We start from the raw sequence: 72,089 nt of genomic DNA, 5'->3' as shown, positions 1-72,089 counted from the left end.
TCGTGGAATCCGTTCTGATTACACAATGGTGAGGTAAATAGCACTGAAGTATCGGATTACTATTACATTTCTTCATATGGTTTAAATTAATATATTCATGGATAAATTGTTTGTAGTTCTGTTCGATAATTTTATTTTTACAAAATCTGCGTTCTAATTGCCGAAATTGGGCTACGGCTTTGGTTTTAGACTCACCCAATTTTTTGGTAATCTCTGGTTTTAATGGTAACCGTACAACATAACGTCCGTCTGGTTTGCGCGTAGTATGCTGTTGATAATGATGAAGGCAATGGTTATCTTCATCCGTAATATTTACAGAGTTGTCTGAGATATCTTCAATCTCCCAGAACCGCTGTATATCCTGCAAGTCGACCATGACGACGTTGCAATATGTTTGGTTTGGTTTTATGGTACCACTAAGAATCCAACCGAGCTTGGTATTTTGCGCGATTGGTAGTGATGTGCCATTACGAATTAAACCTGGTAAAATAATTAATTCGTAAACTTCAACGCTTAAAATTAAATCTATTGGTCTACTTTTATAAAACTCTGGATCTGCGAGTGGTAACTTTTGTAAATACGGCCAAGCTGGTTTTTCTAATGTTTCGTGTGGTAAATTCCCGACGACATGCTTCATCACATAGGCTTCCGTTTTAAATGTGAAATTATTATGAAGAGATGACACTGAAAGCTGTGCGACTCCCTTACTATTGTTGGCTTTTGCGCCTACTCCGACCACCACACAGTGGCGCTTAATCCTGGGTAGGCCTAAAAGTTGAGCGGCATTCTCTGTAATGAGAGATGACTCCGCGCACGGGTCTATGAGGGCTCGCATGGTATGGTGACAGCCATCCATAGACATAATATTAACTTTAGCTGTTGCTAATAATTTGGGCATGGTTTCTTGTGGGGCATTGGTAACGCATATATTGGATCTTCTAGGAGAATTTTCGATCTCGGTATTTCTAGAAGTAGATGGTGCAAAAGTGACAAGAGCATTATGCAGAAGAGTATTATGCTGCTGGTTACAAAAACGGCAAGTTTTTTCCGAAGAACATTCCTTGTCATAATGGTTAATTAAACAGTTTTTACATAATTTGTTGGATTCAATGACCTTAAGTCGATTCAGCGGTGCGGATTCTAGAAATTGTTTGCATTTAAACAATTCATGGCAACACGTTTTACAGAGTATGCATTTCCGTTGTGGCGCAATATGTACTGGTTTCGTATTGACGTGGTTTATTACAGCTGGTCTCGGTTTAAAATTTCTGTTCATAAAATTATGTAAATGGTTATTGGTATGCTTTTCAGCCCATGGTTTTTGGTATTGGTTTTGGTGTACCTGGGATGAATTTGATTTGTTGAAGTCCTGCTTACGACGAGAGCTTTCTAACGAAGTAAATTTAATTTCTAAAAATTTCAAAAAATCTAACAAAGTAGGCAATTCTTTTGGATTCTTAAGCGACACAATGTAATCATTATGGGTTTCAGTATCTAACTTTTGGCACAAAATATAGACGATCAATGGGTCCCAGTTGGAAATGTCGATGCCCATTGCTTTTATAGAGTTAAGACACTCGTTGGTGGTGTCATGTAACCTTTTGATGACCGCTGCAGATTGATGTTGAATCGTAGGCATGGTTAGTAACAATTGTATGTGAGAATTAAATATTAACCTAGTATTATGGTAACGTTGGTTTAATATGTCCCAGCATACTTCGTAGTTTTCAGAATTGATGCGTAAATGGTGAACTAATTTTTCAGCCTCGCCACGGAGCTTACTTTTCAAGAATTGCATTTTCTGCGCATTTGGTAAAGATTTATTATGGTGAATTGTTTCGGAGAATAAATCTTTAAAACATATCCAATCTTGGTAGTTTCCGCTGAAGGTGGGAATGTCCATTTGTGGGGTTGAACGTTCCCTGTAAGATGACGACCACATCTGTCTGTTCACTGCCTTCTTCATGGTGTTGTATTTCTTCTCCATCTCAGCGAATGCTGTCTCATACTCTTCGTTGTCGAGCAGCCCTTCGCTGTCGATGTCCCAGTGAAGAGAATCGATGACCGACCATCTTGATTGGATAGTTCGTAAAATATCTTCGAACTCCCAGCGGTCGGAGCAGCTTTCAAGGTCGACAGCCTCTATGGTACGGGATAGCGCCTTGAAGTTGCTCTTCTGCTTTCGCCGCATTTCTTCGACCCTACTGGAGTTGCCCTGGTTCGATAGCTTTGGTGCAGGGAAGCTAAAAGAGGGACCCTCCTGAGCGGGAGAGAAAATATCGCGCCTATCTGAGCCCTGCGATAATGGTGTAGCAGGTCTCAGTAGTGGTTTGCTGGGATCGCTGGTTACGTAATTAGAAATCATATTCCTAACTTCCTGGTAAAAATCTTTCGTCCGCTGGTAATGGTTTTCCGCGAAGTAGCGATGGTTAGGGTCTTCAAACTCAGCACAAAGCCTAGTATGGTTGGTCTGGAATTCACTCCAGTACGAGTCTAAAGCGTTGAGACGTTTTTCAATATAGGCGGGTGTCTTTCGTTCTGGCCCGTCCTTCTTGAAATTAACACACTGCGTGTTAATCGCGGACATAATCTGGTTTTGGGTGGTTAATAGAGCCTCCATGGTTACGGGTCAAAAGAGAGTGGTAAAGAGTGGTGAGTGATAAAAAGGAAAGATCTTACTTGAAGACTGGTACGTGGTGACCTGGTGTGTCCTCAGCAGTCTCCCCGTTGGTAGTCGCTGGTAGTATCGCCGATCTGGTGAACTGGTTACACTCCACACACAAGCACTTTGGTCAACACTAATTTGGTTCACTACACACGCGACGAATTTTTGTTAAAATGGTTAACTAATGGTACTGGTTAATAGAACGATGGATCACAATGTTTTTGTGTCCTCGAAATGGTTAAAAAATACACTGGTTAACAAAAGGCCGAAGGACCACAATGTCCTTGGAATGGTTAAAAAAAATTCTGGTCACTGGTTAACAAAAGGCCGAAGGACCACAATGTCCTTGGAATGGTTAAAAAAAAATTCTGGTCACTGGTTAACAAAAGGCCGAAGGACCACAATGTACGGTGGTTTGGTTCCGTACAGAGTAAAACACAAGTTAGGCTCAAATGGTATATTGAAACCTTAACTTATGCTATATGGTAAAATGGTAAAATGTTGGTATGGTAATGAGCACGCGAATCGATCGGCGGCTTGTCGCGAACTGGTTACAATATTACTTAGGAAATAACGCGAGGCGACGTAAACGCTGATACGCGAAACGTGATGTACAGTCGACATGCTGTTGACCGTACAGGAAGCAAAACAATAAATTGGAATTGCGGAATCCAGCTAGCCAAGTGTATTTTTTGTAATACTTGGTATTGAAATATCTCATAGTTTTACCTTTTTGTTGAGTTAAATTAATATTTGGCATTGGTCTATAAAGAGACACAATTTTCATTTTATCTACGATCGAAAATTGTGCAAAAGGATACATATCTAATTTATGTAAGCAAATCGTATTTTCGCCACAATCGCGACACTGGAATTTCTCCATTGTCATTATATTTTAATTCCTTATTAGTTACCTATTTTAAACACAAGACACACAGCAACTTCTTTTTTTTTCCCCCAATATAAACACTTAATTTAATTAACAATAAACAAATCAACACAAAACAAATAACTAATGTAATTAGCTTAATTATTCACGCCCGTATAAGTACACGAATGACGAAATCACGACAACAAAAAAAATGGCGCTGTCATTGTTGATTACTAAACAATATATTTTTATTTCCGGAAATGACATATTTTATATCTCACAATCATGAATCACGTCATGTGCGATGTCAACACTCTTATGGGAGCGGAATAAAGTTGAAACTCGGACACTAAGCGAACGAGACACGTCATAATAATTACTCATAAATCATAATGTAGGTATAATTTCTTTCGTTGGTTTAATGCGTGACAGCTGCAGTTGTCAATTCGAAGTGTCATAAGCTTGCCTACCCCGGACGTGTTAAAGATGTCTAATTGCGATGGTCGTATTTAAGAACGATATACATAGTAATCGTATATTTTTTTGCTGTGGTCGTATAACCTTGACAAACAAATATAGTTATAGATATTGAACGTATTCTACTAGCCTTGAGTAGATATTATCGGCTGCCTAACTGCCTACTCTAGGTGTTTAGTACATCGCGTAACGAAAAACTTACTGGTTGGGTGTTCAATAGAAGTTCGATTATAGAATAAAAGAACTAAATTTATCTGAATTAACTTGGAATCTAGTGTAGGTATATTATTTAGACTCTAAATATGGTAGGTAGGCTATGCCTATTGGCATATATGGAATGCACGCCCCTGAGTGGGAGACTCCTTTGCACAGGATGCCGGCTAGATTATGGGTACCGAAACGGCGCCTGTTACTGCCGTGAAGCAATAATTTGTAAACATTTTTTGCTGTGTTTCGGTCTGAATGGTGCCGTAGCTAGTGAAATTACTGGGCAAATGAGACTTAACATCTTATGACTCAAGGTGTCGAGCGCATTTATAGTGCCGTTCAGAATTTTTGGGTTTTTCTAGAATCCTGAGCGGCACTGCATTGTAATGGGCAGGGCGTATAAATTACCATACGCTGAACACCCTGCTCCTCTCGTCCCTTATTTTCATAAAAATAAACCTGATAAACACTAAACCTCTTTGATCTTGAATAGCTCCACGCCGGCTAGTAACGCACTATGCCCTATTATCGTAATTACGTCTAACAAAAACAGTCATTAAACAGGTGGGGATAAATCATTCAGTAAAAATTAACAAAGAGGTCACATAACATAGTCTTTGATTTTGAGGGATCATGCCATGAATTTGATTAATTAAGAGATATTATGGTTTAACGGCTAGGGTTAGCTGTGCGATATAGGGTGAAAAATATACAATGCATAAGAGAACTTGCATTTGCGTAGAGGCAAAGGCCGCTTCGGGTAAGGAATGCATCTGGTCGAACAGCACGTCACTTCGAGTATCGCTACTGGCGTGGGGCGGGCGATGTCCTGTCGAGAGCTGGATGGTGGCGTATCGCGAGGCCGTCACGAATCCCACGCTACCCGCACACCTCGCCAGGTGGATCGATCTACTCACCGACGGAGAAGTCGCACATGTATGTTAAACAAGTACACATTTTAAAATTATGCTTTATAATTAATTAGCGGAATCCTATATTCATTAGGGCTTAACATAAAACAAACATAAAATAAAAGCGCTGTTAGCCCATGCTGCTACCTTCCTCAACATAATATTGTACATTCACAGATAACAAATCTTCAACCGGCGACCTGGTACGATATTCGATTGCAGGCTCGATCAGTCGCTGGAGACACAGCTGCAATATACCGAGCTGCTACTAGAAATCTTTATGGAGGTAATCAAAATATTTGATACCATTAATCTGAATTAAATACTGCAATAAATACTCCGGAAAAGTGCACTTACATAAACTCATTATAAGCTAAACAAAAGTTCATCTTATTTAGATTTAAGAAATTGATCAATTTAACAACTCAATTTGCACCTAAAACAGACTCGTTAAAGTTAAGTTGTTTAGTGTTTGTTCAAAATATAAATAAATAAAAATACTATCCCCAAAAACCACTATTATTAAACCCTATTTTCATTCCTTTTCAATATCCTTCAAGACTGATAAAAATTTCCGAGGATTTTTCCGCAAAAGCACCCTTCATAAGACTTTCAACATAGAAAAAATCTTGCAACGACGGCTTTGACAATTAATTATTAAATAATGAATACGGCTGTACGGGCTTGAACCCTTTGCCTATCCTAATAATGGACTAAGAAACCAAAAAATAAATAAAGAATGTCGCAATCGTCAGAGTTACTTGTCTGTTACTTTTGTCTTGCTGTCTTTTGTTTTGTCTAGTGATGCGCGCGCATCTAAAAACATCACTCTCATTTTTTCATAACGCGCCTAAAGAAGTATAATTTCGACAAATGTAGAAAAAATATTACACATATTCATATTTTTTGAATCGCAGAACGAATAGGCGAGCCGACTGAGTTGCCGAACGAGATTCAAAATGGCGACGTGGGCACGGGCGTGGCGCTCGGGACAGCGGGGTGGCGAGCGGTAGCAGGGGGCAGTGGGGCGCTCCTGCTGGCCGCGCTAGCCGCCGTCACACTCGTGGTCTGTTACCACCGGCGACGCAACCGCGCACGTCGCTGTCGCACCGCCGCCTTCCTGCCGCCCTTGACGCACACTAACGGGAAGACTCTCAAGCCTCTTCAAAGTACGGAATTACACAAAGAGATAAATAAAACGTAATATAATGAGCTAACTGTTCGAGTGACGAAGCGTCATAAAATCTTGTATGCTTTGTTTAACTCTTAGATTCTGGCTTCATCTACAGGATCTACTTGACAGTTGACAACCTGCTCAACCCCAGTACTTGCATATTAGGAAATTAACTTAAGATGTTGATCTTGCAAATCTAAAGAAAGAAAGAAATTTTTTTATTTTAAAACGTACAAGTAGTTATGTACAAATACAAAAACAATTTGTCATGTTTTTAAAGTGATAAATAATAAATAAAATTAAGTAAAATAAATTAAGTAAAATAAAGCGTAAATAATTCATTCACAGCATCATGACGTACGGTATATTACTATGGGGTCATGCTGCTGACATTGACATAGTGTTTGCACTGCAAAAGAGAGCTGTTCGTGCTATATATCAGCTTGCTTATAGACAGTCTCTCAAAGAAAAATTTAAAGAAATAAATATTATGAGTGTTTATTGTCAGTACATTTATGAAAATTTAATATATGTTCACAAAAATCGTCACCTTTTTGCTCTTAGTAGTGATTTTCATTATTATAACACTAGAAATAAGGGATTGCTTGTAACTAATTCTAGTAGGCTTCATAAGATACATAATAGCTTTAAGGGTAAATGTATACACTTCTACAATAAAGTCGCAGCCACTGTTCAGGCATTATCTATAAATAAATTTAAATGTTTTATAAAAAAATGGCTCTGTCGTAAATCCTATTACTCCACTGCTGAATATCTAAATGATCGGACAGCCTGGGACTAGATTGTGATTATCTTTTATAGCGACTGTACAATATTGTATATTTTTATTGAAAAGAGCGCATACAAAAAGAATGCTGGGAGAGTTTCTTGCGCCGCTTCTTCTCTCTCAGAGCGCCATTTGTTTCCGAAAAGAATGAAATGACATCAAAAAGAATTCTAAAGGAATCAATTTTGAGAAAATAAATGCCTTTTATGCCTTTCAAGGGTGTTCGATATGGTAGGAAAAGTTGCAATGGGGTCATAGTTACTAACGCGTGGCTTGTCTCCATTCTTATGTATTGGTGTGACAGCAGCAGATAGAAAATGTTTGTAGGGACTCTCCCTTTATTGCTTACAATGTCATAGTTTTTTACGAAAGTAGCAATATACAGGGTGGTTTTTTGAAAAGGGCGGTGATGGACAAGTCGGAAACTACGACTTAGAGAAAAGTTTTGAAAGGGGTCATGCCCTCGATTTATAAAAAACCAATAACTGCATATTTAGTGTTTTAAAATTTCAAGAACTTTTTGCGGAAATCGACCTTAAGTTCGCCTCTTAAGGTTTTAAGGTTATCATATGTCTGTAAGCGTTGAAAGTAATATTTTCAATTATTTGGGAATTTATTTTTATTTATTTTTCTATTTCATAATGACTTTAGGTTTATCATTCTTATAGCATGAGCGTTTTAATTTTTATTTAGACATAGTCTATGTCTCGTGCCAGAGTTTGGCGAGTCAACATCCCCTGAGGATGCCTTATGAGAGGCGAAACACGTTTTGATGTGTTTGAAGACAAATATTGGCAGAATTAACACTTAAGATGACTCAAAACATTTGGATAATTATGAATTTCCAGAAATAACGCCTACTTCAATAAATTTTGTTATAATTTTTGTTTTGCAAATACTGTACTAACACAATATACTACTACATGAAATATTAAAAGCTAGGTTTAAAAAATGAGACAAGAAGGACAATGTTCGAAGTAAATCCATCGAACTGCATTAAAATACAAATATTGCTTAGTAGATAAAATTAATTGTAATAAAACCATGCGTTGCCTTTAGTAAGGCAGTACGCTGGTGACCATTGATCGGGCCGTTCCTAGTTACCATTAACCATTACAGGACCGGCCTGAGTAACCATTTTAACCATTATTATTTATTATCAATGCGTAGTAGAGATACAGTACGCGAGTAACCATTGATCGGTCCGGTCCTAGTTACCATTAACCATTTGTCTATAACCATTACAGGACTGGTCCGAGGACTCAATTTTAACCAATAGAAATCCGCGTACTCTTTACCAAGTGTCATAGATTAATTTAGTATCTTAAGTAAATAAATAATTTTACCATATAACCAATATACATATATCTACCCCTAAGTGCACCCCTTTTCAGACGATATACATTTTGTGGTCTGTTCAAGTTCTTCCTAATATTACAGGTGACGTGCACGAGATAAGCCCTTACGCAACATTTAGCATGTCTTCGGCGGGTGCGAGTGGAGGCGGCACGGGATGTGTCGCGCCGGGTGACGCTCGCTCGTGCGCACTACACTTGCGCTCGTTCGTATCGGAGCATGCCGAGCTAGCGGCGCCGCCTCGGCCTCACCTGCTGGCGCACCCGAACGGTGAAAAGCACAGTTTTGTTTACATATTACTGCTTCACGGCAGAAATAGGCGCCGTTGTGGTACTCATAATCTATCCAGCATCCTGTGCAAAAGGAGCCTCCCACACATATAATAAATGTTCAAAGTGACTTCATCTAGTAGACGCTAATACCGATCAGAGGCTGATCCGCATTTAGGCCGTAATTATGTCAAGGATATCTGTCATTCACCATCACATTCTTCCTGACCCGCAGACTACGGCAGCGCTCGTGACACGGACTCGGAGTCGAGCGGGTCGCCATGTGCGGCGTGCCAGGCTGAACTGTACCGGCTACCGGCCGCGCATCTTTCCGGTGAGCCTGCTGTGTGTTGATACGGTCTTTACGACTATGCTATGCTGCGGAAGCTAATTCCACCCGTCACCATCCATCTACCTAGCATCGCACCATCGTCCAATCACATTTGCTTCATTGTTGCCAGGGTTTTTAATTGATGATATTATGCTTGGAATATTTCCTTGGATTCATTTTTGATGTTTCTCGTTTGGGAAGTTAATGTCTACGAAGGTTCGTTTGTCACTTATCTGAAAGGGCACAACGTGTTTTTCCTCTATTGTTCGCACAGAGCATTGTTATTTTTCTTACATGTTTTTTTGTAATTTGTTTGAAATTTCACACTTTGACAGATACGTTGCCCGCTGGAACCACGACGGCTGCCGAGTCAAGCACGGAGGACGGCTCGTACGGGTCGCGGCGCGGGAGAGACGTTGGTGGACGGGCGCGCGAACGTCGACCGCACGCGCGGGGACCCAAGTGAGTAGTTACACTTATGTCGTTACTAATGTTTCGTGTTTACTGCTTGATCTCAAGAGTAAGGTTGAGCTCTATAGAGAGTATAAAGACTTTGCTCAGACTTGCCTTGCGAGTTGAGTCGAGGTCCGTATTTATAAACATCGCTTTGAGTGCGCGATAAGCTTAAGCTGCAGTATGTACTTAAGTCCACCATAACGACGACTTAGGATAAACACAGACTATAAGCAAAACAAAAAGGAGATCAGCAATTCTTTGCGTCATCAGCACAGGTGTTGTTCTAAATTTTTGAAATTCCTGTATAATAAATACACTGTCATAGCTGTCATAAAAATCTAAAAATTCCGTTTCTCATATCTGCATAATCTCAGCTGCCAAATGACTATTTATACCAAATCAAAGATTGCACTAAGCCTGAATTCAGCCAAGTCATCTCCGATCGGCTTGATTCTCTAGCATTGCGTAGAGATGTGGGTTCTCTCTGCATCTTCTACCGCATTTATCACGGGGAGTGCTCAGAGTAGTTGTTCGGGTTGATACCAGCGGCCGAATTCCACCACCGGACATAACGTGCAAAGTACCATCCGCATCACGTAGACGTCTGGCATTTCACTACCGCGCGTTTTGTTCGAAATTTCTTGCCTCACTTTGTGGAATCAACTACCGGCAGCGGTCTTCCCGAACAGATACGACTTAGGGACCTTCAAGAAAAAAGCATACTCCCACCTTAAAGGCCGGCAACGTATTTCTTGACACACCTGTTGTTGTGGATGTCCATGGGCGGTTGCCTCACCTCTCCCCATCCCGTGAGCCTCTTGCCAGTTTGCCCCCTCTCATATAAAAAAAAAGTTTTAAGTAAGTAAAGTCTGAGCAAATTCTAAGTAGGTACGCTCTATAGATCTAAGAGTTCAAAATAATAACTTTAATGAATTTATCGTTTTTTTTTCCACAAAGCCACCGGTTCTGAGAAAACGGCGACAATAATGAGGTTCGAAACATAGAGCCCGTAGTCTGTAGTACCCAAACTCCCGCAGCATGACTTCATAAGGCATATCCTCATTATACACTTTTGATTGTAATCATTGGATCAAATCCTAAATACATTACCCTTGATTGTAGATTATACTAGCTGACCCGGCAAACGTTGTTTTGCCAAATAAATTATTTTTAGAGTTAAACCGTTTCTTGTACATTGCAACATTACTTTATTTTTCTAAAATAAAACATTTTTTCTAAAATAAACATAGCCTAAGTTACTCCTTATTACATCAGCTAACTGCCAATAAAAGTCCTGACAAAATCGGTCCAGTCATTTCAGAAATTTGCCGTAACAAACAGACAGACAGACAGACAAAAATTGTAAGAAAAAATGTTATTTTGGTGTATATACTGTATATAATATATTCATATACATGTAGTAAAAAAACGGTTATTTCAATACAACAAACAGACACTATGTATATATAATTCTTTTATCAGTCAGTTCTATTCAGTTTAATCATACTTCTGATTGTCAGGCACTTCCCGGCCGATGCCCGCCCTGTTCGCAGCGCGACTGCCAGTGGGATGAGCTGGAAATCAACCGGCGCTACTGAAAAATGAAAACTTAATATTGTTGATAAATGTAAATAGTTATTATTATGTCAAATCAAGTTTAGAAGGTTACGCTTTCAAACTTTGGACTGAATTACTTTAATACTTTATTTATAAAAAATATATTATGATACATATACGTTGTTTATTTTCGGCTAAGTTACTATTTTGAAGTCAAATTTACATAAAAACTTAATTCAAGTAGGCTTAAACTAAGCGCTTTTGAATAATCACTATTAATATTTCTTTTAAATTACTGAATCTACTATGTGTTCGAAAATAGTCAAGGGCCACTCTTTTCAATCAAATACAGTATAGTATAGTGGTAATTGTTTAGAGTTTAGTTTATAAAACTCTCAAGAGATGGCGCTCACTATGAGGCTTGATATTCTAAAACGCGCTAACATTATTTTGTATGTATGTGTATTTAGTTAGGTCAGCCAATTTATTTAGATTGTATGTCTCAGACACAGACTCAACGCCGACCGAGTTTTCGATCCTTAAGCGTGTTTGAATTTCGTAGTATCGGTACACCTACAATTGTGATATTTGTGAGGTTATTGTTCAGTAATATACATAACAAATTCGTTTGTAATATACTTTTTAGAGTTGAGACGTACTAGGCAAAATGCAATACTAGGTAGACGCTGGGATTCTATACCCCTACTTTTGTGCTCTATAATCCGATCTAGCGTTGCCTCTTTCTGGCGGAGACTGCGACGTTCCGACAACAAAATACTCGTGGCTATCTCTGATGACATCAGCAATCTCTCTTCACATGGACAAGAACAGAAAATGATTGCACAAATATGTGCAATATGCAGATTTAGTAAATTTAACTTTACTTTTAGCGACTCCACAATGCGGTTTCAAGAAACAGGTTTCTAGTCTCTAGCGCATACTGCCAAGTTTTGGAATGAACATCCATGCGCGGTGTTTCCAAGACGATAATATAAGGGTTACACTTTACATTACACATACCTAAAAGATCGGCCACACTCCTGTGATTCCTCTGGCGTTGCAGGAGCATGTGAACGGCGGTGATCATTCACCACCAGGTTACCAGTTAGCTCAGTTGTCCTCTTTTTCCATAAAAAAATAGATAGAGTTAGAGACTACTGTGATATTTATTTAGACGATTTGGAGATTTTTTGTGATATGTTTGGAATAAACCCAATGAATGACCATAATTACCTGCTATGCGATTAAATTGTTGGTTGTAGATCCTGGACTCATTTAATTTAACCCTTCGCTTCAATTAGTTCCACATAAGCTCGATTGGATTTAAATCCGGACTATTTGCTGGCCATGGTTATATATCTCAATATGAGGCTCTTTTAGTACATACAACTTGGGTCTCTCGAGCAGTCTGCGCAAGCGCATTGCCTTAGGATGAATCCAGCACTCTCTGTTCAAATGGGATCACTTGAGGCCAGTATCACATCCTCGATATGACGATCTGCAGAGACATTACACTATTTTTTTTGCGCCCAGACAACGGAAAAGCGCTACCCTCCGGGATAACGTCGGGAGGTAGGTGGTGAATGCTCATGCATACTAACGCAGCCTTAGTTTGCATTGGTTATGTGGGACTCACGTAAAACCTAAGTGCCTACCCACTTAATACCACCTGAGGTTGGCTTAGAACAAGTGCCCTCTAAGCCTGCATCGAATGTGACCTTCTCTTGGGGAGAGAGAGGCGCAAGCGGCACTTCCTATAGAGTATCCGCTGGGATTAAATTACAATAAATTAAAATGGTGGTGAAAATACATTAAAAATGAGAACTTATAGCGCGTTACAGAAAATCAATTAAAGTTACAGTACCATCTAGCGATGTATTCGCAAATCTACTTCTGTTAATTCATAGTAGCAGACATACTGCGTTGTACAAGCTCAGACGACAAGAGAGGTGTCAGTAGAATGCTTTTTTAATAAAAGTGTAATTATGTCTACAAAGAGGTAGGATTTATTATTCCACAGTTAGCATGTTTTTTAAGTGCTTTTTTCGGTTGAAATTTAAAGATTAAGGATCTCCGACCAAAATCAAAAAGAATAGCTGGGGCTTTTATGTACAATTTATTTATTCATATAATCTTTTAATGATAAACGACGCCAAGCTTGTATGATACAACAATGTAATATATATTTTGGTTGTGATGACAGAAACGATACTATAATGAATTTGAACTATTTAGTTTGACGAAGAACTGCGTAGAATGTATAGGACGACTTCAGTATCTGAAATTAAATAAATATCAAATTAGTTTATCATATCGTATTATAATAACAATCCAAAGATTGCTGAGGTGTGCGTGGGGCATCTTAAATCCCGATATTTATAAATTGAAAAATACCACATTACTTTAAAAATAACAAATTGTTTAGATTTGAAAGAGCGACATCTCAAGTCAGTTGAGCAGGTTATCAACTGTTAAATAGATCCTGTAGATGAAGCTCCAACCTGAGAGTTGGACAAGACATACAAGATTTATGAACCATGCGGCACTGGAAGGCTTGGCTCGGTTGATAAGAGCGCTCGGACGGAACCCGAGAGGTTGCGGAGTTCCGCATATAAATTTAATGTGTATAATTGATCCCAGAAGTGAGAGATACAACTTTAAAAAAACAAAATAGTTTCCGATCATTTAAAAAATTGCTCCACCTCGTAATACTAAACAATTTTATTAAAAAAAGCGCAAAAGAAGGATGCTTCTCTCTCAGAGCGCCATCTGTTTCCGAAGCGGCAATAGTGTCTAGTATATTAGAAATGACATCAAAAAGAATTCTAAAGGAATCAATTTTGAGAAAATAAATGCCTTTTTATCCAGAAGGAGTGTTTAATCACATTTCTACGCAGCGCATTGTGTCCAAAATAACTCCCTGCCTGCGCAGCTTTTAGGGTAATGTATTGAGATATGGATAATGGACGATTGTATTTCTTCGCATGCCTAGTAGTTATTTGTGCAAGTGAGAACAAAGGCGTAAATATTTAAAAACTGACGACTACAACTAGTTGCAAGAAGTATGTGGGTCGGCCGTTGGTAAGTTTACACCCATCACTATACGCGCGTTGGCGGTTTCTGGTTTGTTCTGTGTTCTGAGGACTCTACTATAGTTCTTCTTGAGGGCTCAACTAAGCAAGGTTGCTACATATTTGCCCTATTTCAATGCGTTACGAGGTGAATAAGATCCCATATTTTGTTTTACCTATAAATCCTAAACTAGCAAGCAGATCCCGGGACGACGGATTAGAGTTCATCAAATCACTGTCTATATTAATAAAGACCAACATTCTCATTTGTCTTTGATTTAACGCCAGAAAATGGATTTTAGTCTGTTAAGGGAAGTGGGGTCTAATAGACCGCGTGTCGCCCCAACGTCTGGTCACCGTGCGGGCATATAACACCTCGTGCCGCATAACGGAAAGTATACAAAAATTGGTGCCGCAGCGAACGTTTAACTCGTTACCTTAAGGAAGGTTTCCAGCGAGAGCGGCAGCACGCGACCAGCAGCTGGTCGCAGTGGGCGCCGTGCTCGGAGCATCAGCAACAGCAGGGAGCGGCGGAATGGCAATGAAGTGTCCTCCCAGCGCATTGCATACGCCGCCCCGGCCAACTGGTCGCTCTACCAGTAAATAAGTACAACGCTATATCTAACGACTAAACTTAAATAAACAATATTAGGAAATACATGACGCGTAATTGGGCGTAGTTCCTGAAAAACCTTCCAAGCCACAAACATCAAATTTTAAGGAGTTCGTGTTTAAAGTTTAATTAATATTAGTGTATTCATGTATGCATGTAGTCATGATGTCATTTACTAATGGGAGGAGTCCTTTGCACAGGCTGCCGGCTAGCTTATGGGTACCACAACGGCGCCTATTTCTGGCGTGAAACAGTAATGTGTAAACATTACTGTGTTTCGGTCTGAAGGGCGCCGTAGCTAGTGAAGTTACTGGGCAAATGAGACTTAACATCTTATGTTTCAATGAGACGAGCGCAATTTTAGTACCGCTCAGAATTTTTGGGGATTTTCAAGAATCCTGAACGGCATTGCATTGTAATGGGCAGGGTGTATCAATTACCATCAGCTGAACGTCCTGTTCGTCTCGTCTCTTATTGTTATAAAAAAAAATAATGAGTGGCAGTAGGGCTGCCATTTTTTAAATATGAATCACGTGACCAGTTTTGTGTTCTTAAATCAATTTCACTACGTCTTCCGGAACGTGGTCGCCATTCGAAGACTTGGACTGCCCGAACGGCTATCTGTCCGTCGAAGTGCTATTAATATAAACAATTTTAAATGACGATATAATAATATTAAGTAGTACGTAATTTATGAATTGTGTGTTGGAATAATATTCCGCCTCCCATACGGGACTGCGTTAGTTTAGGGCTATTTAAATTAAAATACAAGGAATATCTACTAATGTCCAAAAATCAATTTAAAATATTTAAAAAAAATAGTTTGTTTTGTGTGGCAATGGAATGTTTAAATCTAGTTTAATTGTTTCTATTTGTTGTTATTTTTAATTTAAGATCCAAGTTTCACTATTTTTTGTGCTTTGTGCTCTTAGAGAATTAATAGTTTGTACACCTTCGTGTGACATCACTGTGCGTTAGTAGCGCTCTCTAGGTTTCCACGTTGTGGATTCTTTCGAAACCCCAACTATGCTGAGTTGGGGGCCCATTGGCGTCATTAGATCATAATTAGATTAGTATAACTTTAAGAACTATTATCAGAATGTATAATGACGTCAATAAACATTTTTTCTTTCTTTCTTTCTTTCTTTCAATGCCACGATCAGACCAGCCATCCGTTCCACAAACCATATTTTACGAAAGGTATCGACGCCCCACTACGCCGCCACAAGCAATTGCCATTACCTACTTGCTCTCCAAAACCTTGGAGAGCATTATGAAACTTCTAATGGCCGACGACAAAATTGTGGCTTCTGGTCAGGTTGATCTGCCTCGTAGGGTATAGCGATGGGTGGCAGCCACTTATATTACGGAGAAAACTTGGCAGTTGGCCTTGACGCATTGAAATTGTTTCACAGCGGAACTGTCAAACCGTGCGTCACTAAATTATCTCATAGAAAATATGTCCATACAACAAATATTGATAGTAATAATTATTATGGGTCCCAAATCGAAATAAAAACTATCCTATCTCTCAAGTTGGAGCAAACTGCACTCCATGAAGTAATCCCCATTCAAATCCGTTCATTAGTTTAGGAGTCCATCGCGGACAAACAACGTGTCACGTAATTTATATATATTAAGATATATATAATTACTTAGATTATGGATTCGTCTCCGCTAAGCAAACTAGATATCGCCGTACCTAAGAACAATAGCTTTTTTATTACGGCAACTATTAATTGCTTGTGTGCGTGGCATCTCGACACTCAATGGCATCTTTCAAATTTTGTAACATACGCTTCGTGTTATTTTACTTTTTTGACTGTGACGTTAAATTATGATTTAACATGAGTTAAGAATAAGGTTTTTACTTCTACAGTGAGCTCGTTTCCGAAGTAGCAGTACAGGAACAGCTCCGTCAGGATGCAGAAGATGAAGAGAGTCATGGAGACGAACTCCAGGCTGAGGACGTTCAACTGTATAATGCATAAAATATATTTCATTACCGTAACAACATTCAAAATCATTTGTTTATGAAAACAAGGGATGAGGCGACCAGGACGTTCAGCTGATGGTAATCGATACGCCCTACCGATTACAATGCAGTGCCGCTCAGGATTCATGAAACATCCAAAACTTCTGATTCACCTTGAGACATAAGAGGTTAACCCTCATTTTCCCAGTAATTTCACTAGCTACGGCGCCCTTCAGACCGAAACATGTGTAAACATCGCTGCGTAAACTGCTTCACGGCAGAAATAGACGCCGTTGGGGTACCCATAATCTGGCCGGCTTCCTGTGCAAAGGAGGTGACGAGCGCAATTGCAGCGCCACTCAGAATTTTTGGGTTTTTTAAGAATCCTAAGCGGCACTGCATTGTAATGGGTAGAGCGTATCATTTACCATCAGCTGAAGGTCCTGCTCGTCTCGTCCCTTATTATCATAAAAAAAAATATATTATATTATAATTATTATATTTTATTTTATCATCTAGAACTAACGCTCACTATTTTGTACGCTGCCATACACAGAATCCAGCCTCCAATTGTAAACTGCACCATTATTGCTGTTCCAAATATATCCAGAAGTAGATTGGCCAAGCTGAAGGGAATTCATTGATATCAATGAGTGACACTTTATCACAAACAAATTCATGGAAAATTTGATACAATGTTATATTAAACCATAATTCTTACATTTTTTTTTCTGAATACTTATCTCATTTGTAACTAATTCATTATAGTATTGTATAATAGGCGTGTATAGTATTGTGTAACTTATATAGCTTGTAATTAGTTGTTAATTTGTATTACTTTTGTTTTGTGGTTTTTAACTTACCTTGTGGTTGCTTACCTTTTAACTAAAAGTGTCGTATAAATTGTTGGAAACTTCACTGGTGAAAGTGTAAGTTTTAAGATTTGTTAATATTTAAGTATCATAGTACTGTTTGTTTCCTATACATGAATAAATAAATAAATAAATAATCAAAGTACTAGTTTGGCCGGAAATCGAGGTAAACCGTCCCTTAAACACTTTTCGACTTCCCCACCTCAGATCGCCCGTAATTTAGATTTTCTTTCATTTTTGTTATATTCCCTTTCCAATAGGTTTCATCCTACTATTACTTTTTATCATTTTGAAAGGCTGAAGCACTGGTCTAGATAGCATGTGATATAACGAAATATTAACTTTAAATTTCTTTGTTTTCTGCTACTGCCGGTAAGTCTTCGTAATTAACTTTACATGAGTTTAATTTTTGTTTTTGATTATTTATTTATTTATTGGTAATAACATAATTCTTGAGGCCATTATAGATTACTCATATTGACAAGTTTTACAACAAGACATATTACAGAACAACTGCCTCTTGTGTTTCTTATTTACTGTGTGTATGTGTGTGTGGGTTTGAAAGCGTATGTGTGTGGTTAGTAGATAACAATATGTATATATTTTAAACAAATGAGTAAGCCACTGCTTTAGACTTGAGTAATTTAATAATTTCACGCTTCAATTTATCCTTTTCTACTATGAAGATATCTAGAATATCATAGTTATTATTGTAATTATTTTGAATTCTGCAAATAATCGAGTTTTTATAATAGTTCGTTTTGTTACGTGGTGCAACCAGGAGTTTCGTAACTATATTGTGGTACATTAAACGATAGGGCACTTAATAATTCAGAACAGTTTAAAATGCCTGACAATAAAGAATGTAGAAACATTACATCTTGTTGGTTTCGGCGGAGTTCCAGTGGGTCTATATTAAACAATCTACATGCTTCATCGTATGACGTGTAGGGATGATATGATTTGTAACATAAATATTTTAGGATTTTTTTTATGTAAGTTGTATAGTGTGGAGACCAGATATTGGATGCATTAGATTTCATTTTGATGCGACAGTTTTATACGGACATTCGGGCCGTTAGGCGCGTGGGGTGTCTGCTCGAGCTTAGCTTCAAATTCAGCGTTATACATTAAGTACGCTTCAATGGGCGAATTTAAAAACGAATAAAATTAATGATGAAACGCTGCAATTCGAAAAATAAGTATATATATAACCATCGAGGATAAATTTAGCATCGAATGGTGATAGTTTCATGTCGATACGATCAGTGGTTTAGGTGTGATTGAGCCTCAAACAAAGACCATTTTCATTATATGTATATACTAGCTGACCCAGCAAACGTTGTATTGCCAATATTAAAATCGCGATACAAAAGTAACTGTTGATCGTAGATGGGTGAAAATTTGAAGTTGTATGTATTTTTTAATGCTGACTCATTATCAAACAAATTAAAAACAAAACCAAAAAAATTAAAAAAAAAATTTTCTTGTTTTCTTAACATTTAGGGGGATGAAATATAGATGTTGTCCGATTCTCAGACCTACCCAATATGCACTTAAAATTTCATGAGAATCGGTCAAGCCGTTTGTGTTAATAATTGTAATTGGTTATAGGCCGTTTTTGTTAGCAATAAATAAGTGACGAGAGAATTTTATATATTATATAGAAGAAGATAGATGACGTGTTTGTGTAAAATATTATTGTGTACATTGTGGACGTAATGGCTGCCATTTTATTTGAACCTAATCACCCTATTTGAGATTATTATCTGATTTCACAAAATTTGTGAACGAAATCAAACCCGCGAACTCTCGTGTTCCGTGCCGAGCGCTCTTCCACTAAGCCAACCGTTCGAGTGACGTATCGTTGATAAGCCGTGTATGTCTTATTCAACTCTCAGGTTATAGTTTCATCTACAGGATTTACTTTACAGTTGATAACCCGCTCAACCCTAATGTTCGAAGTAAATCCATCGAACTTAAGCATTATATTACAAATATTGCTTAGTAGATAAAATTAATTGTAATAAAACCATGTGTTGCCTTTAGTAAGGCAGTACGCGGGTGACCATTGATCGGGCCGGTCCTAGTTACCATTAACCATTACAGGACCGACCCGAGTAACCATTTTAACCATTATTATTTATTACCAATGCATAGTAGAGATGCAGTACGCGAGTAACCATTGATCGGTCTGGTCCTAGTTACCATTAACCATTTGTCTTTAACCATTACATGACTGGTCCGAATAACCATTTTAACCAATTAATTGTAGAGATCCGCGTACTCATCAGTAGAACCATTAATTATAGTTATTTAGCAAGTATCATAGATAAGTTTAGTATCTTAAGTAAATAAATACTTTTACCATAAAACCAATATATATATCTACCCCTACGTGCACCCCTTTTCACCTAATATTTGCATATTTAAATTGACTTAAGATGTCGCTCCTTTGAATCTAAACAATTTGTTGTTGGTTTCAATTTCAATTTGTGTAATAAGAAGTTTAGATTTGAAAGAGCGACATCTTAACTCAATTTCCTAATATGCAAATATTGGGGTTGAGCAGGTTATGAACTGTAAAAAATCTGTAAACTGTAAAAATAAAATAAAAAACAAATGTTTATAATTATCTGATGCTTACATGAATATAGTGGCAAAGTTTAAACATTACATAAAATTATACATTGTTTTTACTCACTCTGTAATCTTTTTGTGATGCGCTAAACATTCAATAAATAGTTCCATCAGAATAGTTTGGAAGTTTTTTCCAAGCTTTACACTCAATTCTTTTGCGCTCTCGGGTAGACGTTCCAAGTTCAATCTGAAAGATCATTATTTAGTAATGCAATTTTGCACCAAGTCACTGCAGCAGATGATAGAGAAAATCTAAATTGTATTATGATAACGCAGGGCTGCTTGGAAGTCGACTCTCTTTTTCCGAAACGAACGAAATTTAAACGAAGTTTCGGTAGTGACTGTACTCTATTTTGTTTTCGGACATATAGACGAAGTTCGGAACCAAAGACAATATTCGTGAACGAATGGTGAACAATTGAAATGAACATTATTTTTATCTGACAAATTTGAAGAGTTCTATTTCATGCCAACGAGTAGTAACTAATGACAAAAAAAAATAATATTAATCAACCAACCTAAACTTGTAGAAAAAAAACACAAGGTTGTTTGCGGATGACACTTCACTTATATTCAAAGTGAAACGAAGCCAAGTTTTATATGACGAAGTAAACAATGCTCTATCTGACATCGTGTACTGGTTTAGCGCCAATAACTTATTGTTAAACAGTCATAAAACCAAATATATTAAATTTACCGCGCCAAATGTTAAAAATGTAGATGCGAATATTTTATTAAACGGAGAGGTGGTAGAACCAGTGGAATCTGCTGTATTTCTTGGCATTACTCTTGATAATTGCAATGGGGCCCCCTAATTGAAGGGTTGGCGAATAGGCTTAGTTCTGCAGCATATGCGGTTAAGAAAATTAGACGGTTAACTGATATAGATATGGCGCGACTAGTGTACTTTAGTTATTTTCATAGTATTTATTTTATTTATTTAGAGACTTAAAAGTGAACACCATTTACACCATAATTTATACACCAAAGAAAGCATTAGACTAAAACTTAAGGCTGGTGATTGCAACTGGCAGCCCAATTAGACCTAAGCCTATGCTAGGGCTGTTAATGTGTACGGTCAACAGCATGTCGACTGTACATCACGTTTCGCGTGTCAGCGTTTACGTCGCCTCGCGTTATTTCCTAAGTAATATTGTAACCAGTTCGCGACAAACCGCCGATCGATTCGCGTGCTCATTACCATACCAACATTTTACCATTTTACCATATAGCATAAGTTAAGGTTTCAATATACCATTTGAGCCTAACTTGTGTTTTACTCTGTACGGAACCAAACCACCGTACATTGTGGTCCTTCGGCCTTTTGTTAACCAGTGACCAGAATTTTTTTAACCATTCCAAGGACATTGTGGTCCTTCGGCCTTTTGTTAACCAGTGACCAGAATTTTTTTAACCATTCCAAGGACATTGTGGTCCTTCGGCCTTTTGTTAACCAGTGACCAGAATTTTTTTTAACCATTCCAAGGACATTGTGGTCCTTCGGCCTTTTGTTAACCAGTGACCAGAATTTTTTTTAACCATTCCAAGGACATTGTGGTCCTTCGGCCTTTTGTTAACCAGTGACCAGAATTTTTTTAACCATTCCAAGGACATTGTGGTCCTTCGGCCTTTTGTTAACCAGTTAACCATTTTAACCAAAATTCGTCGCGTGTGTAGTGAACCAAATTAGTGTTGACCAAAGTGCTTGTGTGTGGAGTGTAACCAGTTCACCAGATCGGCGATACTACCAGCGACTACCAACGGGGAGACTGCTGAGGACACACCAGGTCACCACGTACCAGTCTTCAAGTAAGATCTTTCCTTTTTATCACTCACCACTCTTTACCACTCTCTTTAGACCCGTAACCATGGAGGCTCTATTAACCACCCAAAACCAGATTATGTCCGCGATTAACACGCAGTGTGTTAATTTCAAGAAGGACGGGCCAGAACGAAAGACACCCGCCTATATTGAAAAACGTCTCAACGCTTTAGACTCGTACTGGAGTGAATTCCAGACCAACCATACTAGGCTTTGTGCTGAGTTTGAAGACCCTAACCATCGCTACTTCGCGGAAAACCATTACCAGCGGACGAAAGATTTTTACCAGGAAGTTAGGAATATGATTTCTAATTACGTAACCAGCGATCCCAGCAAACCATTACTGAGACCTGCTACACCATTATCGCAGGGCTCAGATAGGCGCGATATTTTCTCTCCCGCTCAGGAGGGTCCCTCTTTTAGCTTCCCTGCACCAAAGCTATCGAACCAGGGCAACTCCAGTAGGGTCGAAGAAATGCTGCGAAAGCAGAAGAGCAACTTCAAGGCGCTATCCCGTACCATAGAGGCTGTCGACCTTGAAAGCTGCTCCGACCGCTGGGAGTTCGAAGATATTTTACGAACTATCCAATCAAGATGGTCGGTCATCGATTCTCTTCACTGGGACATCGACAGCGAAGGGCTGCTCGACAACGAAGAGTATGAGACAGCATTCGCTGAGATGGAGAAGAAATACAACACCATGAAGAAGGCAGTGAACAGACAGATGTGGTCGTCATCTTACAGGGAACGTTCAACCCCACAAATGGACATTCCCACCTTCAGCGGAAACTACCAAGATTGGATATGTTTTAAAGATTTATTCTCCGAAACAATTCACCATAATAAATCTTTACCAAATGCGCAGAAAATGCAATTCTTGAAAAGTAAGCTCCGTGGCGAGGCTGAAAAATTAGTTCACCATTTACGCATCAATTCTGAAAACTACGAAGTATGCTGGGACATATTAAACCAACGTTACCATAATACTAGGTTAATATTTAATTCTCACATACAATTGTTACTAACCATGCCTACGATTCAACATCAATCTGCAGCGGTCATCAAAAAGTTACATGACACCACCAACGAGTGTCTTAACTCTATAAAAGCAATGGGCATCGACATTTCCAACTGGGACCCATTGATCGTCTATATTTTGTGCCAAAAGTTAGATACTGAAACCCATAATGATTACATTGTGTCGCTTAAGAATCCAAAAGAATTGCCTACTTTGTTAGATTTTTTGAAATTTTTAGAAATTAAATTTACTTCGTTAGAAAGCTCTCGTCGTAAGCAGGACTTCAACAAATCAAATTCATCCCAGGTACACCAAAACCAATACCAAAAACCATGGGCTGAAAAGCATACCAATAACCATTTACATAATTTTATGAACAGAAATTTTAAACCAAGACCAGCTGTAATAAACCACGTCAATACGAAACCAGTACATATTGCGCCACAACGGAAATGCATACTCTGTAAAACGTGTTGCCATGAATTGTTTAAATGCAAACAATTTCTAGAATCCGCACCGCTGAATCGACTTAAGGTCATTGAATCCAACAAATTATGTAAAAACTGTTTAATTAACCATTATGACAAGGAATGTTCTTCGGAAAAAACTTGCCGTTTTTGTAACCAGCAGCATAATACTCTTCTGCATAATGCTCTTGTCACTTTTGCACCATCTACTTCTAGAAATACCGAGATCGAAAATTCTCCTAGAAAATCCAATATATGCGTTACCAATGCCCCACAAGAAACCATGCCCAAATTATTAGCAACAGCTAAAGTTAATATTATGTCTATGGATGGCTGTCACCATACCATGCGAGCCCTCATAGACCCGTGCGCGGAGTCATCTCTCATTACAGAGAATGCTGCTCAACTTTTAGGCCTACCCAGGATTAAGCGCCACTGTGTGGTGGTCGGAGTAGGCGCAAAAGCCAACAATAGTAAGGGAGTCGCACAGCTTTCAGTGTCATCTCTTCATAATAATTTCACATTTAAAACGGAAGCCTATGTGATGAAGCATGTCGTCGGGAATTTACCACACGAAACATTAGAAAAACCAGCTTGGCCGTATTTACAAAATTTACCACTCGCAGATCCAGAGTTTTATAAAAGTAGACCAATAGATTTAATTTTAAGCGTTGAAGTTTACGAATTAATTATTTTACCAGGTTTAATTCGTAATGGCACATCACTACCAATCGCGCAAAATACCAAGCTCGGTTGGATTCTTAGTGGTACCATAAAACCAAACCAAACATATTGCAACGTCGTCATGGTCGACTTGCAGGATATACAGCGGTTCTGGGAGATTGAAGATATCTCAGACAACTCTGTAAATATTACGGATGAAGATAACCATTGCCTTCATCATTATCAACAGCATACTACGCGCAAACCAGACGGACGTTATGTTGTACGGTTACCATTAAAACCAGAGATTACCGAAAAATTGGGTGAGTCTAAAACCAAAGCCGTAGCCCAATTTCGGCAATTAGAACGCAGATTTTGTAAAAATAAAATTATCGAACAGAACTACAAACAATTTATCCATGAATATATTAATTTAAACCATATGAAGAAATGTAATAGTAATCCGATACTTCAGTGCTATTTACCTCACCATTGTGTAATCAGAACGGATTCCACGACGACTGCCACGCGAGTTGTTTTTAATGCCTCAGCGAAAACTTCGACTGGACTTTCGTTGAATGACCTTATGTACTCTGGACCAAATTTACAAGAGGATTTGTTTACTCTCATATTAAAGTGGAGGCAGTACCAAATAGCCTTCACAGCCGATATAGAGAAGATGTTCAGATTTATAGATGTCCATGATGATGACCAGCCGCTCCAGAAGATCGTGTGGAGGGACTCTGAAAAGCAACCATTAGAAGAATACCAACTTACCACTGTCACATACGGCACCAAGGCCGCACCATTCCTAGCCATGATGACATTGAAACGTCTGGCTAAGGATGAAGGTCACCGTTACCCAGAAGCAGCAGAAGTTCTGGCTACCAGGCTCTACATGGATGACCTCCTCCATGGACATCATGACCTCCAGTCTGCAAAGAGGCTGATTTCCGACCTCATAAATCTCCTTAAGTTAGGTGGATTCAATCTAAGGAAGTGGTCGTCAAATCAACCAGATGTACTACCAGATAACCAGTTACCATGCGAAGACCAAGCATATGTTTTTAAATACCAGGAATCAACCAAGGCATTAGGACTTAAGTGGCATCCCGACGAAGATTATTTCACTTTTCAATTGAATTCCGAACCAGTCAGTAAACTCACCAAAGGAAGTTTACTCTCGAATATATCGAAGATATTTGATCCGCTTGGATGGCTTTCACCAGTTACCACCAAGTTGAAACTACTCTTCCAGGAAGTATGGCTCTTAAATCTTCTGTGGGACGACGAATTACCAGCTGACATCAACACAAAATGGAAAACCATAGAGGCTGACATCACGAAAATTAGCCATATTACCATACCAAGGTGGTTGCAGTCTTCTAAGAACGACACCATTGAATTACATGGGTTTTGTGATTCATCACAAAATGCCTACGCTTGTGTTGTATACTGCAGAGTCAACAATATTACCAGCAACCAGTCTTCTGTAGTATTAGTAGCTTCGAAGTCTCGTCTCGTACCTGTAAAGAAAAATGTATCGTTACCTAGATTAGAGTTATGTGCAGCGGTTCTACTTACCAAGGTCATGAAGATCACCTGTAAATGCCTATCAGATTACAACATCAAAATCTACGGTTGGTCTGATTCGACAGCTGTGTTAGGCTGGCTCAACGGCGACCCATGTAAATGGAAACCATTCGTCGCGAATAGGGTGAAGCAGGTCATTGACATTATACCATCGAGTAGCTGGCATTATGTGTCAACAAAGGACAACCCAGCTGACTGCGCAAGTAGAGGCATTACCACAGAACAGCTGATTAACCATTCCATGTGGTGGATAGGTCCCCACTGGCTACGATCGTTTGAAGAGTCCAAATTAACCAATAAATTATATACAACCTGCGAAGAGCTTAAAAAACCATTATTAAATATAAATGTAAACACAATTAAATATCAAAACAAGGTTATAGATAGTATAGTTAGCAGATACAGCGATTTTACGCGAGCTTCAAGAGTGCTTGCGTGGGTGTTACGTTTTACACCTAAGTCATTTAATACTAATAAAACAAACTACTTAACTATATTAGAAATAAGAAAAGCTAAAAACTTAATTATAAGGCATATACAACAAGTAGAATTTTTAGAAGATATACAATATATTAAAAACCATAACCAACCTAACCCTAAGAGTAAATTATTAAAATTGAAACCATTTATTGATAACCAGGGGCTCTTGAGGGTTGGGGGGCGATTGACCAACGCCAAAATAGAAGATAGTATGAAACATCCGTGTATTTTACCACATAACCATTTGCTTACTGACATGATTATTGACCACGCGCATAAGATGACCTTTCATGGGGGTCCCCGGTTAACCCTTGCTTGGCTGCGTCAAGAATATTGGATCCTGGGAGGAAACAATGCTGTAAAGAAGAGGCTACGGAGATGTGTGCTATGTAGAAGGCACGACCCCCTGAAACACGACCAGTTGATGGGAGACTTACCACCTGCAAGAATCAACAGGACCCGCCCCTTTTACCATTTGGGGGTTGATTTTACTGGTTTTGTTGACGTCAAGTCTGCGAAGGGTAGATCAGTGAGATGTACCAAAGGATATGTCGCCGTCTTCGTGTGTATGGCGACCAAGGCTGTACATTTGGAGTTGGTCTCTGATCTCACCGCCTCAGCATTTTTGGCAGCCCTCAGAAGACTTGCGGCCAGGAGAGGATCGCCCGGTCACATTTACAGTGACAACGGGACGAACTTTATAAAAGCAAATAGAGTTTTGCAAAAGGAGATTGTTAACTTGAAAACCATATTGAATGACCAGTTTTATGCAGAAATAGCTGAAATGTCGATAGAATGGCACTTCAACGCACCATCTTGGCCAAGCGCAGGCGGTCTCTGGGAGGCTGCAGTGAAGAGCTTGAAATACCACCTGAAGCGAGTAATAGGAGAACAAAAACTCACCTACGAGGAGTTCTCTACTCTTCTAGCTCAGCTAGAAGGATGCCTTAACTCCAGACCTCTGTGCCCGCTGAGTGAAGACGTCGAAGACTTAGATTGTTTGACCCCTTCTCATTTTCTGTCCAGTGGACCAACATTGACCATTGTTGAGTCAGAACACGACTTACGAACCAGATGGCAGTTAGTGCAGAAGATTTACCAAGATGTGTGGAAGAGATGGAGAGCGGAGTACCTCACACAGTTGAACGCTAGGTCCAAGTGGCGACGTTCACAACCAAATTTAAATGTTGGCGGCATTGTAATTATACACGATGCTAACCTGCCACCGGGTAAATGGGCTCTCGGTCGAATCGTGCAGCTACATCCGGGGCAAGATGGGCTAGTTCGAGTAGTCTCTGTTAAAACCAAAAATGGCATTATGAAGCGACCAGTAGTCAAACTATCTCTTTTACCTATTAACCACTCCAACGACGAAGACAGTAACCAAATTCATGAAACCACTGACCATAACCAGCCGAAACACCAGTCGAACGACGATTTACCAAAACCAAAGCGACGAGCTAGAAGAGGAATTGTTAATTTATTTACCATGGCACTTATGTTGTTTACCTTTTTATTTTCACCAGCCACGTGTGCATACAACGCTATAAACTTCAACGACAGTCAAAGTTTATATTTAGATAAAATATCAACCATGCGACTAGTTCAGGACGAATGGAAACTAGTTGTATACTACGATTTAAAACCATATTGGCAAGGCAGTAAATTGTTATCCAAATATATTGATCATATGGAATATATTTGCAAGGAATCGTCAGTCAGAAACCATTGTGAATCTATTTTAATACAATTACAGCACAGTTATACAGAGTTATCGCATTACAATAACATTCTGTCGACGCAGCAGTTCCCACGCGGGCACGCGCGGCGCAGGCGCGGCCTTATCAACGCTGTGGGTAATGTTGCACACGCGCTGTTCGGTGTACTCGATGACCAATTCGCTAAGCAGTATATTCAGGACATCGATTTAATTAGGGAAAACCAAAACCATCTTGCTGCTCTATGGAAAAACCAGACTTCCGTAATAGAAGCAGAATATAATGTATTGAAGAGGATGCAAGGCTCAATTGACAAACAATATAAAATATTTACTCATTACCTTAACCAGTTAAAGAACGCTACCAATGATGTCAAGAGTCAATTGAAAGACGTGGAAAACAATAATGAATTTTTATTATGCGCTATGGCAGCTAACAGCTTGGAGTCGAATTTGAAGAATGTGCAGGATGTTCTTTTAGATACTGTTTCGGAGGTGTACTTTGGGAAGTTCAACATACATCTTTTGAAACCCGACCAGCTTCTAGAAGAATTAAATATTATTTCCGGAAGATTGTCCAACGATTTAAGTTTACCAATAGAGAACACGCATACAGAATTAACCAAAATGTACCATTTACTCAAGGTCAGAGCGAAAATGCTAAATGACTATTTTATTTTTGAAATTAGAATACCATTAGTGAGTAGAGACCATTACCAAGTATATAAAATTTATCCTGTACCAAGACGGAACGGCAAAACCATGGTCACCCTAGTTCCAGTTTCGGATTACATTGCGATCAACTTACGAAGAGACTCATTTATGACCATATCACACTTAGAATTAAATAATTGTCTTCATTTAGATACTGAGACACAACTTTGTCCTTTGGAAAAACCAATTTCTCATATGAGTCATGATGACGTCATGTGCTCCAAAGACCAGGAGACGAAGCAGTGCAGAACCAAAACTGCCAAATGTCTAGATTGGTGGTCTCAGCTAAGCGAGGTCAATACATACTTTTTCTTTTGCTGCGACTCGTATCCAGTACGTATCATCTGTGGAGAGCAAATGTTTTCCAATCATCTTAATAATAGCGGCATTATTAGGTTGGGTCCAGATTGTGTTCTGAAAGGACAAGACATTACCATTTATGCTCGGAGGCTTCAGAACAATACATTAACCATACAGACGGATATACCAGCGATAGACATTCACCCCATCAACCACATCTTTAACCAGAATAAGACGTTCGTGTCGCTGATTTCGGAGCCAGCATCAGTGATGGGTGGTTACGATCAGGAGCTAGATGATATAGGCGCAAAAATAAAACAAATGAATTCAGAGAGTGGTCTAAAGGGTGGTATATCTTATCACGACGTTCACCACTACGTCGCGATATACGTGGTGGCGGGTGTGCTGGTGGCCGGGGCCGCCGCGTACGCCGTGCGGCGGTGGTGCCCGCGCCGCAGCCGACGCCAGGACTCCAGCGCGCCGCCCGCGCCGGCAGCCGCTGGCGCAGGGCCAGCCGCGTCGCACCCGCCGCGCCCTGAGCCGCGGGGTCTGACGAACGCAGCGTTTGTGTATAGTGTTAGTGACCAGTGTGTAAGTGTAGTTAACCACGGGCAATCTAGTGCTAGTAAAAATAGTGATAAGTGTAGTGATGAAGTGAAAGACCAATCCACTTCTCCTGTAGTGCATAGGCATAATTTTAGTGATTACTGTGGCTAGAGACATTAAGGTTACCATTAGATAATGCAAATTTGTTTATCACCTTGTCTCACGTCACTCGCTAACCATAACCATTTCTTTTTTGTACCATCTTCACCACCACTCTTTCTTCTCTCGCGGTGGCAGCATGTACGGTCAACAGCATGTCGACTGTACATCACGTTTCGCGTGTCAGCGTTTACGTCGCCTCGCGTTATTTCCTAAGTAATATTGTAACCAGTTCGCGACAAACCGCCGATCGATTCGCGTGCTCATTACCATACCAACATTTTACCATTTTACCATATAGCATAAGTTAAGGTTTCAATATACCATTTGAGCCTAACTTGTGTTTTACTCTGTACGGAACCAAACCACCGTACATAATGTAATTGTTAAAAAATAAAATATTAATGTTTTCAAATTTAATCTAAAATTTAAATCTTATGAATTATTTACCTAACTAAATTTAATTATTATTTGTTTTATTTGGATTATCATATATATAGACATAAATATATAAGAAAAGTAATATAAAAAAATGTATATATATAATATATGGTCTGAGTGAGTCATACATCTTTGTGCCGTTTGGTGTCGAGACATGGCCCGTGGGGCCCAGAGGCGCGGAGAATGTTCAAAATACTATCTTCGCGCCTCAATAAGACTACTGGAAGCCCAAGCGCTGGCAGCACGGATCAGCCTTGCTATACGCGGTAATGCTGCCAGTATTCTTGGTACGCTTCCACGTAATGATAGTTTTAATTTTATGTAGTCGTAGAATTGTAAATATAGTTATAAAATATAAGTAATATTAGTGCAACAGTGTTATTGTATAGTATAATATTATATTGTTATGCGGCAGTGTGGCCGATATTAATACCATCTTTGTGCTGCAGAAGAGGGCTATTCGCGCGATTTATAACCTAGGTCCTAAAGAATCATTAAGAGAAAAATTTAAAGAAATAAACATTTTGACTGTTGCTTCTCAACACATTTTTGATAATGTTCTGTATGTTCATAAGTACATTGAGGAATTTTCTAGAAACTGTGACATTCATAATGCTAACACGAGGAACAAACATAAACTTGTTATGCCTACTACTCGTTTGGGTTGAGTTAGTAAGTCTTTTGTTGGACGATGTATATGCTTCTACAATATGATCCCAGAAAATGTACAAAATAAATGTGTTACGAAATTTAAAAGAATTGTTAAAAAACGTTTGTGTGGGAAAGGTTACTATAGCATAAACGAATAAGGCTCTTTAATTATAAATGTTTATTGTACGATATCACATTGTAATCCATATTTTTATATAAAAAAAAGCCCGCTGAGATTCTTGCGCCCATTCTTCTCAGGTCTGAGGCAGTCTCTGAATTGGTCTTTGAATGGGTGGTAGATTTTGACGTTCAATAAGTGATTTTGAATCCTATTTTGAATAAAAATATTTGAATTTATATTTGATGTCTTATCGCAGAGCTGCTCGAGTGGCGGTACACAACTCTTTCCGATTGAAAAACCGAACAATCACTTGGCAGTGCCAAAGTCGTCGCTTCATTGTGTGTCTTTTACCGTATTTATCACGGGGAGTGTTCCGCGAGAGAGGTGTTTGCTCATGCGTCCCTCGCACCACGCGGCCTCTATTATCATCCAAACCATCCGGCTGTATTCTCCAACGTGCGTCTCTCAAGAAACAAAATTGTGGAATGGCTTTCCTTGTTCGTCGTTTCTAGGTTGATACGATTCGGGTCAATCTATAAGGCTAGCTACGCTCCTGTGATCCTGACCGAGAGTTGGCGACGGTGATCACTTCTCATCAGGTGAAACGTAGGATCGTTTGTCTTCCTCTTCTATTAAAAAAAATTGTTTGCACTCTGGGAGTGGAAATTCATCCATAATTTCAACGACTGTCTTACGAATTTTCGATCAGTTCACGCGCCTGTCGCGAGTTTAACATTTTATCCCCATTCACAGAAAGGTTTTCACTTTAAAAACGGGTTGCACTCCGAAGTGCCGGCAGAAGTGAAAACTTGAACATTAACGTTGTGCGTTTTTGAATATTCTGGAATGATTGGGGAATAATTTTGAACGAATTGCTTTATTTATCAGCATACTAGTATTTATGTGGTTAAACACAATATTCATTTATTTCGCTATCGTACACAAAAATGATAATTTATATTACATAAAAAATTTAACATTTCACTACTATTACAATTATTTTACATTAAAAATTTTATCTCAGAAAAATCAACTTTCATGATCATCATAAATTCAACGACTGTTTATTAAATTATTATTTAATTATAATCAGATAACATTTCACGTTATTGTTACGAATAAAGGCAACTACTGAATGACATAATTTTTAATGTTTAATACAAAGTCGCAGAAAATATTAATATTTTCTGTCTCTATTAATGTTCTTTAGTTTGAAGTTTAGTTAACATATGTGGTTGAAATGAGTTTTATAATACTCCTTTTTAAATGTTCTTTGAAATAACTCACCGTAAGATCGTAAATTGAGTTTGACACTGGTAGAGTAGTGTTGCAATGAAGGCGTCGGTGGTGGTGTTGGCGATGGCCACCATCGTGGTGACGTAGTACGAGTACAAGAGGACCGCCGAGAATCTGTACACAAGAGTCACTCTGTCTTCAACACAGCATGTTGCTGCTTCATATATAAACCTACTCTAATAATTACTATTCAATTTAATTAGTAATACTATTAATAATTATTAGTCTCGACTTATGTCAAATGTCTATAGTGTAAGTCATTAACAGCACGGCAATACTTCAAGCCGGCCCACATTCTAGCGCTCTACAAAGCGCAGGTCCGGCCACATGTGGAGTATTGCTGTCATCTCTGGTCTGGCGCACCCCAGTATCAGCTGGATCCATTTGACCGCGTGCAACACAGAGCAGCTCGAATTGTCAAGGACCCAGTGCTCTGTAAACGGCAGGATCACTTGGCGTTGCGTAGAGACGTCTCTTCATTGTGTATCTTCTACGGCATTTATCACGGGGAGTGTTCCGAAGAGCTGTTTCACCTGATTCCTGCCGCCGAATTCCACCTTTGCACGACACGCCTCAAGTTCGCATATCACACCCACAATCATGATGTGTACAATTCTCCACAGTGCGGTTTTCAAGGGGCTTTCTTCCGCGTACTACAAAGCTGTGGAATGAGCTTCCTTGTGCGATATTTCCGGGACGATACGACATGAGTACCTACAAAAAAAAAGCATACACCTTCCTCAAAGGCCGGCAACGCTCCTGTGATTCCTCTGGAGTTGTAGGAGAATGTGGGCGGCGGTGATCACTTAACACAAGGTGACGCGTACGCTCGTTTGTCCAAAATATTAATATAGACATACCATCAGTTTGTCCTAACAATATTACTACTATTATAACCTATCTAGGCTTAATTATTATTATTTTAAAAGAGAATACTTTAAGGTAGAGTCGGTGCGAAGTCCTGTGTAGAAGGCGAACTCATAGGTGTGTGTCCTCGCGCGGCTCAGCAGAGAGAACGCGAGCCACAGGGTGCACGTGACAACCGCGCAGCCAGTGTACGTAGCCAAGACGCGGCGGGCGCGCGCGCGTGTGGACGCCAACAAATCGCCCCGCGCCCGTGGATTCAACAGCGTATCTGAATGATGATAAGCGATGGATTATGGGACACATTCTGCAGTATCCATTTTCAAATAAAATAATAATATTTACCCACTCTTACACAAATAATTTTGCCCCAAACTAGGCATAACCTGTACTATGGCTACAAGACAACGATATATTTAATGCAATATACATACTAAAACATACAAAAATATTTATAAACATTCATGACTCAGAAACAAACTTTCATATTCATCACATAAATGTTTGCACCTACCGGGATTCTAAGCCGAGACCTCTAGATCAGTAGGCACGGTCACAAACCACTGGACGTATAGGGGTCGTCAATACAAATGTACTAACCGTTCCCGCCCGCTTCGCTGGGCGAAATTTAATGGGTAATAAATTAATGAAGGAACGTTGGAATTCGAAAAATTATAATTTTCATTATATATATAGATTAATTGTTAAAAAAATATTGAAAAAATATATGGTTTTGTTCACAAAATACTTCGATTTTAAGCGACGCTTGCGCCAGGCTTATTTCCATTTCAACAAAGGAATTATTAATAAATAAACACCAAATTTATGAACGGATATTAAACTCAAAACTTTACAAACATACCGTTGAGGCTATCAATGAGGAGGTCGATCCGCGCGGCGTCAGCGTGGAACACAAGCTGCTTAGCGAGTGAGGTGACATGGCACAGAAGCAGGAACATGACCCTGGACAGGTTGTCCATGTGGTACCGCTGCGAGCACGCGTATACACCCTCCTGTACTAGGTAGAGTACGGTGGCAGACAGCACGAGCGTTCGGTACGCGGCGTGCACACGCCCCGTGCCCGCACGCAGGAATCCCACTGCACGCAGCACGCTTGTGTGCGCTGCCACACAGCTACCCGCACTTGACCTTTATTAATAAGACAATCACAGTTATCACTTATCGCACGAGTTGAATACAGTCGGGGCCTGGGTTAAAGGGCGGGAGCATCTCCCCCCGCTTGCCACACGCCTCGCCACGATGCCTGCAGGGAAGTACTGTGCCGTAGTCGACGATTCCGTGTTGTCGAGTTAATACTAAAGTTGCGATTGTTGTATTTTTGTAATAACTGATCCGAGTCCATAATTTCTCTTGCTTGGCCTTGAATAAAAAAATTCTATTCATCGATCGAGCGGTTAAAAAGTTATAAGAGGTTTACATACATACATACACACACAAACACATAGATACATACAGACATACGGACACCATCGCGGAAATAGTCAGGGAAGCTTCCTAGGACCTTAAAACGTCGAAATCTGATGAAATATTTTCAATTTTCTTTGCGGAAAGTTAGAAATGCTCATTGGACTTTATATTAAATGCTTACTATTTTTTTGAGGAAGGTACATTATATTAAATTATTAAAATAAAATGAACTAACATAGATACTTCTTGTGAATTTAATATCCGAACTCCAATCTGCGAATAACACAAATTTATAGTAAGTATAAAACTATACCAAACGATATTCTATAGACATGTAATTAAGGTTTTCAAAGGATAGACATATAATTAAGGTGTTTTAAGAAATGTCAGCCAATACGATTATGTTATAATTAATACTAATTAAGATATTCCAATCAGCAGCCACGCCCCACACGTAACACGTGTGTTATTAAAGTTATATGAATTCGATTCAAACGTCCGCCCTCCATTAGTTCTTCAGAATTAAGGTCCGCGTCCACTAGGCTCGCTGAGCCGAGTCGAATCGAATGCGTCCATTGCTCGACAAGTGAATTTCTTCGTCGGTGCGATTCGTTTCGACTCGGCGTACCTCAGACGAAGAGTAATAGTGTCAGTCGACGCGGAGACGCGCATCTCGTTAGAGTAAATGTGTTCTGTAACGCGAATGCACGCCAAAGTATTGTAAATATAAATAAATTATTCAAATACACAGTACCGCTTGAGTTAGCAGTACTAGCGCCATCTAGTGGTGAGCTTCAAAGTTGCTGGGAGGGTGTAGGTAGTTAAACCTTATTTACATTACCTTGTTTACATTACAATCGCGATAACACTAACTACAGGCTGTACGCCTTTTATTATACATTGTGCAGATGCCATGCATTATATGTGGCGCAGTTGTGCTTCTTGCTGTCCACCAGGCACGTTGGTTGTGCTGTGCCACACTGACATTTCCCTTCGTAACATTATTATTACTCCTAAAATCGACATTCGATATATCGTGGCATTAGTCGTTTCGAATCCTACTCTTAGTTACATCGTATTCACTGTCGAAACGATGATTGAACAAACGAAACATTATCGGTCCTAACGCTACTCTTAGTTGAAAATGTCAGAGATGAATATTCGAATTTGAGAAATGAGTTTATGAGAGATGAATGAGACAAATATTTACATTTTTTACACACCATGTATGTAATATAAATAGCAATCACAACTATAATGATTATTATCACTATACCATCGTTTTGTACTGTTTGCTCAAAGTTTGAATTAGTTGCTTCATTCGTTCCATTTTGGGTTATAATGACTTCTTCGGTTTTTTTTTCTACACTGTATGTTTTTCCCATTTTGTTCAGGTATAGTACTCTTACAACGATTAATGATACACGCTTCTACCAATAAGGTACAATTAAAATTGATGCAATTAATAAGGTGGTGTTTTCATAACTTTCCGTTTGCTCAACAAAAATGACACTCAATTTAATTAGAATAAATTGTTTACTGTATTACAGATGACCGGTAAAGTCTTCGAATTGCGACCACGTACCGGAAGACGCAGTGTTGGTAGGCCCCCCACAAGATGGACCGACAATCTGGTCAAGATCGCGGGAATACGTTGGATGAGGGCAGCGCAGGACCGATCGTTGTGGAAATCATTGGGGGAGGCCTTTGTCCAGCAGTGGACGTCTTCCGGCTGATGATGATATGATTAACGCATTCGTAATAATTTCATTATTTTTGTAATTCATTACTTGTAACCGGTGGCCGTTCGACAATGTTAATGCTGACAGTATGCGATTCCACTATGTCTACATTCAGGTATCCAGTGCAGACATATAATTACGCAAGCTTATATTTAGGGAACTTAACAGAGTTTTTTTTTTAAAAGACTATTCCTTAGGACAAACGAGCGTACGGGTCACCTGGTGTTAAGTGATCACAGCCGCCCACATTCTCTTGCAAAACCAGAGGAATCACAGGATCGTTGCCGGCCTTTAAAGAAGATGTACGCGTTTTTTTTGTATGTACTCATGTCGTATCGTCCTGGAAACACCGCACAAGGAAGCTCATTCCACAGCTTTGTAGTACGTGGAAAAAAGCTCCTTGAAAACCGCCATCCACCATCAGGACACATCCAGATGGTGGGGATGATATCCTAACTTGTGGCGTGTCGTGAGAAGGTGGAATTCGGCGGCAGGAATCAGGTTAAACAGCTCTTCGGAATGCTCCCCGTGATAAATGCGGTAGAAGACACACAATGAAGCGACGTCTACGCAACGCCAAGTGATACATAGTGAGAATCTTACTGGCATTATAACTGTTCTGCGTCTTCTGATAACGATTTCTTCATCCTTTTGCAGTGATATACTTTCTCTTAATAAATATGCAGATTTCAACCTATCTATTGAAACTGATGCCACTCTATCTGCCATCTGAATTTGTACACTTTTTCTGACCTTTCTAAAACTTTGTATAGGCCTTCATAATGACATGTTAATGATTTCTTTACCATATAGTTTCTCAAAAATACATGTGAACAATCCTTGAGATCATTATGTATATAAAATGTGTTTGCGGTATGGGTTTTCTTAATGATGGCTTGTATTGTTTTTAAGTGTCACTAATGTGCTGTACTAAAGTATAAGATCATAGTCACTTGTTTGTCAAGAGTAATTTATGAGACAAGGGTTCGTATTAAGGAATGCGTGCGACTTCCATAACGTCAATATAATACAACTGCTTTATAGTACCTGTACGGTACTTGCTGATTTTATTAGGAATCACGAGGGTAGTTGTACGTGCTCCACTATCCGATGACACAAGTCGCGCTTGGGTTGACAAGCGGACAGAGACAATTGATCTTTGCTCGGGCGTGGTCGATAGCACTACATATGTAAACCGTGTTTACCCTGAGTAACCAGTGATCATCAAGTCTAGTGTTGACGTTCAATACTAGTGTCTACATATAAAACTTTGCAAGCTTGCGATCGCCAGTGACGATCACCTGGAACACCGGAGTCAGGACCTTTGGAGCTGCTGCGCCGCCGCCACCTGAGTGACGTGGGAGTGTTCAAAGGTTAGTGGATTGCATTTACTTCTTTCCTCATGATTCTTGGTTGATTGCAAGTGCCTACATAAATTCATTTATTTAAAGAGCCAAAACCGGCGACTATAGGAAACCTTAATACAGTCCCAGATATTATTCCTGAGCCCGAACAGTACCCTTGTGCGTAATAAGCTTGAGGCGAGCTCGTGCGTATGGAATCCCTATGAAATAACCTGTTCCCTTATGCTGGAGAAAGTAGAAGAAGCATTTTTGCGTTTCCTGTATAAGCGGAAATTTGGTTACTACCCGTACTTGCACCCGACGGCGTATCTCATCGGTTGCCTCGGATACAACACTCTAAGTTAACCGGGGCTTAATAGATATTTATAATGAGCTGATTCGATTGTATACACCGGACAATTATATTCGTAGTAGAAATCACCGTCTAGTGGCGGTACCCCCGTGTCGCACGGTGTCACGCACTGCGGCGCCCGTGCCGCGAATTTTGATATTGTTTAATCGACTTGTAGAAGCCCGCCCTGATGGTGATCTATTTACTAACATACTTGAGGTGCAGTTGCAGCTCCAACTTTGTGAGTCTTCGCGTACTAGTGTATAGCAATAGCAATGTAGTTGATTAATGTAAATGGTATTGTAACCGTTTTAGTCAAAATAAATAAATAAATATTTACCATCATTTCTACAAATAATTCTCCTGGCTATATATATGGATCGTTCACCATTTGTGCAGCACTGACACCTGTCTTATATATGATAGCTGCGCGAAGTCCTAATATTACACCAGGTAATTCGCGAATCCAATGCTTTTACACATCTATGCCATTGCTCGAATGCTCCTCTGCTCTATGTATGATACGGGGTTGTCCTTATTTTTTGTACACCTAAATATACAAATATACATACAATTTGCAAATAACTCTAAATCTACTTTCATAGGTCACTAGAATTAAACTGCAGGAAGCACTGTCCAAACTTACGTAGAAAACAAGCAAGGCTAATATTCGTGCTTTATTAAATGACCGATAGATGTCGCTCATCCAATTTATGAATTGTATGCTTTAACAATTTTCTATGAGTTTGTATGAATTGAATTCCGATATAAAAGAGTTTTTTCTAATTACAGTATACAATGCGTGTCTTTATTGTGAGTAGTGGTGTGATTTCTAATAGTCTAACAGGCACCAATCATGAATTGTGAAACCTTACCCTAGTGGCTAGTTCTTTGGGAATTCATACAAAAAAAACATCATTCATTTCGATAAACACACGCTCCTTACATAAAAGTATTGTACCAAAGCAGAAACTTTACTAGTCCAACTTCAAGGATAGAAAAACAACAAAATTTAACAAAAATTTTAATAAATAATATACTATGACATTAATTAAAATTAGATGTAACATTATTCAATAGTCCTACGCTGAGAGATGATGGTTTGAAAACAAAATATACAAACAGAGAACACCATGTGGCACACGCTTCGTCTGAATAATGTCCATAAGGCCTATCGCAGACGACAGATTATCCGTGACGCACTTATTAGTCTGTGATAATAAAACCGATAGAATTATGTGCAGTAACGCATACGACGCCAAAAACTCTGCCACACAAATCATTCTCGTGGATCTGACAGACATAAAAAAAGTGCACCAAAAAATATAACGTTTGCGTCTTCACGCGCTAACGCAGAAGACGCTCACTTTAGTCTAGTCTGCACTCGCTAGTGATTGACGTGTATCATGGCGCTAGACATCGATGTATCGATTTTCATTCAACAAACAGAAAACAGACCAGCACTGTATCTTTGGCAGAGTATCATGACAGAAATTTAAAAAGAAAATTGTGTGCAAATTAATTTGGATAGAGTTTTATAACTGAATGTTTAATATTTAATAGTCCCTTTAATAATCTTTCTGAAAGAATAGGATGAACCCAAAATTTTCTTTTCTTTTTTTTTCGTCTTCTTTTTTTAAATCTCAAGTATGAAATAATACACCGCAATCTCCGTACTTCCATTGCGTGTACGTCCTGCCGACAAAATGACCGAAAGTGTACGTCGTGTGCATTAATTCAATAACTGAGTACACTCAATTCAATATTTTATTGGGTACAATACAAATTCCTTCTATGAAATGAGCGTTAATAGAAGATAGCGTGTTACAATATCCTACTAACCGACAAAATGACCGAAAGTGTGTGTTGAGTCTGTGTAATATCTGCCAAAGACATTTTGCCGCGCAATGCAGACTATTTGTGTGCCCCGGACTCGATAGCAGAAAAAGTGTGTCTGCGATAGGCCTAAGTTACAATGTTGTGCGGCACGGAGCCAACAACGGGTCAACGAGCGCCGACGTTGTGTCAGCGCGGTCGCTTATGAAGGCGCGCGGTACGCGAGTCGCGGGATGAGCGCGCGGAGCGGCGCCGCCACACGAGCAGCGCCGCAGCCAGTGCAGCTAGCAGCAGCGCTCCCGCCGCCACGCCCACCGCCACGGTCCGCAGACGAGCATACTGCGGCACGTGCAGCGCTGCGTGGCCGGCGGCGCTCCCGCAGCGTACGCGCGCGCGATACGCCCCGCCTTCCAACTCGGGCGCGATCGAGGCACCAAGCAGCATGTAGTCATGGCTGGTATGCATGGAGGCCAGCAGCCGTTCACCCTCCACCTCACCCTCGCCGTACCAGCGCACCTCGCAGCGTTCACCAGGCCGCACGCCGCTCCAACGCACAAGCGCACCCTCTTCCAACAGTCGCACGCTCACGTCCAACTCCTGCGTGGCATCTTCGTCACCACTGCCATCGATACCGCCGCCCCCCTCCGTCACTGCCGCAGCCACTCCAACACTCTCAATTTCCTCCATCTCTGCGCCTACAAAACAGTTGGCTAACAAACTATTTACACAAAATAAAAATACAATAACCATAATAAAGTCAAATGTATTTTTTCCCACCTCGATGAAAAGCTGTCTTTTAGTCCCTGATACGAGGCACAAAAGTGTCCGATTCTCTCCCCGCAAGACGACTTTTGTCCCTCGTACCAGGGACTAAAATCATGACATGTCTTCTAAAACTGATCATTATTTGTAGTTCAAGGAGTTTAGATCTAGACTAGTCGAAGATCAGTCCAGTCAAGCCCGGGTAGTTTGTGCCTTGTGATCAGAAGTCTAAGGTACATTTGTAAAAGTATCAACATAATCTTTGATAGTCTTTTGATACACTTTGGCTGAAGTCTTCACTTCTCTTTCACAAAAATAAACCTTTGTGTCGTTTTATTAAACTACATCTGAAATCGTATTGGGATTTGCTACGAGTCAAATCATGGTGTCGCCATCATGGGCGGACGGTGCTGCTAACTTCTCAAAAAAATCCTCTCGTCAATAGTTCAGCGCAAAGAGAGGGACTTGTGTGGAGAGGTGGTTCAGTCTGTTGCTCACCGAGCGTGTTGACGAATATCGGCTGGCTGAAGAGTCCATCTCCCAAGCGGTCCTGCGCCAGAACCCGTAGCTCGTACTCGGCGCCCGGTCGTAGCTGCAGCAGAGTGGCATCCGTGACGCCGCGCGTCAGTAGCCGCATAGTACGCCACTCACGATCCGCACGCCTTCGGTACCACACCGTATACTCCATCTCAGCGCCACCATGCCCTGACACACACACACATACACACACAGATGCATTAGTGTGGGTACTACATATCACAGACCACACATACTGTGCAGTTTGTGAAAGGGATATGTGCGATGATCCTGAGATGTGTGTTTGGAGCAATAAGTCCGGACGCTAAGTTAAAAAATCCCGAATAATCGAGTTGACAATTGCAGGTTATTTGCGAAACCTGATACATTTTTTATCGCTGTTGAGAAAGAATGTTATAAGGATTATATTTTATTTTGTGAACAGACACTAAAATCATAACTTTTTCTGGACTTATGTAGGAACAGAAAAGTCTAAAAGTCCAGTGATTAGATACTATACATTACAAGGGATATACGGCGATGGATGGACTTCGTCTTTGTGAACATTTGTGTAGTGAGAATTTTCAGTCAGTTTTTGAACCTTGTAGTTTAGATCCACTATTACTAAAAAACTTAGAAACTCCTAGATTAACCAATGCGGATATTAGTTCAATTGAGATCTCACAGCCTCTTGTACAAAAGTATTTTGAACGTGTTAACGTCGATAAGGGTGCAGGGCTGGATGGAGTTCCTCCCTTATTGATAAGCAAATGTTCTCGCACTTTGGCTTTGCGAATTACATTATTATTTTAAAAGTCACTTAGCGAGGACTATGTTCATAGTGACTAGAAACAAGCAGGCTGGATAACTCCTGTTCCTAAAGGTGTAATCACTATATAATACAAAACAAAGTCGCTTTCTCTGTCCCTATATCCCTATGTATGCTTAAATCTTTAAAACTACGTAACGGATTATGATGCGGTTTTTTTTTAATAGATAGAGTGATTGAAGAGGAAGGTTTATATGTATAATAACATCCATTAAACAGTGGCTAAATACTGTTATTTTTGAGGTTTCTAATGTGAATCGTGTGTCGTAAATAATTACATTTTTTCCGCTTACATTGCAAACGCAGGCTGAACACTACGAGATTTATCAAAATAATGTACTAAGTATTGTACACATTGAAAAGGTCTACAGAAAACTCCGCTATGTCTATCTCTTATCGATATCTCACAATAACATTTTATTGTCATTTACTTTTTACGACAAATAATGGCTAATTTTCGAAGCGATTTTAACCAATACAGCATTAATCCTTATCTAATTACTTATATACATTGTTGATTTAATATAGATCTATATGGCCTTGTACAGCATGTGATTTAAATGAATATTTTCAAAGATATTACAGATTAAAAAATTGCGGGACGTAGCGTTTGCGGCGGTTCCGGCCGGCCGGGTCGGCGGGAGCATGCCTATAAATAGCGCGTCGGAGGCCGCGGTTCTCCCTATAGCACTTTGAAATTTCCAAATACTAAACAGCAGCGTTCGGCCGCGTTTACTATCGGAGCTCTCTAGCGAGGAAATAACAATACTTAATAAAAACGTGTTTTTCAGCGTGACAATGTATCAGTAATTATAAGTATGTTACGACAAATAATTGTATGATAGTAGTTAAATCTTCATGGTTTAGGGAAAGAAGAATTGCTTTTGGCCACGGGCAATAATGAATAAATCAAAACGACTGGATCGATTTTAATAATTTTTTCAGTGAATGACATAGGCTATATATTTTATACCCGTGCGAAGCCGGAGCGGACCGCTAATAACAAATATAAATTATACGGAAATGTAGTTATGGATTTGTATGAAAACCATTTAGGGATTGTTTGGTTTCTGGATATTGATGCTGCTAAAGCAGTCTCTAAAGAGAGTTAGAAAGAATCGTGTGACGTGTGAATATATTTTGCTGTAACAACGGTCTTCATTGTCGTGGTGTGCCCAACAGTTACGCACCAGGAAAGATTATCTAATTCCACTTTACTGGGTACCTTTAGATACAGTGATGATACCTTTTAGGGGATTTTAATTGATTAATGTAATCTTAATAAGTCTAATATGTAATTTATTGAATTCTTAGAAATAAATAAAAAAATAATTCTATCCAAAATGACTTTGAAAGCTTAGTTTATATTGCAGGCCTTTAATTCGTCTAATCCGATTTTAAGAAAACTTTGAGTCAGTGTTTGGAGTGCAGTTTTTCATCTTTGAAATCGAATTTGTCCAGCAAGACCTTAGCAAGCTCTCGTGGTATGGTTTATTCTGGCAAACCGCCATCGCAACAGTAAGCATGGTAGCCTATGCCAAAAGCACGGTCTAAATGCAATCTGCCTACAAAATAGTATTAGAAAGTATGTTTTTCTACAGCAAATTGTAAGGTATGATATATTTTTGTAAGTAAGTCTCTGCGTTTCTGCGCAACGGTAAGTAAACAAGCCAATCAATATTTACTAGTGGTAGGCTGCTTTGCAACGGAAGCCGGCTAGATTATGGGTTGCAGCACAACGGCGCCTATTTCTGCTGTGAAGCAGAATTGTGTAAGCATTACTGTGTTTCGTTCTGAAGGGCGTCATAGCTAGTGAAATTACTGGACAAATGAGACCTAATATCTTATTTCTCAAGGTGACGCGCAAATGTAGTGCCACTCAATATTTTTGGGTTTTTCAATAATCCTGAGCGGCACTGCATTGTACTGGGCAGGGCTTATCAATTACCATTAGCTGAACGTCCTGCTCGTCTCGTCCCTTATTTTCATTAAAAAAATGTAAGTGTTTAAGCAACTAGTTGTTTTAATTGTCTTGCCTCGTATTGAGAAATAAGAAGCATGCTGTCTATATCTGTAGAATTTATGTAAGCAGGTATGACAATCATCAGCTATCCCAACCATGGTGCGGATCTTCCTATTTAAAAGATAATTTTGAAATCAGCTCCGTGTTCGACCACGTATACCACACTCATCCATCGCATTTAATAATGTATTATGATAGTACTGACCTGGGAGCCAGGTCAGGTGGATGTCAGACACACCCGGGCGTGCTGTGAGGTTGTAGGGTGCTCGTGGAGGCACGTTTTCGATCATCAGCTCGGTGAGAGCGCGCGCGGCCGCCGCTTCATTACTAGCCGTGCACTCGTAAACCCCGCGGTCCTCCTCCGCGATGTCCACCAGCGTCAGGTTACCGTCTTCGAGCGAGTGCCGCCCCTCGGGCAGCGGCCTACCATCCTTCTGTAAGTCCCCAAAAATATTTATTGGCAGAACAATTCATCTACACATACACTCACGCCCTTTTCAAGTCGGGGTAGTCAGCGACAACAGAACGTGTGGCGTTCCGTCGGTCGACGAATTTTTTTTTATTGAAAAGGAGGACAAACGAGCGTATGAGTCACCTGGTGTTAAGTGATTACCACCGCCCACATTCTCCTGCAACACCAGAGAGAATCACAGGAGCGTTGCCGGCATTTAAGGAAGGTGTACGCGCTTTTTTTGAAGGTGTCGTATCATCCCGGAAACACCGCACAAGGAAGCTCATTCTACAGCTTTGTAGTACGCGGAAGAAATCTCCTTGAAAACTGCACTGTGGAGGACCGTCACACATCTAGATGGTGGGGTTGATTTCTAACTTGTGGTGTGTCGTGCGAAGGTGGAATTTTACGAGGTCCCCCCGATTTGCCCAAACACACACTTGCCTTATATATTCGATAAGTCATTCTTTCTTCACTCATTCGCTCTACGTGTCCAAAATATTACAGCATTTTGCTTTGATAATAATTCGTCTAATTGTACTATAAAACGATTCTGAAACAACGATTACGAGTTGCGTAGTAATGCCGGTGACCATCCCTTAACAAGAGTGTTACAATTACAACACCACCAGTGAGAGGCTTTGCACAGGATACCGGCTAGATTATGGGTACCACAACGGCGCCTATTTCTACCGTAAAGCATTAATAAGCGTAAACACTATTGTTTCAGTCTGAAGGGCACTGTAGCTAGTAAAATTACTGGGCAAATGAGACATAACATCTTATGTCTCAAGATGACGAGCACAATTGTAGTGCCGCTCAAATTTCACGCAGAGCGTATCATTTACCATCAGCTGAACGTCCTGCTCGACTCGTGCCTTATTTTCATTAAATAAAACACAGAATAGAAAATTTTGGATGGAAAAAATCTGTCTCTAGTAGAGAGAGTTCGTAATGCTCACCCTGGTCCAAGAGACAACCGGAGGCGGCGCCAGTGGGTCGGCAGTAGGCGCAGGCTGACACGGCAGCGCGAGCGTGGCGCCCAAGCGGGCCAGGTACAGCGGCGCAGGGCGGAGTGCCAGTTCAGGGGGCCGCAGAACGCGTACCCGCACGCCGCCTGAAGCGCCACCCGACCCCAACGCGTTGTACGCCGTGCACGAGTACACGCCCTCGTGGCTCTCGTCCACCTGCAAACAGCGTGCATCACTTATTACGTCACCATATACCTATCCAAGCATCTACTCATACCAGAGCAGTTGTCGGAATGACAATATCACCTAGGTTTATAACCGGATAAGACGTAATCACCAACATATGGTTTATGGTTTAAGACATTTATTGTTCCATAAAGGAATTTCCACTTAAATGGAACTTACAGGCTAATTTATAGAAAGTGTGTAACAAAATTGCATCTTAAAGCGTACAGTAAATATAAAGTAATTAAAATAGGTTAATGAGGTAAATATAGCTTATATACATTTCTAATACAAATATTTAATAAAAATAGTATCGTATACTAAAACCTCCCAAACATGCTCCATCTTAATGTATACACTTCTACAATAAAATCCCAGCCACTGTTCAGGCATTATCTATAAATAAATTTAAATGTTTTATAAAAAAATGGCTCTGTCGTAATTCCTATTTCTCCACTGCTGAATATCTAAATGATCGGACAGCCTGGGACTAGATTGTGATTATTTTATAGCGATAGAAATGAGTGTACAATATTGTACATTTTTATTGAAAAGAGCGCAAAAAAAAGAATGCTGAGAGAGTTTCTTGCGCCGCTTCTTCTCTCTCAGAGCGCCATTTATTTCCGAAGCGGTAGTAGTATCTAGTAGTATAAGAAAGGAATCAATTTTGAGAAAATAAATGCCTTTTATGCCTTTATGCCTTTTAATGTTATGACAATCAGACCTAAGATGAACTTTGAAGGGTCATGTTACAACGGAGCAACATGTTGCTTAGTTTTTTATTAAGCTATTGCATAACTTCTATCGCAGGCCTTGAGCGTGGAGACCGAATCCAGAAATTCCGTAACGAAAATAACCTAACACTTACTTACTAGATCTATTTAGATATTTCGCCTCCGTCATAACAGTTGTCGTGGAACAGCGGTTATTACGTATGCTTATTGTGCAGAAGGTCCCAGGTTCGAGCCTGGGGTACATCTTGATTTTTTTTTAATTTCTTTATTTTTTTTATCACGTTTTTTTAATTTTTATTACTTTGACAAGCATTTTTATTTAGTTTCACCTGTCCCGTTGTCTGTCTGTAATCAAATCTTACAAGTAAAATTTTACTCACTTCCCGTTTGCTTTTTTTTTAATTAATTTTATCAAAAAAAAATACTGCCTAAATAAAATAAATAAATAATTATAATTGCATAAGTTGATAAAAAATGCTATGCAATAGATTTACCGCGGCAGTCCCCGAGTGCCACACGTCTTTTTTTGTTGTCGTATGAATGTTTTTCAAGTATTTTCAAATCAAATCAAAATCACATTATTCATTTAGTTCACGGAAATGATACTTATGAATGTCAAAATAGTATATTTCATTACGAGTGCGGAAATCCTGTCATTGCAAAGAGTTCCGACAAATGTCTACCCGAGCCGATGCACAGCCGAAGGTGAGGGTTGACAGTCGGAACAAGTTGCAATGACGGTTCCGCACGTGTACTGAACAACTATTTTTAATACAGTTGCGAAAAAATTAAGCAATTTAATAGAATAATAAAAACACAATAAACTCAACTAAATAATCATTTAGTCCTTAAGTTATAAAAAATGAAACCTAACCTAACTCATTGAATAAAATCATTAAATCTGATATTGAAACGAATTAGTAGCTTCTTTTTAGAAATATTTGCATGAATCATAAAAACTTCTATGAATTTTTTGTTGTAAAAACTTCGTGGTTGTTTTTTTCTTTTTATTAGACATTATTTTGACAGTTGGGAAAGAGAACGCACGAGTTCGGAAAATATAAAGAAAAGCTCGAGTATGTAATAGCCCACATCCCGAACGCTATACGACCCTGCAATACGCCACTTTTTGAGCAACTGTATTAAAAAAATATTTTTCGTATTGAATCTACCGCTACTTCGTAAAGGGTTGAGTTCGTAATGAGAAGAAGTAGCAAGAAACTCATTGCCACTCTTTTTTGTAGTTTCAATAATTAGCGTTTGTAGAAGTTACCATGGATACTTCTGTTTTAACAGAACACAAGCAAAGTTCAGATTGGGCATGAATATAACTTTTTCAACTTCAGAATCCATGTGATCTTTAAGTAATTATTTTTATTTTCTGATATTTGTAGTTATGTCGTAATCAAAATTTGTGAGCTATCCATTGCATTTGAACTCTAGACAGCCGGTACGCGAAATCTGAAAATCTCTGAGATCACCGAAAACCGTAGGTAATTTTATACGAGAGTGCTCCTACCTCCTATCGTAATACTATTACTTATTCTGTGATTGTGGTTTATTTTGTCTTCTAGACGGGATACATGTATCGGGACGGGATATTGTATCTGTTCAACTCCAGTTAAGTTTACTCTATGTAATCATAGATGGCGCTGTATTTGATTGTGAATTAAATGAAACACGCTATCAAGAATTAATCCAATATTAACTACTATGTAAATAATATACGTGCGACAGTTACTTAACTCCCCGAAACCAACTCTCGCCGCCGGGGACTGGAACTGCAAGCACCCTGCCTGGAATGCCAGAATGGCCAACACCGCGGGCAGAACACTTTTTAAGGACTCCTTACAACACGGATACGAGGTCCACGGCCCGGAGGTTCCAACCCACGTTTTAGTGAATCTAACTAACCGGAAAATGTTGCAAACCGTGCAGAACAAGATCCTCCGCCGCATCACGGGCGCACCATGGTACGTGAGGAACCAAACAATCCAGAGGGACCTAAGAGTCAAGGGCTTGGACGACTTCACTCGTCGTCTCGCCGTCAACATGTTCGCGCATGCCGACTCGTCCGATCTCCATCATCTGCGAGATCTGGCCCCATGGCACGCGCGGCCACCTAACAGCCGCCGCTACCCGCGTGATCTCGTGCGGGACGAGGATGAAGAGTGACGTGTTTGCGAGCGGCTCGGCTGATCGCCCTCTCTCTTCTTCGGGGCTGATCGTCAAGGCCCGCGCAAACCGGCAACAATCACCGGATCTAAGCTGAGGGAACAGGCGCTCACTCAGCTCCAAAAAGATGACCACAAAGGGGGGCATCCGCTCTCCCAACATATATACCATAAATTCAAGAAGACGAGCGCAGAGAGCAACGACTTTCACCCCCAATGACCCGCCCGTTTCAACGGGCGGCGAGTGATCCTTGCTGCAGGGGACGAAAAGTCCTGATCACCATGTGGGCGCAGCGAGAGAAGACCACGACGTAAGCAATTGTAATTTCAGTTTCAAAGCTTGTACCAAAGATTCCTTTATTTTTTTTGGATTTTTATTGTTCTTAGTATGCTTCTCTCTATTCCTTATCCTATTTAAACCATCTGTTTAAAGTTTTTAGTCTGTTTGTAAATATCCAAGACTGGTACATAGCTGGGATGAGTGCAAGTCTCCATTATTATTTTTTTAATTTCATATTCATTGTTTGAGTAAAATGTCCTGGCTATATTTATTCTTCTGTTTAATTCTTACTATCTTTATTATTACTAATTTTATATTTGAAATGGCGCTAACATTCCGGATACAGCAGATATCAATATCTTTTTCCCAATTCCCAAGGTCATGCCAAGTTTTTTTTATGACAGTAAGGGACGAGACGAGCAGGACGTTCAGCTGATGGTAATTGATAATGTCAAAGTTCTTTATTTGCCAGAAGCATTCACAAGTAAAGCTGTTACAAATATAAGAGCAGGCACATGTTTCGTCTTGACGGACATGCAAATATTTTTATGGTTTCGCTTCAAAACATTATAAACCTAACACAATCAATAATTACTGCAACATTTAATTTGACTAACGTTAAGCCTACTAAAAGACCCTACAATTACAATAATTAACGAAATACTAAGAGATAATGTAGTAAAAATAATAACAACAAAATTTAATATTATTGGTAAAAATAGTATTGGTACCAGTTACCACTCCGTTTGATAATATTCGGTGATTGAGTAAAAACAATATTACTTTAATAGTGTTAATAATTTAAATTTAAATCTATTTAACACTGTCTCTTGGTTTTCTTTTGGTAAAATATTAAATATTTATACACAGAGCATGACAGTTTTTTTTGGTACAAATTAGTTCTAATGTGGGGTACTCGAAGTCTACCATGCCCATTACAATGCAATGGAGCTCAGGATTCTTGAAAACCCAAAAATTGAGAGCGGCGCTACAATTGCGCTCGTCGTTGAGACATAAGACGTTAAGTCTCATTTGCCCAACTTGATTGGGACTCGGTCACGGCGATACCTTATTGAAGAGTAGACTCCCGTTGCGACTGTAGAACACTCCAGGCACGTTGTAGGGATCGAACAGGAATCCGTCCTTCTCCCAGCGGAGATTTGTGAGCGGCGGGTTGGCACTGAAGTGGCAGTCGAGGCTAGCCGGCTTGCCGAGTGGGAGGTGCCGCTCCTTCGGGGAGTACACCACCTTCGCTTTATCTGCAAGTTGTTGTTTTATTATAATTAATATCCGGACGAACGATCCTTGCTCGGATTTTTAAAAATGTACAAACTTTAACCAATAAAGGCACACATCTGGACATCTGGATTCGAACCGGGGTCTTCTGCTTTCCGGATCAGATATTTAGATAATATTAATTTGTATTTATATTATATTATTATTAGTAGTATATAGTTTAGTTTAGTTGTTATATGTATACAGGTAAGATTTTACTATGTCCTTTAGGAATATTATGAATTAATAACTAAGTAATGTATTATGTGTGTATAAGTAATTGTGTAGATAACTTACAAATTAGGTATAGCTTAATTTATTATAGATGCACGATATTATAATATAGTTTAAGAGCGTAAACTCGCCAACAAACTGTTGCAACAGGTTGGCAAGATGTAAAATTTAAGTACCAACTGTGCATACTTTTATAAATAAATAAAAATATAGTCTTGTGTATAGTGGTGAAATTGACCTTTGTATTCTAATTCTGTAACTGTTTCTCATTAAAACGCGGATAAAACTGCATTTTTTATATTGAAACCTAGCTAGATAGATTTATCGCCCCCGAAATCCCCTGTATACTAATTTTTATGAAAATCGTTTTTATGAATTTTTATGAAATTCGGAGCCGTTTCCTAGATTCAGATTATATATATATGAGATAAGATATCTATATACAGTGGTGGATTTACACTAGGGGCAGTTGGGGCAGGTGCCCAGGGCGGCAATTATTTTAGGGCGGCAAAATTTTGAAAGGGAAATTAAATTAAATTTTTTTAGTCTTATCGAGATTGCTCAATATAATTAAGTAAGTTTGTTGATTAATAATTTTTGGTTTAATTGATAATTCAAGAAATTCAATTTATCAGTTAATTGTAAATTATAATTTTGGCACGTTTAGTAAAAATTAATAATATAAACGATTTAATCAATTCACTTCTTTGGAGACAAATATTTTTGGTGAGCATTGCACAACCTTAAGTAATATTTATACCAAATGTATTATTTTACCAGCAAACTACTGTGAACTTCAAGAAGAATTTTGCTTTTTTATAGATTGGTTGAGGAGAGGACTCTTTGCCTATCATGTGGTTGATGGAATTAAAGACAATCAAGATATTACTTTATTACGACGTCAATACAGTTCTAAATTAGGATGGCGACCAGCCACAGAATATAATATAATTGTTTATTAATTAGAACGCTGTGGCATATCGAATATCGATTTGTTTCTAGGTCCCATTAAGGACAGTGACTTTTGCTAACATCAGTAAAAGATATTATACGTAGGCATAACTCCGTTTGAAATTGGCAATAAAGGTGCGTACAGACTGGTGAAACGTTGCATGAAATGTATCATTCTACCTTTCATTGTATGTTAGCTCCGAACATGGAAACATATCGCGCTCTTGCGGCGCATTCACTACGAACCTCCTGCGTCTGTTTTCGCAATTCAGCCGCGAACACGCCCCTCTGTGTTCCTCCGAAAAACCGACAAATCACGGGCCACTCCGCGCGCGGCTTGTAATGCTCGTAGCGTGCGCGTGAAATGTACATTTCGAACGCAAATTGTCCAATCTATGAAAAATTGGTGCAAAGTGTGTTCGCTTTCATGTTACATTGCAACGATGTGAACGCCGAATGACGACCCATATAGTCGAATGGTTAGTGACACTGACTCAGCTAGTGCAATGATTAATATGATGAATATGGATGTTTGCCTCCGAGTCATGATGTTTATATGTATGTTTAAGTAAGTATATTGTATTAAATATACCTATCGTTGTCTTGTACCCATAGTACAGGCTATGTCTAGTTTGGGGCAAGATTACGTTACACCAATCTGTACGCACCATTAGGTGAGTGTGTGATACTAACAGTGCACATCCAGGAAGGCCGAGGCACTCTGCCGCTGTCCGTCTTCGGCGGAGACGTGGCACTCGTACCAGCCGCGGTCGGCGCTGGTGGCGGCTTGCAGCACCAGGCTGCCATTGGCTGCACGTTGCCCGGCTGGCTGGCTGCCACCCTCCCTGACCCACTGGACGTTCCACTCGGGACTCCTGGGCAGACACTCCAGCTCCGCATGCTCTCCCTCCACTACAGTGCGGTTCAGCGGCGGCGACATTATCAGGTTACCACCTGTGGGACCAGACCATGCATTACGATAACATTAATACTAGCGCAATTGTAGTGCCGATCAGAATTTTTGGGTTTTTCAATAATCGCTCAGGATTCTTCACTGCATTGTAATGGGTAGGGCGCATCAATATCCATTAGCTGAAATTTCTGCTCGTCTCGTACCTTATTTTCATAAAAAAAATCCCTGGTACGAGGGACAAAAGTGGCAGTTTTTCTCCAAAAATTCTGAGCGGCACTACAACTACGCTCGTCAACTTGAGACCTATGATAAGTTAAGTCTCATTTGCCCAGTAATTTCACTAGCTACGGCGTCCTTCAGATCGAAACACAGTAATGATTACACATTTCAGCTTCACGGCAGAAATAGGCGCCGCTGTGATACCCATAATCTAGCCGGCATCCTGTGCAAAGGAGCCGCCCACTGGTAATATTGACCATAATTTGTGCGTGTTGTGGGTAGTCTGAATGTTTTCCTATTAATAATACGGCTGCAATGCCGTGGGACAGCATTAGACAAGTTGGGCGTACCATCCACGTCCAGATAGTAGAAGGTGCCGTTGTTCCTGGAGGGCGGCGTGCGGTTTGGGAAAGTCACCAGGCAGCGGTACAAGCCCGCGTCAGTCTCCCTCACTGACGTCACATTGAGTGATCCTCCTCCGAGGGCTGCGCGTCCTCCACCACCGGGGCCCCCCGGGGCTTCAACACGCCACACTCGCCCGCCCCACCGGTCGGCCACGACGGGGGCGCCGTTGCCGCTGTACCACGAGAATATCGTCTCACCCTGCGGACACCAATAAAAAACCTCTAGCAAAGTTTTTAAAAATGTATAAAGTAGAACATCTTCGTGATAAATGGGACCACAAGTGAAAAGATGAGATGTGGGGGGGACAGAGGGCACTAAACTTGCGGTCTCTACGTGAGTGCCGGTACAGCAGTCGGGAAGCAGCATTTAACAAATTTTTTTTTCTTAATCGGCTTGGCTTGCAAAGTGTAATGGTATAGGTAAGTGTTTTTGAAGTGAAAACTTCTTTAGCGGCGTTGAGCACTTATCTTAGGGTGGGTATAAAATGTTAAACTCGCGTTAGGACACGTGACCTGATCGAAAATTCGTAAGAGAGTCCTTGAAGTTATGGATGAAAGATTATATTTATAACTACCTAGCTGACCTGGCAGACTTCGTACTGCCTCAATCGATAAATAAACGATCTCAACTTTTGTATGTACGTCAAATAGTAATGTTTGCGTTCAGAAATTTAATTTATGACAAAACTTAAGATATATCAATCTACATAAACATAATCTGATAGATAGTTAACAACCAAATAGTCAAAACCAAGTAGTTAATCTACCCACTATAGTTAGCTAAAATTAAGTTTATTTTTTACCTCCTGAGAAAATACAAATTCTAATTAGTTATTCATTTTAAACTATTCTTTCAATTTGATTTCTAAACAACATCAAAGGAAAAACAAAATTGTTGGTTTTATTTAATTCCGAGCATTTGCATATTTATTCACCTTTTAAACCTTCCCTGGAATTCCACAAATAATTGAAGACCAAAATTAGCCAAATCGGTCCAGCCGTTCTCCAGTTTTAGCGAGACTAACGAACAGCAGTTCATTTTTATACGAGTATATATAGATTATAGTTCGGCTATTTCAAGTTAATGATCATACGGTTATTTCAATAGTGGTTGAATTATTGTGATTGCAAAGCCGAAACACCACAAGGTCGAGGGATCGAATCTCAGCCGTGAAACATTTTTGGAGTGATAACTTTTTTAGCGGCATTGAGTACTTTTCTTGGGATGGGTATGAAATGTTGAACTTGCGTCAGGACACGTGACCTGATGAGTTTGTTGCCACTTCTTATTAAAACTTCCGAAACGGTGGTAAATGGTTAAATGTATAACTTTCGACATTCATAAGAGCTATTTCTTTGATCTAAATGAATAAAGTCATTTTGATCGGATTTGTTTTGATTATAGCAAAATCAACCAAAAGGTCTATCGAAGATTAATTGTTCTTAGATGCGATCGACAGCCATACACGGGTCTCGCACTAAAGCTGATTGACTCAAAGCTAGTAGGGAAGATATTCTACTTACTCGGTTCCGCGTGATCCAAGTACTTTCCTTAGAGTCATGCAGCACACATTTACACAAGGGCGTAACTCCAATTTTGTAAGTGTGTGAAGATAAACCAAGAATCTAAGGTAGATGCGAATATAGATTCAACCATTCATAGTTCAATATTTATTTTATTTATATATTTATTATGAAAAATAGAATTACAATTTATTAATATATAACAGTCCAAAAACCACAGGGGTTTGTCCGGCATGTTAGAAAAATACTATTATCGCCTACAATTAACATTAACTTATAAATACACAATTTAATAATATACTATTAAAACTATAAAGTTATGTACAACAAGTAATAATAATAACAATAATAATAACAGTACTTATTGTAGCACAGGTGACTCGCATGGCCTGCCACCGCAACGTATTAAATTTTTGAGTGACCGTCTGTTTAGATATATTAATTGATAAACAATATTCAACTTTATAACGAATAGTTAAGTACTCAATTGCGGATAGCAATAGAATAACTATGGTTTTGTCTAGGCTAACTACGTAATATTAGTTTTCGGTTTGTGAGCATTCCTCCATTTTCTAGGGCGGTGGTTTCAACAGCTCCCCCTGCTTGAAAATCGGCTCCCCCTCGCAGAAAATATAGCATTGAAAAAATTTCCAGTCCGCGCTTCTTGACATCATGCCTAAAACGGTGTAAGCCACTAAGCGGTCAATTTAGACATGGTCTATAAGTCTTGGTATTTTTAGCTCAGCTCTCCTGTTGTCACCGAGTCTGCACTGGCTCGTGGTAATTATTAGACTTGTAAAGAGGCTCACTGTGCTATTATATCTTGCGTTATAATTCCGTTCCTTGAGACATTAATAGTACATAAACACTGACTTAGAATAAAGGCTGGTTTTTTGAGAAGGGCTGTGTGTGATGCCCAAGTCGGAAACTACGAGAATTAGAGACAAGACAGGAGTCATGCCCTCGATGTATAAGAAACCAACAACTGCATGTTTAGTTTTTCAAAATTTCTTGAACTTTTGATATAAATCGACCCGAATGATTTAAAAAAAATTACATCTTGTATTATTGGACCAATTGACTCTGTTGCCGATTTGACGGAAATGGAATGATTTTTTAAATCAACCCGAATGATCTTTTAAAAAATTCAAGAAATTAAAAAAAAAAATGCATTTGATGGTTTCTTATAAATTGAGGGCATGACTCCTTTCACGACTTTTCTTTTAAGTCGTAGTTTCCAGCTTGGCCATCACCGCCCTTCTCGAAAAACCACCCTGTATACCAGTATAACCAAATAGCCCATTGCGTGACCATTTCAGAGTTGTCAGTGTGTGCGTTAGCCAGTGGGTTTAATCAGCCTAGCGAAACTCTCTAAGAAAAAAGCCATTGATATTGTATATAATTAATAAAATTTAATAATTAATTAATTAATAGTCAAATTGGAAAAGAGTTCCAGATTCAAAATTTAATCTTATTTTTCATTATATTGTTTACAAGTGGCCAGTTCTAAAATGTTTAGTGTTGCCTTCGTACTTAAGTAAAATATTGAACGCACAGTTAAGTATAAGTCATTACAACATTATCAAAGTCGTCGTTCGTCTGTGTGTTGCAGGTCACGTGACGGTCGGGCGGCGCCTATAGTTTGCAGCAGCTGACCGTGTAGTGTATAGACTATTGAATGAAACCCTTATAAACTATTGTTTTCAATTTATTTTATATGTATAGGTAATAAGTAGGATTACTTATTATTGTCATAACCAGTAGATATCAGAGTGCCTCATTGATTCGTTCTTTGATCTGTGATTCAAACGATTTTCACAGCAGCTATCAACGTGACATGTATCCGGAACCAAGAAGATTGTGCTTCTGTCAAACTAGGACATCACTTACCAATTCTAAAAACGTTAAATAACGTGGTACATCTACACCGGGATCGCAGATTAACTTATAAAAACCACAGCCAAGCCACAATCGGACATCAAATGAACATCCAATTTAGGAACCTACGTAGGCTGCATAGCCAAAATTGCACGGAATTCTATTGTGGGGATCTCAGCCAAATCCAGATTCAAGTGTAAATAACACACACACACTTGTATAAAATCAATGTTCTAATAAGCATTAATGTATTACAAGAGACTTGATCCTGCAGACAAACTGTCCAAACAGCGGGACTATGTTAGCTTTTAAGATTCTTTCTGTAAATGATTAATAGTATAAATAAATAAATAATACATGTTCATAGACACAGACATAAGTTTCTTTTGTCAGTCGATGATGTTTGGCGTGCTTTTATAACATGATAGCAGAAAATGTACAGTAGGTATAAATATGTTACGATATTCAAAAGATATAAAAAAACGTTTATGTATAAATGTTTTTAAGAACATAACTAATTTTCGTAATGATACCCCAGAAAATGAATGGGACGAACGACAATGGCTAATTCATAATAAATTTTATTGTAAAAAAAATATTACAATAAAATAGAAGAAGGTATTTCTCAGTTCTAAGGAATAAATTTATGAATGTGTGGTAGTTTTTTACGTTCGTTAATGAGTGATTTGCAATCCTATTTTGCATAAGCATATTAAAATTCGATTCGATTTACCAGTGGGAGGCTCCTTTGCACAGGATGCCGGCTAGATTATGGGTACCACAACGGCGCCTGTCTTGAAGTAGTAATGTGTGAGCATTATTGTGTTTCGGCCTCAACGGCGCCGTAGCTAGTGAAATTACTGCGCAAATGAGTGCCGCTCAGAATTTTTAGGTTTTTCAAGAATCCAGCGGCACTGCATTGTTATGGGCAAGGCGTATCAATTAGCATCAGCTGAACGTCCTGCTCGTGTCGTCCCCTATTAACATAAAAAAAGATACCTAATTAGTATTGTGTAATAACTGTTCTATTGTAAATAATCTCAGATGTCTTTGAATAGGTACTTAAGCATCAATACAGTAAAAAAGGGTCATAGTGGGACCTACAAGAGCAGATTGGACAATCATCGTAACTGACTGGCGCCAACCAATAACACAACAAAGCATATTAAGGTTGAAGAAACGGAAGTCCCCGACAGCTTGTACTAATTCGAATGAAAGGAATTTATGACACTACTAGCTCGGCCCGCTGCTCCATCTGCGCAGACTTATGTCTTTTTTATCTATCTCGACTTCTGACTTCTTAATCTATATATATAAAATATCATAAATGAATTGCTGTTCGTTATTCTCGCTAAAACTCGGGAACGGCTGGACCGATTTGGCTAATTTTGGTCTTGAATAATTTGTGGAAGTCCAGAGAAGGTTTAAAAGGTGAATAAATACGAAAATGCTCGGAAGTAAATAAAAACAACAATTTTAGTTTTTCCTTTGATGTGTCCCCCCGTCGTTCAGAAATCAAACTAATTAGAATTTTTATATCTTTCTAACTTTCTCAGGAGGTAAAAAATAAACTGAATTTTGGCTAACTATAGTTGGTAGATTAACTGCAGTTGTTAATTATCTATCAGATTATTTATGTAGATTGATGAATCTTAAGTTTATTATTGTGCCGAAAAATCGATAACAATTGGGGAAAGACAATAATTTATAAATAATGTAAGGTGTTAAAATACAGTGATGAATCTTCTGGATTATGTTGTGCTGGAGGCAAAGTAAAATTGCCACAATTGGTCTCAACAACAAGATCCTTAACGCTCTTTAGTTTTTGGGATTGGAAATGATTCTAATTCTATTCTCGGTTTAACAGAAGAAACAATTTCATTACAACAACAGGGTGCCATATTTTACGAAAACATTCTTGATGCTATTATATATTATTGACAAATTCAGTAGAAACATTATTTTGTTTATTATCTACAGAACAACGTCTGTTGGCTCAGCTAGTATAAGAAAAAATTTAAAATAGTCTTTGTTTGTTTGTTATTGTACAATTTACACCATTGTTTTTGTATGTTAGTTGGGCATGTCGTCTTTGGCGTGCAATAACCAACTAGACTCGCAATCACGCTCGGAAGACAAAACTCTGCGTACGCTTCTATTAGGCAGAGTTTTTGTTTAGTTATGTTTTGACCGCGCTTTGAATACAAAGCCACGCCATCACAATCCACAATCAGCGTTCGGTGAAAAACACGTGGAGTGTCGTATTTCAGATCAGTGCCCCTTTCAATATAATTATTTAATAAACTTTTTTAACCATTTGGTAAATAATTACATTTCAATTGATAAAATAAAATGTTCATGCTTCGTGTTCGCGTCCGTCTAGCGCGTGACGTAGTGTTACTACTTCTAATGGGCGAAAAAGCATTCAAATTTCATCATTTTTAATCCTTTTCAATAACTATTTTTAAGCAGGGCGAAGACACCGAGTTCAATAAAAATATTAGTTGGAGGCTTATTTATTATTTCACATTATCATTCCAATTTTTCAAGTGTAAAATTAAGATCGATAAAGCGATTTTTATGCCCTTAATGGAATATTATTCCAAAAATTTTTAGTTAAATGTCTATAATGTGAAAAAAGTTTCACTTCTACCAAACCACACAATCCTTTTTTCGACATGACATAGTTTTATTGGTTTTGTAAAAAGAAATATAGTATGTTTGTAATAAATAAAAAATGCTTCTAATTCTGAATTAAAACTATGGCGATCTTGTGAGAGAGAGGTAACCTAGCTCCGCTCGATTCCTCAAGGCTATCGGCTCGGTCCCCAGCCTTAAGTTAATGTATATATATAACGTCAACCGCATTTCGACGACGACAACGACTTCTGACACTGCCCTTCAGCCAAATGCGCTCATGGATACGCTCTCTCACCAACGACCTACACAACACCCGATGGATGAATGTCTCAAGCTGTAGACAGTCGATAGGAGGCGATACCTGCACTATCGCCCAAACTGACACGTAGACTTATCAGCCTCAACAGACATGACATCCGTATAATGGTGGGCACCCTAACGGATCACACATCACTAAACAAACACTTCTTCACAATCGGCGTAACGGACAGTCCTAAGTGCAGAGGCTGTCTGGCCGAAGACGAAACGGTCGCACACGTAATCTGGAATGCATAAATAATAACATAAATGGAATGTGCGGGGGTGGCCAACCAACGGGCTAAAACCTTAACCAATACGAGGTCGCTCCAGGAAGTCTGCGAACACCCCAGGAATGTTCTGAACTTCTGGAAGGAGCTGGGCTGGTTGGAGTAACTGGCCATTACTGCACGCAAAATGGACCCATGCTAGTGGTTTAATTGCGGAAACAGGAGCCCCTATACCATATCATACCATACGTCAACTGCATCTTTTCGCAACCTTTTAATAGGCGATTGGGAGTCCAGGTGTCTATAGTATCTACATTGGTATGTCGTAGATTGAATTGGATAATGATCTGCGTACGTCAAGCCGCAATCAATGCTTATGTACATTTATCTACACTCATGCTTTAAATCCTCTATTTAAGATTTTAAAACAGTAAGCTTATTGCTAATATTAAAACACCCAATGTCCTAATAAGATTCACATCATCCAAACGAGTGTTGTAAAGAAATTCAGTAAGTACAACATTACAACACTCGTTTGGATGATGTAATGGTTACTAGGACTTGGCTTCGCCTCGTGTGATAAACCCACATTCGTGTTTTAATACACAACAGTTGCATAAATAATTATTATAATCTCTAATAGCACTTCTCTGTATTACAAAATCTAAGTCTCATTTCCAGGAATTATTATGCACGAAGAGTACCTAGCATTCAGATCGTTGCAACATACGAGTTTGTATGTGATACCAGTGTCGATAATTGTTGAAACCAACAATAATAGTAGGCTGAAACCCATTGGAAATGGAAGAGAATATAACAAAATTGAAACGAAAAATTAATTACCAATTATTCAAATCTATTTATAAATGTAAAAAGGATAATGATTCAGTGTTATATAATCCTTTTTTTTCATTATTCGATAATCCATATTTTCTATTGATGCTACGAAATAATAGGTATAAAGTCTCTATGAAATGCTTTTTGATGGGGTTAAATTTTCCGAATATTTATGTATATTTATTTTTCACCAAGGGAAAGATGAGATTTTAAAGTAGAATTTTTCACAAAAATTTTGAGGGTATGTGAAAAAAGTGTGAAAACAAAAGTTGTAGATCTTTTTATTACCTACAACTTTGCCATTTTTACCATAGGACTTGCAGTTTTGCCGGAAATCGAGATAAACCGTTTCTTTTTTTCTTAAAACACCCCCGTAGTTTATTTTTCCTTTCATTTTCGCTTTTTATCATTTTCAAAGGCCTTTCAACATGGTCTAGTAGTCTACCTTGAGAACACTGCTGATGGTCGCATGATGAACAATACTTTTGGTAAAAGAAGTTTTTTCACACTCAAAGTGTAAAGACCAAATTGTGAAGATCTCTTACGGCCGTTTTCAATAACCTATCTATCCTTAGTGTAACTTACTAGAGGTAGACAAATCTTTCCTTTTATGCTTACTTACATTTCAATAACCTATCGACACAAAGCATTGGACTATAACCGTATTGGACGTTACTAGATAGATAAGATCTTGTCATTAAACGGTTACAGCAATTTAACTGTAACTAAAGATAGGTTATGGAAAACGGCCCTTAGTATACCTGCAAAGAATTTAATTTAGCTGTTATAATATGGGAGAAAATGTTCAAAACAAAAGTATTACGATATTCAAAAGAATTGTTAAAAAACGTGTGAGTGGTGTGGTAAAGGTTACTATAACATAAATGACTTTGTTAATGACACCACAGATTGGGAATAGAGCGACCGCCCTCAGGCTATTAAATAATAAGTTTAATTGTACAATATTTATTTTTAAACATATTTTTGACAGAAAGCCCGCTGAGTTTGTTGCGCCCATTCTTCTCTGGTCTGAGGCATTCATTTTGGAATGGGTGGTAGTTTTTGACTTTCAATAAGTGATGTCACATCCTATTTAGAATAGAAATATTTGAATTTGAATTTGGAGAAACACCTGAGAAAAAAACACGGGAATCAAACTTACAAGAATGTGACGCGAGCGCAGATGACCCTATTCTCCTTCAATGATTATCCGACCGCGACCTCTACGGTGGGTGCGGCTATGTGTGCGTGTGTGTGAGACCTTCTACGTGCGGTGAGCAACAACACACGCGGTCAATATAGCCATTAGCAATCACAAAATTGACACAATACGAGTAGTGGGTGAGGTACCATTATAGACAGCGCTAGTTGTAATAAATAGAGCACGGCAATACTTCAAGCCAGCCCACATTCTAGCGCTTTACAAAGCGCAGGTCCGGCTACATATGGAGTATTACTGTCATCTCTGGTCTGGCGCACCCCAGTATTAGCTCGAACATGACCGCGTGCAACAAGAGCAGCTCGAATTGTCGGGGACCCAGTGCTATGTGAACTGCTGGATCACTTTGCGTTGCGTAGAGACATCGCTTCATTGTGTGTTTTCTACCGCTTTTATCACGGGGAGTGTTCCGAACAGCTGTTTCACCTGATTTCTGCCGCCGAAATCCACTTACGCACGACAGGCCATAAGTTAGGATATCATCTTCATCATCTTGATGGCCGTCAACGCTCCTGTGATTCCTCTGGTGTTGCAAGAGAATGTGGGCGGCGGTGATCACTTAACACCAGGTGACCCGTTCGCAAAAACAGAGGGTCCGGAGATTGATCATTGACGGACAGCCGAATGGTCTTCTCTACGAGATGATAATTATGGGCTCCCCGAGAGTTTTTGCAAGTGAATACCAGTGGGAGGCTCCTTTGCACCGGATGTCGACTAGATTATGGGTACCAACGGCGCCTATTTCTGCCGTGAAGCAGTAATGTGGAAGCAATTCTGTGGTTCGTTCTGAAGGGCGCCGTAGCTAGTGAAATTACTGGGCATATGAGACTTGACATCTTATATCTCAAGGTGACGAGCGCAGTTGTAGTGCCGCTCAGAATTTTGGGTTTTTCAATAATCTTGAGGGCAGAGCGTATCAATTACCATCAGCTGAAAGTCCTGCTTGTCTCGTCCCTTATTTTCATAAAAAAAATACCTATAGCGGAATACGTTTGTATTTCGAACCATAAGCCCCGAGAGTTCTCTCCAAGTCTCTAAAATCTCTTCTGAATTAAAATTTGTGGAACTCATTAATTTTCTTAAAATTCATTCAATCACATGTTGGAGGCATCCAACGCGTATTTGTTATAGAGTAGATAGAACTGGTTCTGGTGTATCCACAGGCCTTGCAGGACGCTCTCGGCAGGATTTCTCGGGGTATTGGAGGAAGCGGGTAGAATGAAATTTCAATTTCTAACTTTTACCATCGCGAATCATAACATAATATACAAGCGCTGACCCGGCAAACGTTATTTTGTCATATATATTAAGTGAAGTTAATTATATGTATTTCTGAGTCCAATAAATATAGATTCTGATAAGTATTTAACAACATATTATATACTAACCTTCTCCGAAACACGCTGGATTTCATAGTATAAGTATTACTTCGATCAGGTACCCATAATCCAGCCGGCATCCTGTGCAAAGGAGCCACCCACTGGGGTGTGCAAATTCACGATACACGATAACATACCTACTTGTAACCGACCTAACCATAAATACTACAGAATTCATTTGATTTAACATTAAACATCCATTCTGAAACCTGAGATATTTCATAATAACGGTGACTCAACCAAGAACGCGCACCAGCCACCGCTGTGCCACATATTACAGTCATTACACGCCTTATGCCGCCCACAACCTTCAGTGATCATCACAACCGGACATATTCATTTACACCTTTTGGATTTTTATTGTATTGAAATGGGTCACAGCATCACAAATAAGTTGAAGAATAAGACTTATAATATAATTATTATAAAACATTATTACTGTTATGTTATTCCTAAAATAGATACAAAGTGTATTACTTAAGGTGTCACTACACATGGCTATTTGTATTTGTGTATTAGTTATAATTGGCAAATAATTGCCATGTGTGGACAGTTTGTTTGACAAAGTGTTGGCCTTATTTGCCTATTAATAAGGCCAATACCAAATACGCGTTACCGTGCGCTTGTCGGTTTTTCAAGGCACATCAAAGGGGTCAAATAGGCAAATAGGCAAATAAGCCGTCCACACAATGGCCATATTTAGAATTTAGTGTCTGTAAACACCTTGCATTCTGCTTCCAAATGTTTGTGTGTTTGTTATTTGACTGCCATGTTTGGATGGTTTTATTTGCATGTTTGCCTGAACGTCATATATTTTGCCAAATACAACAAACACCCAATAGCGAACACAAATAGCCATGTGAAGTGCTACCATAACAGATTAAAGTTTTTTTTATGTTTTTTTTTTTATGAAAATAAGGGACGAGACGACCAGGACATTCAGCTGATGGTAATCGATACGCACTACCCATTACAATGCAGTGCCGCTCATGATTCTTGGAAAACCCAAAAATTCTGAGCGGCACTACAATTGCGCTCGCCACCTTAAAACATAAGATATTAAGTCTCATTTGCCCAGTAATTTCACGAATATAATTTTATTATTTTCATTGGCAATGTTTATGGTAGCAGTAGACTTGGAGGATTAGATATTAATAAATATACAGGATGTCCCAGAAAGAATGGATAATCCTTGAACCCCGCACGGGACAGCTCTGCAGCGCTCAGAAAAAAATATGTAAAAAAAATTCCAAGTGATACCCAAACTATGATTTATTTTAGAAAAACATACGTTTTTCTTACTTTACTTCACATTCATGTGCACAACGCCCACAAAGTAATGAAATTTGTGGCGTTTTTGGTGTCATCTTAATCCTGATAGACTATACCACTAGAACTACATAAAATAATATAAGTATCTATGATACTTTTTTCAAAAACAAAATAAGAACTTGAGTTTTTGACATGAAATTTGATACCAAAATAATTTTGGCATCGTTTGAGAGTGTTTCGTGTAAAAAATAAAGTATGAAAACGAAAGTGGCCAGCTATTTTAAAAAAATGCGCAGTTCATACAGTTTACAAAATGGTATAATACATCATTTTATTTAATACCACTACGAAGTTATTGCTATTGAGATGCAAAAAGAGTAAATACGACTTAAAAAGAAAAGATAAGTCTTAATAAATTTTAATAATAATAAAAACATCGGGTGTACATAAATCGGGCTTTATTCACAAGAGGTGTTCAAATTGTCTGCCACCGACTCTACGAGTAATACACGTTCGACATCTTCTAATAAAGGCTCTACTAAGATAACGTGCATAGTGTCGTTCATTTATTTTTGAAACGGCCTCTTGAACAGGGCTGCTAAATTCCTCCAAATTTGAAATTGTTTTCGAGTACACTTTTCCTTTAGACAGCCATAGTAAAAAAAAGTCCAGTGGGTTTAAATCCGGGGATCGAGGAGGCAACAAAATGGGACCCAAACGACCAATCCATTTATTTGGATACGTGGCATTTAAATAAGCACGGACGTTTGTAACATAATGTGCAGGGCAGCCATCATTCTGTAGCCAATGGGATTCCCTTAACTCCTCAGGCACTTCTTCCATTAAGTTCGGGAGATCATTTTGCAAAAAATTTAAATAACTACGAGAAGATAAATTTCCCGGCAGTTCGAAAGGACCAATAATCATCCCGTTTAATATACCAGTCCAATAATTTACTTTGAACTGGTATTGCGACCTCTCTTCTCGCATTAAATTTGGATTCGAGAGTTGCCAGCTGTGCAGATTATGCGTATTAAAGACCGTGGTGTGCACACATTCCACAATAAGTATTCATCCTGACAGACAAACGTCTCAACTGTGAACAATTCAATTATATTTCATTTACAGGATTAATTGTAATGAGCGCACTGAGGGGACGGCTCGGGTCCGCAGTGACCAACTTCCGTGTTAGATTCAACTTTATAAATCACTCCTGATGCACAATATGTGTGTCGTATTTGTATCTATAGCACAGATAGTCAAGCGCTCAAATGCAAAGAATTATCTTCGAGAATGTGGTCAAAAATATATGTTACTTATTATCAATTATCAAACAATGAATTCAAGCTCTAAAGGTTGATGCATCTAATTTATTTTATTACTTATTAAGTAGGTTATGTTATAGACTAGCTGACACGGCAAACGTTGTTTTGCCATATAAATAATTTTTAGAGTTAGACCGTTGCTTAGACATGCAACATTACGTAATTTTTCTAAAATAAACGTAGCCTAAGTTACTCCGTTACTACATCAGCTACCTGCCAATAAAAGTCCCATCAAAATCGGTCTAGTCATTTCAGAGATTAGCCGGAACAAACAGATAAAAATTGACAAAAAAAAAAGTTATTTTGGTGTATGTAACGTATATATCTAATATATAAAATTCTCGTGTCTCGGCTTGACCGATTCTCATGAAATTTTGAGTGCATATTGGGTAGGTCTGAGAATCGGACAACATCTATTTTTCATCCCCCTAAATGTTAAGGTGGATCCACACGATTTTTTTTACATTTTTTTTTAAATTTGTTTGATTATGAGTCAGAATTAAAAAATACATACAACTTCTAATTTTCACCCATCTACGATCAACAGTTACTTTTGTATCGCGATTTTAATATCGGCAATACAACGTTTGCTGGGTCAGCTAGTATTCATATAACATGTAGTAAAATCAGATGAATGTCAATATTACAAACAGACACTCCAATTTTATTTATATGTATAAGTCACTTAAGAAAATGGAGGCATAATGTCTCGTCTACTCGATCATAATCAAGCTTGTGAATCCTATTAATATTATAAATGTGAAAGTTTGTATGTCTGGATGAATGTTTGAACTTCTTTAACGCAAACACTACCGAATGGATTTTGATGAAACTTTGCAATAATATAGTTTACACACCAGAATAACATATAGGCTATAATTTATAAAAATATTGTGTGAAATATCTATACATTGAAATAAAATTGGAGTGTCTGATTGTAATATTGAAATAACCGTTTTTTACTAAATGTATATTATGAATACATACACCAAAATAATATTTTTTTAAATTTTTGTCTGTCTGTCTATCTGTTTGTTCCGTCTAATCCAGCGACTTTTATTGGCAGGTAGCTGATGTAATATGGAGTAACTTAGGCTACGTTTATTTTAGAAAAATAAAGCAATGTCCAAGAAACGGTCTAACTCTAAAAATAATTTAAATGGCAAAACGACGTTTGCCGGGTCAGCTAGTATATAATATAGCAAATAGTTGGATATATAGCTGGTTTTCTGGTGAGATCTTTATGTCACCAATTAAAATGCCCCATGCGTTTCGAGTTTCATTTGATGCATCCAATAAACGATAATGTATATTTATAAAGTTAATTCTTTATTACTTTTTATGAAATAGTTTCTATTATTTAAATTCTACTCATATATTAGAAACTAATTTGTTATATTACAGCCATTGTAAAATACTCTATTTCATTGAAAAGAGTGGCCGTTGAGTTTCTTATTTGTTCTTCTCTCGAGCTCAACTATTTACGAACATATGGTAAATTAAGTAATTTAAAAGAAATATTTGTAGTGGCGATTCAAAAGCGCTTACTTTAATTGAACAAAGTTTAATTGACTTTGACAATTAGACAAATCACGTAGTACAAAAACAAAGCCGAAATATGGAAAATGCCACAAGTTACTTCATAATAAGCTACGACTGCTATATCTATACATTGCCGCATTTACTCCAGTTGTTTAAAACATTCTTGATCAATAAGCAGCAATGTATAACGTTTATTCAGTTTAGGTAACGTGTTTTGAAATTAGTTGCCGATTAGGACAGTGACAGTTCGCACACGACTAAGGAGAAAAGTGTGCTTACATTGTCTTTAAGCACACTCAGACCGTTCCGCTATCAGATTGCGAATGATATGTCCTTATAATATGTGTATAGAACAACATTGCATTCAAAATAGATGAAAAAAGATGTGAAATCACTTATTGAAAGTCAAAAAACTACCACCCATTCCATAATGAATGCCTCAGGCCTGAGAAGAATGGGCGCAACAAACTCAGCGGGCTTTTTTTTTCATCAAAAATATGTTTTACAATTAAAGTAACATTTACAAAGTAACATTGTACAATTAAACTTATTATTTAATAGCCTGAGAGCGGTCGCTCCATTCCCAATCAGTGGTATCATTAAGAAAGTCATTTATGTTATAGTAACCTTTACCACACAACACATTATAACCCTAATATTATAAAATATGCTAATCTGCTTAAACTATTGAAGTGGAAGCTTTCAGGGGATTGTTCTAATCTTCGATAGGATTAGAAACTACTATTTACGAAAATATAAACCAACTTCTGAAAAAGATATGCCTTAGACCAGACGCAAAAATCTCAGCGAGCATCTTTCTTTAATTTCGCTACAGTATAATGTATTCACTAAATAGCCTAGTCGCTCCATACCTAAGGTATGGAATCATTAAAAAAGTCATTTATTATACTAAGCTAAAGGTTATTATATGTGGTAAAGTGTTATTTGTGGTAAACCACAAATCGGGGTGATATAACGAACGGCGATTGTTTGGCAGAAAACTCGCATGTGACTTTAGTAGTTAGTGGAATGAACTTTGCCGGCAACTTAGTGTCGATTTCAGATACAAGGTTCTCCAAGTTCCAGGTCTCTTGCAAGACGATCCATATCACTGATATGCAGAACAAATAGCGAATAGTGGGGTAAGAAAGCACGTGATTGTCTTGACATCAAAAACCGCCATTCTTGCAAACTGATCATTTTCATTCGTGCCTTTTTTTATGAAAATAAGGGACGAGACGAGCAGGACGTTCAGCTGATGGTAATTGATACGCCTAACCCATTACAATGCAATGCCATTCAGGATTCTTGAAAAACCCAAACATTCTGAGCGGCACTACAATTGCGCTCGTCACCTTGAGACACAAGATGTTAAGTCTCAATTGCCCAGTAATTCCAATAGCTACGGCGCCCTTCAGATCGAAACACAATAATGTTTACACATTACTGCTTCACGGCAGAAATAGGCGCCGTTGTAGTACCCATAATCTAGCCGGCATCTTGTGCAAAGGAGACTCCCACTGGTGCTGCAAGAAACCAGGCAGTGCTGTTACTTCATTCATGACAAACAAACAAGAACTGAAATTTCGTAATGCATGCTTAACGATCCAGCTGTCGACGTTTTAGTCATTAGTAGTAGGTACTAAGCCCGTGGCTGTGTCAAACGACTGTGCACGTTGTGTTACGATACTTATGTCGACTTTTCACTTAATTGTGTTTATTTTTCAAATAAATATTATACGAATAATACCAAACAAAATGAATTTTGTTTATTAACCGTCCGCCACATCAAATTTATTTATATTTCTTTCATTGATTATCTTACTTTCGGCGTGTAATCAAGAGGGCAAGTAGATACTGTATTCACAGATTTTACTAAAGCTTTTGACACTATCGATCTCTAAATTTACAATTACAGAAGCCTCTTAATGCAACGTTTTTATTGGATTTATAATCACTTATAGAACGTCAAAACTTAAAAACCTTTCAAAAAAGTATAACTCAGATCTGAGAACTTGAGAAGATCGGGCGGGATTTTAATTATTTTTATTTTTTAATATTATTTACAAATAAGTTATTAAGATATTTTAAAGTGAAATATACGTTTAAAAAAAGAATGCCAAATTGTTTTTTGTACAAAATGTTTCTAAGGTTACTTTTGAGTACCTACACGATACCTTTAGAAACGATATCTATATATATATATTTTAAATCATAATTTAATGCAACTTGGCTTTGAAACACAATTATAATATTTGTTAGAATTTTGCGCAGCGGCCATCTTAGATTTCAACAAACAAACTTCACTCATAATATTAGTAAAGGTTTTAATACAAAACAAATAATGAAATAATAGGTGCCTCACAAATGAAAAGAACGGGCGCAATAAATTGAGCGGGCTTTTTTTATTTATTTAAATATATTGATTACAATGCAATATCGTACAATAAACATTTATAATTAAAGAGCCTGAGGGTGTTCGCTTCATTCCCAGTCTGTATCGGTATCATTAAAAAAATCGTTTATGCTTTATGTAACCACACAAATAATGTAATCAAGAAAAAGATAAATAAATAAATCGTTGTTAAAGAGTGCGCTCAACGAGCAACAGCATTTTATTATTAAGTGTAAAGTAGGACGTGGCGAGTGAGTGGGCGACTGGCCTTACATCCGGACTGTGTGCTGACTGATGAGTGTCACACAGTGGTCTCTACGAAGCTGTGGGCGATTTGTATTCAGCAGAACACCCCGTCAACTGTCTATCTCCTGCATCCCTCATTTAATAGCGCCGCCTATTTCTTCCGTGAAGCAGTAATAAGTAAACATTACTGTTTTGGTTTGAAGGGCGCCGAAGCTAGTGAAATAAATGGGCAAATGAGGCTTAACATCTTACGTCTCAAGGTGACGAGCGCAATTGTATGCCGCTCAGAATTTTTGGGTTTTTCAAGAATCCTGAATGGCATTGCATTGTAATGGGTTAGGCGTATCAATTACCATCAACTGAACGTCCTGCTCGTCTCGTCCTTCATTTTCATAAAAAAAAGCACGGATGAAAATGATCAGTTTGCAAGAATGGCGGTTTTTGATGCGGAGACAATCACGTGCTTGCTTACCCCACTACAGCAGTGCTCTAACGTCTGCTCGTGCTATAGAAGTCATAGTAATACGTACATCTTTATCCCAGGCCAGGTGGTAGGGAATCTCGTTGCCGAAGGGGAAGTCCAGGTGGCAGTTCATGACGGCGTAGCCGCCAACTGAGGCGCGTAGTCGCTCCACGTCCAGCGGCAGCAGCGAGCCGCGAGCTGGCAGCATCAGCAACAGCACCCTCACCCACAGCGGCGGAACTACGCGCGTGCGCGCGGACATCGTGAACAGTGGCGCGCTATTCCTACGACTGACGACACTGTCCGTCTGAGACTCGCCAGAGTCCGGAGCGGGGCGGGGTGGGGCGCGAAGCGGGGCAATACATTGTTATCACGGGCCGAAGCTCAAGTACGCGGCCGCACCTTCGTGTAGTGTGTAATGCGCACCGGCAGCTCGACCGCAACCCACTATCCATTCAACCTTAACACGGAACAAGTACGGCTGTTTCAGATACACTGCTTGGTATTAAACGCCCCTTCGGCCACCTCCCTGCTGGAGCGCGGCTGACAATGAGATGACAGTTGCTTCAGCAAGCCCCGACGCTAAATTCGTGCAAATTTTGAAGCAGCCCTTGGATGTTCGAGAATTAACGCCAAGTTTGGGATTCATGCACGTCGGGATCAGTTTACGACAAAACTTAGTCTGGCGATAAATACTATATTCTTTTTTATTTATATCTTTTGATTTTTTTTATCCTTTTGATTTTGATCCTTAATTACTTATTAAGGTTATAACCGGTAAATTAAAATAAAGTTAGCTAATAGTTAATTCAAAACATAATTGAAATATTCATTAAGTAGTAAGTACTTACTAGAATATAGCGCCTCGAAACAATAATTATTGATAATCGGTTCCTAATCGCATATCACTCGGGTCAGCTCGGCAGTCGGGACTCAATGTTCTGCTCCTGTATCGCTCGGGGAATCTCCCTGTTTCATTTCGTTCGTCAACTCTTGTCACCCGGAATTATTTTGCTTGCAGTATGGGTTACTGTACATCTCTTTCAATTTTATTAGTAAACTTTTGAAGCAATGCAGCGACTTGCAAACACATCTATGACAGTAGGAAAATCATGTGATATTGATGGACATGAATTGTACGAAGAAATATATAATTAATTTAATTCGTTATTATGAAGGAAACGACTTCATTACCTTGGTGCTGAAGTACATAAAAGACAAAAAATAACTGAAGTTTACCGCACTAAAGGCATAAAGGAATTTATTTTCTCAAAATTGATTCCTTTAGAATTCTTTTCGATGTCATTTCTAATAACTACTAGATATCACTACCGCTTCGGAAACAAATGGCGCTCTGAGAGAGAAGAAGCGGCGCAAGAAACTCTCCCAGCATCCTTTTTTTTGCGCTCGTTTCAATAAAAATATACAATATTGTACAGTTATTTCTATCGCTATAAAGAAATCATAATCTAGTCCCAGGCTGTCCGATCATTTAGATATTCAGCGGTGGAGTAATAGGATTTACGACAGAGACTATCGAAATAGTCCAGAATAGAATAGAATTATTGCTAACACACCAGTTACAGTTGCGTCTGCTGAAAGAAGCTTTTTAAGGCTTAAAATTATTAAAACAAATTTGAGGAATACAATGACACAAGATCGGCTGTAAGCCCTATTCTTTCAATCCATAAAAAAAACTACGTTTAGAAAAACCGACTTCAAAAACTGAAAAGTATAAAATAATAAATATCTATTGTTTTGGAATAGTGTTATTGAAGTCGGCTTTGTTTTTTTGTTAAAATATTTTTAATTTTTTGATTTTAAGTGAATTTGAAGTACACTAAATAACAATTTGTCTAAATATGTGTACATATACAAAAAATTTCAATGCAGCAATGAACGTAAGCGCTTTGCAATTTGAATACAGACAGAAATTCTGTCCCACTGCACCCTTACTGTAAGTCGTTAAGGAATCCCATTGATTATCATATTCGACTACGACAATTCCTTGTCCATAACCATGTTATGGTAGATGACTTAATATCCGGATAGCATAAAAAGATTCGGCCGAGTATAGTTAATTTGCTCCTAAGATT

At 38.8% G+C, this 72,089-nt stretch overlaps 3 protein-coding genes across 5 annotated transcripts in view; 1 reads left to right on the top strand and 2 right to left on the bottom strand.

Moving 5' to 3' along the window:
- Window positions 1–11,219, top strand: part of LOC126968722 (cell adhesion molecule Dscam2-like) — a 17,620-nt gene extending 6,401 nt beyond the window's left edge. Inside the window, exons 1-8 of one of the 3 annotated variants that reach the window (XM_050813823.1) lie at window positions 4,894–5,156; window positions 5,309–5,417; window positions 6,049–6,300; window positions 8,533–8,718; window positions 8,953–9,051; window positions 9,384–9,510; window positions 10,462–10,495; window positions 11,025–11,219. In XM_050813823.1, the coding sequence (XP_050669780.1) occupies window positions 4,935–5,156; window positions 5,309–5,417; window positions 6,049–6,300; window positions 8,533–8,718; window positions 8,953–9,051; window positions 9,384–9,510; window positions 10,462–10,474 (1,008 nt within the window). In that variant the 5' untranslated portion in view covers window positions 4,894–4,934 and the 3' untranslated portion in view covers window positions 10,475–10,495; window positions 11,025–11,219. Of the gene's footprint in view, window positions 1–4,893; window positions 5,157–5,308; window positions 5,418–6,048; window positions 6,301–8,532; window positions 8,719–8,952; window positions 9,052–9,383; window positions 9,511–10,461; window positions 10,496–11,024 lie in introns of those variants that run through there. The other 2 variants (XM_050813824.1, XM_050813822.1) reach the window with 2 other exon arrangements.
- Window positions 11,220–13,288: 2,069 nt separating this feature from the next.
- Window positions 13,289–34,079, bottom strand: LOC126968762 (odorant receptor Or2-like). Its single transcript, XM_050813875.1, has 8 exons — window positions 33,947–34,079; window positions 33,157–33,355; window positions 32,212–32,334; window positions 20,297–20,419; window positions 17,247–17,346; window positions 16,617–16,721; window positions 14,570–14,725; window positions 13,289–13,339 (listed from the first exon to the last, which is right to left on the bottom strand). Exons 1-8 carry the CDS (start codon window positions 34,062–34,064, stop codon window positions 13,289–13,291), a joined length of 975 nt encoding a protein of 324 aa, XP_050669832.1. The 5' UTR covers window positions 34,065–34,079.
- A 4,881-nt stretch (window positions 34,080–38,960) lies between these two features.
- LOC126968682 (protein borderless) lies at window positions 38,961–70,317 on the bottom strand. The gene is made up of 8 exons (XM_050813731.1): window positions 70,061–70,317; window positions 52,693–52,945; window positions 51,904–52,164; window positions 49,819–50,009; window positions 45,329–45,553; window positions 44,121–44,349; window positions 41,046–41,252; window positions 38,961–40,480 (listed from the first exon to the last, which is right to left on the bottom strand). Exons 1-8 carry the CDS (start codon window positions 70,253–70,255, stop codon window positions 39,975–39,977), a joined length of 2,067 nt encoding a protein of 688 aa, XP_050669688.1. The 5' UTR covers window positions 70,256–70,317; the 3' UTR covers window positions 38,961–39,974.
- Between the last annotated feature and the right edge of the window lie 1,772 nt (window positions 70,318–72,089).

This window comes from Leptidea sinapis, chromosome 16 (genome assembly GCF_905404315.1).
Source record: "Leptidea sinapis chromosome 16, ilLepSina1.1, whole genome shotgun sequence".
NCBI lineage: Eukaryota > Metazoa > Arthropoda > Insecta > Lepidoptera > Pieridae > Leptidea > Leptidea sinapis.
This window is presented reverse-complemented; position numbering and strand designations above follow the sequence as displayed.

Excerpts from the sequence above, each read along its gene's own strand:
- LOC126968762 (XM_050813875.1), bottom strand. The coding sequence starts at position 34,064 with ATGGACAACCTGTCCAGGGTCATGTTCCTGCTTCTGTGCCATGTCACC. Across the intron at positions 32,335-33,156 it reads CGCACCGACTCTACCTTAAA|ATTCTCGGCGGTCCTCTTGT; the intron begins GTATTCTCTTTT and ends TCTTGTGTACAG. Across the intron at positions 13,340-14,569 it reads CGCTGGAAACCTTCCTTAAG|ATACTGAAGTCGTCCTATAC; the intron begins GTAACGAGTTAA and ends ATTTAATTTCAG.
- LOC126968682 (XM_050813731.1), bottom strand. The coding sequence starts at position 70,255 with ATGTCCGCGCGCACGCGCGTAGTTCCGCCGCTGTGGGTGAGGGTGCTG. Across the intron at positions 52,165-52,692 it reads CTACTATCTGGACGTGGATG|GTGGTAACCTGATAATGTCG; the intron begins GTACGCCCAACT and ends CTGGTCCCACAG. Across the intron at positions 40,481-41,045 it reads GATATTCGTCAACACGCTCG|GCGCAGAGATGGAGGAAATT; the intron begins GTGAGCAACAGA and ends ACTGTTTTGTAG.